This window comes from Ambystoma mexicanum, chromosome 9, assembly GCF_040938575.1.
Source record: "Ambystoma mexicanum isolate Mex_15411 chromosome 9, UKY_AmexF1_1, whole genome shotgun sequence".
NCBI lineage: Eukaryota > Metazoa > Chordata > Amphibia > Caudata > Ambystomatidae > Ambystoma > Ambystoma mexicanum.
Genome location: NC_090931.1, coordinates 1,370,301,013 through 1,370,373,101, shown reverse-complemented (window position 1 = coordinate 1,370,373,101; position 72,089 = coordinate 1,370,301,013).

Here is a 72,089-nt window from a genome sequence, read left to right as displayed (position 1 = left end):
AAATGTGCCCATTAGCCTCTCTGTGAATGCTGAGTTTAGAAGTGTGCCCAATAGCCTCTCTGAGAAAGTTGCATTTAGAAGTGTGCCCATTAGCCTCTCTGTGAAAGTCGAATTTAGAAGTGTGCCCAATAGCCTATCTGTGCAAAACCGAACTTAGAAGCGTACCCAATAGCCTCCCTGTGAATGCTGAATTTAGAATTATGTCCATTAACCTCTGTGAAAGTTGAATTAGAAGTATGCCCAATTGCCCCACTGTGATTTTATTATGTGCCCAATAGCCTCTGTGTGAAAAGTTGAATCTAGAAGTCTGCCCAATAGTCTCTCTGTGAAGAGTTGAATCTAGTAGTGTGCCCAATAGCCTCCCTGTGAAAAGCTGAATCTAGAAGTTTGCCCAATAGCCTCTCTGTGGAAAGCTGAATCTAGAAGTGTGCCCAATAGCCTCTCTGTGAAAAGTTGAATCTAGTAGTGTGCTCAATAGCCTCTCTCTGAAAAACTGAATCTAGAAGTGTGCCCAATAGCCTCTCTGTGAAAAGTTGAATTTAGAAGTGTGCCCAATAGCCTCCCTGTGAAAAGTTGAATTTAGAACCACATTTGGAAGTTGAATTTAGAAGTGCGCCCAATAGCCTCTCTGTGAAAAGTAAGTGTACCCAATTGCCTCTCTGTGAACTCAGAAGTGTACCCATTAGCTTCCACGTGGAAACTGAACTTTGAAGTGCGCCCAACAGCCTCTCTGTGAAAGCTGAATTTAGATGTACACATAATAGCATACCGGTGAAAGTTGAACTTAGAAGTTGATTTTAGAATTGCACCCTTAGCATCTCGGTGAAAGTTAAACTTAGAAGTGCATTTAGAAGCTGAACTTTACAAGTGTGCCCAATAGCCTCTCTGTGACTCTAGAAATGTGCATTTAAGAAGCTAAATTTAGAAGTGTGCCCAATAGCCTCTCTGTGTTCCCAGGAGTGTGCCCAACCGCCTCGCTGAATATAGAATTGCGGCCAGTAGCCGCTCTGTGATTCTAGAAGTGTGCCCAATAGCCTCTCTGTGATAACTTAAACTTAGAAATGTACCCAATAGCCTCTTAGTGAATGTTAGAAGTATGTCCAATTGCCTCGTGCGAATTTAGAAATGTACTCAACAGCCTCTCTGTAATTCTAAAAATGTGCATTTAGAAACTGAATTTAGAAGTTGCCCAACATCATCGCAAACTCTGCCTAAAATAATAATAAACATACCTGTATTACAGCTTACTTAAAGAAAGCCTATCCAACAGCGTAACTGTGCTGTAGCTACAACAAAAATGGGCCGCCCAGTTAGTATATCCTAGGATCCAGCATAACTGTGCTAACTGTGCTGTAGCTACAACTAAATAGGCCGCCCAGTTAACATTTCCTAGGATCTAGCTCTATCTCAAACAGCCTAATATCTGCATGTTCGGACACAAATTGTACACTAAAACCTAGAATAAGTGAATAATATCACCCCACTTCTTGGACCCTTGAGTACAAGACCTCTCACAGCCGGTGAAACAGCGGAACTTATAAAGTCCAATAAACTGTAAAGTTGCACTTGAGACTACACCTAACAGCTCGTACTAGGCATGAGTGCATCCACTCCTCCAGAGTCCGTCAGAAATGACCACCATAATCTGCCCCCACTCCCCGTTATGCCTCCCCTCCCATCTCCCCCTTCCCAAATCATCCCACCCTCCTTTGCACTCCCTACCATTCGCCTCTCCAAACACCAAGCCAGAGGGGCACGATGGCGAGCCAACCACCCTAAGAAGTCTACCCCCCGAACATCACCACCGATCAGCCCACATTACCCATGCCCGCTCCCCTCACTATCATAGTGAGGACACCACGCCCGGCAAGGGTCCCCCCCACCTTGCCCACAAACACCCACCGCCTCCGCTCCCTGAACACACCATTTCCCCTCCCTAAAAACTGCATGCCGAGCCTTAGCAAGAACCGAAGCCGCATCCCTCTCCCCCTCTGAACCCCCTACTCTCTCCCACACTCCAAAAACAATAAAGAAACTAAAGAGGAACCGTACCTGGTCCCCCTCAATCTCTCAGCACTCCTCGCCTCCCCTGTCTCGACCCACAACTTCCGTACCCCAATCACCTCCTTCCCCCGTAGCTTCACCCTGCCTGAAACCCCTCTCCCTCGACTTCTCTTCAACAACAAACAAAAGTCCTAACCACCCACAACCTACCTTCAAATCCCCTGAGCCAACCCCGAGCTTCCCAACTCACACAGCCACTCATTTCTGCCCGAAACCCACCAACTCTGCTGCTCGCCCACTATTCCCATTGATCGTCTCCCACCCTACCCATCTCCCTCGCCAGCTTCCTCTCCCTCAGCCACCACCACCTTCCGCTCCTGCTCCGAGACCAACCTCGCCTCCCGATGTGAACTGCATCCTATTTAATGCCCGTTCCGTAGCAAAAAACAGATTCTGCATCTTTGACCTCCTCACCTCGAACAAACCAGATCTGGTTTTCATCACCAAAACTTGGCTCTCGGACGACTTCGCCCCAATCGCCAGTGAAGCCTTCCCCCCCGAATACTCCCTCATCACACTGAACCATCCTTCTAGAGGAGGAGGAATAGCATTCGTCTTCAAGTCTCTCTTCCACGTCTCAATCATTGACAGCCAACCTTCCATTCCATCCTGCGAATCTCTCCTCGTTAGACTATCCCTCTCCCTGTCACTCTCACACAGCTTCCTAATAATCTACAGACCTCCTGGCTACGACAGACATTTCGCAAACAACCTCTGCGACTCTATTGCCACCCTTCAACTAAACCACCCCAATCTCACCCTTCTTGGAGACTTCAACATATGGCTCGACATCCCCAGCAACCCTATGACACACTCTCTGGTCGACGGTCTGCGCGCAATTAACCTCCAACCCCACTACAAAGGACACACTCTTGATGCCATCTTTAGCTCCAACACCCTGATTCATTTAAAAAACCCCACCCCTATCCTCTGGTCCGATCACTTCATTCTCTCGTTCACCATTCACTCACCCGACCGCCCTCCCATACTCGAATCTGAACCTCCGAATCTACGCAAATTCTGGAAAAAACGAATAATCGTCCCGGACCTAGCCGACGCACTCTTCCAGTCTCCACCACCTACCTGCCTACTGAACAAACAACTAACCCCCGACGCCTTTGACTCATGGTTCAATGCATCTTTGACGCAGCTCACACCCCCTTGCAAACCATCAACCCGCCGCGGCCTCTTCCCCAGATGGTTCACTCCTGAGTTGATGATCACTAAACAACTATATAAATACCTAGAACGCAAATGGCAGAAAGACAAAACCCAGGTGAATAGGGCCACATTGACCTGACACCTTTATCAGTACACGGCCGAAATCCGGAAAGCAAAAAAAGCCCACTACAACTTCTAAATCCAAAACTGCAAAAACCCAAGAAAAGAACTCCACAAAATCATCTCCGAATTCACCCATCCGGCTTGCAACACAACCGTCCCTACTCCCTCACAATCACTGTGCGACTCACTCTCCCTCCACTTCTTCGCCACAGCTCTCGAAAGAACAAATACTCTAGCCACCAACCTAGCTCTCTTACATCCTCCAACCAATTCCCCCCCCATGCCGGCCACGCCATCAGATGCAACCATTACGCAACCAACGTTTGAATCCTTTAGTCCAATATCACCAGAGCAATTTCACAAACTTCTATCTGCCCGCAAACCATCTGGCTCGCCACTGGACCCTTGACCAGCCACAACCCTCAAAGAAATGTTCACTTCCAGCTGCGCAGGTGAACACGCAAGAACCATCATAAATACCTCCCTTTCCTCTGGTATCATTCCCGACGCATTCAAAACGGCTTATGTCAAACCTCTAATTAAAAAATCTTCGCTCGACCCTCTCGAGCCCAAAAACTACCGCCCCATCTTTTTTTTTTTTTTTTAAAGTTTATTGTTGTTTTTCGATACAAAATTATCTTTACAACAATTATAATATTACTTTATAACATTACTATCTTTTTAAAACAACATTATACCATAGAAACCAATTACTCGATACAAAATGAGCTCACACAGCGGTTCTTTACGCAAAACCATATTCACAGTTTAAATACTATGATAGACATAACTTATACATACCCACGCATTATCTCCTCCTCCAATAGAGTATGAGATATGTAGATAAATTAAAATCAATAATTTCTCATCAGTATATATATACTTGTTACATTTTCAAACTTATGCTGAATGCACTGCCACCTCGTCAGCTGATATATCTGAAAGCTCATCGGCCGATCTATCTAAGCGGAATTACATACACTTTAAGTTCTTTTCAATGACATATAACAATTGTACTGTGATCAAAGGCATTCTGTCGCCCCCACATACATTGTATCCAAAGCATTTCAAATTGATAAGCTGTTATTTCATTGCAATATTTCAAAAGGTTAGTTTGCCGTACTTTTGTAAAGAAAACATAGTATATAACAAGATGTTTACGAGTTTCTTTTTGGCGATTTTTGCAAAATCTGCAGCCTTCATCTTCTAAAGATACACAGTTAGACCATTTCTCAGTACGCTCTAATGTTGGAAAGAGATTGAATTTAAACCTCATATAGAGAGAACGAATCTTGTGACCAGGGCACTGTCTCAAATATGGCAATAGGGGTGACTGTTTGTGTTGAAATTTTGCGTACTCTTTAAATAAGGTTTTATTAGATCTTCCGTTTCCATGGCTAATAATACAAGCTTTTCGTCACACACTTTTCCTGCCTCAGCTACAGACGTTGGAACACCCTTTTTTAACATGTTTCCAAGAACTTCATAGAGGGAATTCATCAATGGGTCTAACATTTTTGCATGGGAGGCAAGCTTACGCCATAGGTATTTGGTAGCCAGGGATGTCAGTCCTAGTTCATGTATAATGAGCGAATTTGGGAGTGACATAGGCAAGTGTAAAACTTTCTTCCGTATTTTCCCTTGGATTTTATTTAGCATGGGACCAATTTCCAAGTAACACAAGTCTAACCCATATATAATAATTGCCTCTACTTTGAGCTTGTAAAAGTCGATCAAGGGAATCATAGAAAAGTTGCAGATTCTTGAGTAAATCAGTTTCATTTGTGCAATCAGAGGCATAGCTTTGATTGAAATTTCTACTTGCCATTTATTAATCGAATCAGAGTTATTCAGATTATACCCCAGATAAATCATACCCAACGCCCGAGGGATCGGCAGTCCCTTTATTTTCCATTGATATCTTACGATCTTTCGATCTACCGCCCCATCTCAAACATCAGATTGCTTGCCAAACTCATTGACCGAACTGCCTACTCCCAACTAAATGCCTTTGTCGAAGCCAACAATCTCCTAGAGCCCGCTCAATCTGGTTTCAGAGCCCGTCACGGAACTGAAACCATCCTAACCTCAATTTGAGATGACCTTAAAATGACTGCATACTCTGCGGGATCCTTCTTAACCTATCTGTCGCCTTCGACAAAATCAATCACTCAATCCTCCTAGACCACCTCCACTCCCTAGGAATTCGTGGAACCGCTCTTAAATGGATAGCTTCATTCCTCAAGGATCGGTACCAAATAACGATACTCTCCAATTATACCTCCCAAGCCCAACCAGTTGACACAGGAGTCCCACAAGGAGTGTGCCTTTCCGCCCTCCTGTTCAATCTCTACTTGATCACCCTCCCACCAATAATTCGTTCATACAACATCCTGTGCTACAACTACGCCGATGACACCCAAATAATTTTGAAACTCCTGAACACAAAACCCAACTGCAAACCTGACCTGGCCTCCTGCCTCCTTGATATAGAACTCTGGATGACCCAAAGCCACCTCCTGTTAAACCCCTCCAAAACTAAAATCATGGTATGTGGCAACCTGGAACTTCTCCCACAACCACTACCCTGGCCTTCTGCCATGGGCAAGTCTCCGACCCCCTCCAACTCAGTGAAAAATCTTGGATTCTCCCTTGACTCTGACCTAACACTCTCGTGCCAAGTCAACAACGTCTCAAAATCCTGCCACTACCACCTTAAAACCCTTAGACGCATCTTTCCATATCTCTCCTTTCCCAACAGACTCTCCGCGGTCCAACAATCGTTATATCAAGCCTGGACTACGCAAACCCCCTATACCTCGGAGTCCACGCGTACCAACTGAATAAACTCCAAAGGGCATAAAACGCGGCAGCCAAATTGCTTCTTGCACTTGGGCCAAGAGACCAAATCTCCCCAGCCCTTAAGACGCTGCACTGGCTTCCAGTAGCCCGCAGGGTGACCTTCAAAACCTTGTGCATCTCCCATCGAGCGCTGTATAAAACCAGACCTCAATATTTTCAAGACAAGCTAAAACCCTACAACCCCCCGCTCCCCGCACCTTAAGATCAACCTCAGCGGGCCTCCTAGTCATTCCGAAGACAAACTCAATTAGGTTGGGCGGATCATCATTCTCAGCCTTGGCCCCCATGCTATGGAACTCACTCCCACCCCACATCCGCCAGACCGAGGATTTAATGGCTTTCCGCAAACTGCTGAAAACCTGGCTCTTCCCCTAAAACCAACCTATACCAAACTAACCCAAACAGACCAAGAGCAACTCAATGACACCAATCCATCAAACCACCTGATGCGAGAAACTGAGAGCTAATGACCCCCAATGTAATCTAGAAGGGCAAACAGAACTAAATGAGTAAAGTAGATCAAAGCAGTGAAATGGTTAATAAGAGTAAATCATACGGGAACAGGAAAGAGATATAAACTCCCAAAATGGATAGAATGCATGCGGAGTGAACAAAGTGAATGGCGTAGATGAATTACTTAGAACAGATAACTATATAGTTTGAATGAATCTGGGAATCAAATTAATATGTAGACCGGATGAGTGTATGGAATGGATGAACATGTTGAGTGGATGAGTGTGTAGAGCGGCTGGATGTGTAGAATTGACATGATGAGCGCGTAATACAGGGAAGCGAGTAGAACGCAGAAGTGCGTAAAACAGATGAATGTCCAGAACGGATGAGCATATACGGGATAAGTGTGTAGAAATGACGGGTCTGTGACCCTGATGAGTATGTAGAGCACATCAATATGGACAACGCATGAATATGGAAGTGTGAAGAGTGTGTAGACCTAGTGAATGTACAAAGCGGAGGAGTGTACAAAGCGGAGGAGTGTACAGAGCAGAGGAGTGGACAGAGCAGAGGAGTGTACAGAATTCAGGAGTGGTTAGACCAGAGGAGTGGATAGACTGGAGGAGTGGATAGACCAGAGAAGTGGATAAACCAGAGGAGTGGATAGACGAGAGGAGTGGACAGTGTGGAAGAGAGGATTGAAGTGGAAAGGGTGGATGGATGGATAGAGCGGATGAGCGAATACAATGGATGAGAGGATAGAACGGACAAGTGGATAGAACGGATGAGAGAATGAATGGATATGGCGGATGAGTGGATAGGGCAGATGAGTGAATAGAGAGGATGAGCGGATAACGCAGAGGAGTGTTAGAACGTATGAGTGGATAAGTGTACAGACTGGATGAGTGGATAAAGCGGATGAGTAGATGGAGCGTATGCGTGGATAAGTGTACAGAGTGAATGACTGTACAGAACGGATGAAAGTATAGAATGGATGAGGGTAGAGATGAACATATAAGATAGAATATCGCTGCTGAATGCATGACAGGCACAAGCCCTTAAAGCAGATGACTATGAGGAGCAGATGAGTGCGGGAAGCAAATGAGCACAGGGATCAGATAAGTGTGTAGAAGGGATAAATGCGTAGAGGGATGAGTGCGTAGTGGGGATGAGTGCATAAAGGGGGTTGAATCGCGTAGAGGGATGAGTGTGTAGAGAGGAAGAATGCTTAGAGAATGAGTGCGTAGAGAATGAGTGCGTAGAAGGGATGAGTGCATAGAAGGGATGAGTGCGTAGAAGGGATGAGTGCGTAGAAGGGATGAGTGCGTAAAGGGGATGAGTGCGTAGAGGGGGTGAGTGCATAAAGGGGGTATGAACATAGAGGGAGTGTGTGCGCAGAGGGAGTGGGGGTGCAGAGGAGGGGTGAGTGCGTCGTGGGGGTGTCGTGGGGGTGTATGCATCGTGGGGATGAGTACACGTGGGGGTGAGTGCGTCGTAGGGGTGAGTGCGTCATAGGGGTGAGTGCGTCGTGGGGGTGAGTACGTCGAGGGGGTGAGTGCGTGGAGGGGGTGAGTGCGTGGAGGGGGTGAGTGCGTCGAGGGGGTGAGTGCATCGAGGGGGTGAATGCGCAGAGTGGGTGAGTGCGTCGAGGGGGTGAATGTGCAGAGTGGGTGAGTGGATAGAGCGGATAGAGCAGATGAGAGGATAGAACGGACAAGTGGATAGAATGGATGAGAGAATGAGTGGATAGGGCAGATGAATGGATAGGGCGGATGAGTGAATAGAGTGGCTGAGAGGATAGAACGGACAAGTGGATAGAACGGATGGGAGAATAAGTGGATTGAGCGGATGAGTGGATGGGGCAGATGAGTGAATAGAGTGGATGAGTGGATAAAGCGGATGAGGGTTAGATCATATGAGTGGATAAGTGTACAGAGTGGATAAGTGTACAGAGTGAATGAGTGTACATAATGGACGAAGGTATAGAACAGATGAGTGTAGAGATGAATAAATAGGACAGAATACTGATATTGAATGCGTGAAAGACAAGAGTGCTTAAAACAGACGAGTGCGGGGATCAGATAAGTGCGCAGAAGGGATGATTGCGTAGAGGGATGAGTGCGTAAAGGGAGTTGAATTGCGTAGAGGAGTTGAGCGCGTAGAGAGGAAGAATGTGTAGAGAAGATGAGTACATAGAAGGGATGAATGCAAAGAAGGGATGAGTGCGTAGAGAGGATGAGTGCATAGAGGGGGTGTGTGCGTAGAGGGGGTGAGTGTGTAGAGGGGGTGAGCGCATCGAGGGTTTGTGTGCGTAGTGGGGGTGAGTGGGTAGAGGGGTGAGTGGGTAGAGGGGGTGAGTGGGTACATGCTTGAGGCAGACAAGAGTGCATGTGTGGGGCAAACAAGACTGGATAGGGGGGCATGGAACGGACTGAAGCGCATAGAAATGCACAACATATAAAGTATGGTTTGGAACGCAGAGAACGCTTAAAGAGCATTTAGCTCACAATGACTGGAGTACGCATGGCGAACTGGAGCACACGGCGCGAACTCAAACGAACGCAGTAAGCCGGAATGCATGAATGCATGACTTAAATATATGGAACAGACTGGGATCAATGGAGTGAATAGGAGTGCATGGAACGGTCTGGAGCACGCGACGTATATATTATGATTTGGAATGCAGAGATTATCTGAAAGCGTATATAACCCATCTTATCTCACCACCATGCTTACTCTCTCCTTACATCACCACTCAACTAGAACACAGTGATACTATGACACCATTCGGTATAACTGTTCTCATACCAACACTCGCCGCTCACTCCACATCATTCTAAGTAATCACTGCTGGTAACACACCCCCCCAACCAGGCGTTCTCCTCAGGCCTAACGCAGCCACATCCCCTCTAGATATATCCTGCCAGAACGAACACATACTACTGACCTCTCAACCAGCACACCTACCTCTAGAATGCAGCTATTAAACGGACACCGCACGAGCTGCACACATACCCGGTGCCCACACCCACCCTTTTGTCTCTTTCTACTCTCTCTACTGATATGAACTTTGGTTCCCAAGGGTGTTCAACCTACCAGCGCCTTCAGACCATACCGATGGTATATAAGGTGCTATATAAATGCAAAATAACAATAACAATAACAATGACAATAACAACATACCTCAAATCATGTCTAAGAGTGGGAGTAAAAGAGTCTCACTCTTAGCAGGAGAAAAAAGCAAACCCCACAAATCCAGCAAAGCAGCTGGGGGACTCACTAGGTTTGGGAAATTAGCCTTATCAGAGAATTCTCCCTAACACTCGCCCCCCCCAGACTAAGGGACAGGAGGATTGCATCCACTCTTGGATGAATCTCATACCTCTAGTCGGTTATAAACATCCTAGAGAGACCATCAGCAGTTTGGTGGTGACACCTTGACCTGTGTTCAATGGATAACTCAAAGGTTTTCCTTTGTAAGATATATGACCTACAAACCCTTTTAGGAACATCTTTCTTGTTAAATGTATAGGGGATCTGGTTGACCAGTCCCTCAGAAGTTGGTACAACTTCTGAACCTGTGTTAGGCTTTTTCAAGGGATCCTTATAAAGGATTCCCTTAGATCTAGAGGGGTCTCCGAGGTTCCTCACCACCTCTCTGTTGGGAGCAGGTTGGATCTCAGGCCTCTTGGTTGGAGGGGTTGGGGTTAGGCAATGTACCTGCTTCCAATTCCTCTTAGATCTTATCTCACCTACCTTAGGAGTTTCACTCCTAATACTAGGATTTGAGTTGGAGTCTTCAGTAGAAGGTCCAACAGTTTGAAGGTTTTTGGCCTTAGACTTTTCTTTTCTGGTTTTCCACCAGCACTGATAATTACCAGTTGTCTTAGGCCTAGGTAGGGGTCCAGTTGGTCTACCCACCTCTTCCTCAGAAGCAGGGGAAGTCACAGACTCTAAAACTGGGGGAACAATGATGGCGTTTGGTTCGGGCTCCTATTTACCTAACATTTTAGCCTGAAATGTGCCTGGGTTAGAGGTCAACTTACTAACACCAGGGCTTGTAATGGGGTTCTCAGTAGAGTTCCCACAGGCTTAGAGTGGTCCCTTGAAGTGGCCTCTCTAGCCAATTTGGTTTGGTTCTGGGTCCCCATACTGGGAGGCCTGGGGGTACTGGATACTACTCCTAGAGTTCTTAGATTATTCCCCAACAGGACTCTCCCAGACACCTCAGTCTGAACACTGACAGGGATCATCACTGTCATGTTGTTACACTGTATGAGGGCTGGTAGAATATGAACCATTTGGACAGGGCCTCCAGGCATCATAGTGGGACCTTTGGGTGCCTTAGCAACATCCTCAGGCCTGAAAAAGCTTTCATCCACTACTGTTCTGCTGGCCCCAGAGTCTCGCCTGGCAGGAGTATCCTGGCCATTGACAAGAACACTGTCCATGTAATAAACTTTAGAGTTTTCTGGTATGGAGTCATACACACTCCTATTCTGATTACTAACCAGACCCATGGACCCTAATGATACACTTGCTTGAAGACCCAAAGGTTCTTCAGCAAAGACTTCAAAGTGAGCACTAGCCATTTGGACTTCCTCCTCATGAGTGAAGGCTAAGGAGACTGTGCTGATCCCTGTAGGTTTACCCTTACATTTTGGATCTCCTTTGATATGGTCAGTTGCCCCTCAGAGATAGCATGTTCCAAATGCTCTCTGGAATGGGGGCTTCTGCTGACCTCTTTCTGGTTGGACACCAGAGGACTCACTTGCCCTATTTGGCTTCCCTTGGGGCTTACCCTGGTAATTTTGTTGTTTGGGGGCCTCTTTGGGTTTGGAGGTATTAGAAGTCTCGTGGTTCCCTTTTGATGGCTGATTCCCCTCATCCTTTTTCTGAGTTGCCCCAGAGTCCTTGTGAGTAGCCCTTTTGGCAACCCACGAGTCAGCAGCCTTAGCTAGCTTTCTAGGACCTATTTCCTTTGAATCAGCCAAGTGCTGTCTGAGCTCAGGAGAGCAGGCATCATAAATTAACTCCAACATAACAAGATTTCTCATTCCCTCATAAGTGTTCACTCTGTAACCCTTAATCCATCCCTCTAAGATTTTCAAACTTTCACTCACCCAGTTAGCCCAAGGGGTACCATCATGCTTTTTGAGGGTCCTAAACCTCTTAAGGTACTGGGAAGGGGTCTTCCCAAATCTAGCTATTAAAGCTAGCTTCACACATTCATAATCCATCCTATCCATCTCCCCCAACTCCATTACCACATCAGATGCAACTGGGGAGAGCCTAGAGAACAACCAAGGAAGCAACTGATTCCCTGTGATGTTCTGGAGCCCATGATTATACTCAAACATAGCCAACCAATCCAACACATCCAACTTAGGTTCATACATACCCACAATCTCTTTAGGCATCCAGGGTCTTTTGGGACTGGAACTCCTAGAGGATCCGTGGAGAGAAGCAGTTTCAACAGATAATTTCTCCATCTCCAGCTCATGCTTGAGCTCCATTTCTCTGAGCCTTAGTTCTTGGTGTTTTTGTTCAGATTGGGCACTAATTCTTTTGAACTCTAATTCAAGCCTCAGTTTTTCTAGTTCAATGAATTCAGGACTTAATGTGGGACCTGACACCGGTACAGTAGACATAGCTTGAGGTGTGAGGGCAGGCAGAGGGGCAGTGGGGACAGTTACATTAGCCTCCCTTTCCTCTTCTGAATCTACAACAAGATTATCAATACTTTGATCCATATTACCTTCATCATTGTATTGTCTATCGTGGAATACAAGAGGATTTGCTCATCTGTTGGCGCCGGAGGGTTCGGTTAATTTTATTGTGAAACATAGCCTGATATGCCACCAGGAGACATGGGCAATGGACATTCTATTACTTGCACGAGCAAGTTCACGGCTAAATTCCGCTTTACCGCTCGTGAGGACTTTGTGCATTTGGACTGATTTGGACTTCGCCTAGTCAGTGCTTCACCTCGCGCTCAAGCGGACCGCATTACTGGTTACACCAGCCACGGTGATTGACATCTCCTGCTAGCCCTGCCCAGGAAAAGGCGTGTCTTCAACTCCCCATTTCCTACTAAAGACGTTCCCACGCGCACAGCGCGCGCGCACGAGCAAGTTCACGGCTAAGTTCCGCTTTACCGCTCGTGAGGACTTTGTGCATTTGGACTGATTTGGACTTCGCCTAGTCAGTGCTTCACCTCGCGCTCAAGCGGACCGCATTACTGGTTACACCAGCCACAGTGATTGACATCTCCTGCTAGCCCTGCCCAGGAAAAGGCGTGTCTTCAACTCCCCATTTCCTACTAAAGACGTTCCCACGCGCACAGCGCGCGCGCACGAGCAAGTTCACGGCTAAGTTCTGCTTTACCGCTCGTGAGGACTTTGTGCATTTGGACTGATTTGGACTTCGCCTAGTCAGGTGATTTGCTTTTGGTTGTTTACACTTGGACTTCAACCCTAGAAGGAGTTCTCCATCTTCAGCAACTTCCTGACATATGCTTGTCTATTTTGGTCACAGACTTTTAGCAGTTCATTGATACATCAATGACATTGATACATCAATGACATCACAGACATCACCAGCACCCGTGAGGAGGAGTGGGCTGGAGCCCCCCCTCCCAACATCAGGCATCACCAGCACCCGTGAGGAGGAGTGGGCTGGAGCCCCCCCTCCCAACACCAGGAGATTCTGCTGCCTGCACAGCTGATCGTCGGAAGAATCAGCTGTTCTTCGATCATTTCCAAAGCGCGGCCCATTCCAAAATGGCCGGCGCGAATCGGGCCCATAACGAGGCTCGACCAGGTTGCTAAGCAACCAGCCCGCTTTTGCCCCAGCAAGCACCGCCGGCAGGCGGAAGCCGTCGGAGGAAGGCCAGGAGAAAGGCCCTGTTTGCCTCCTGTTCGCCACTTGTGCCACTAGCCCGGCAGTCTGGAGCTTCTTGCTAACTCAGAGAAGTAGCTCACATTCTGCAATCGCCCAACAAAACCCGTGAGTACATATGTGCTGCTAATTTCTATTCACACAGCAAACAATCATCATGGTGCACCTCCATATTCAGCACTATAACCTGACTGATCTTCAAATCTAGCATCTGCTAAACTCTGAACTACCACCCTGACCCATTGCTCTCAGTTGGCTCCTAATTATGCTACCCTGCCCTGTCATTCCCTATGGTCGCTAACAGACCATTGCTATTGTGTTGTGCCCTATGGTCGTTAATGGACCATTGCTATTGTGTTGTGCCCTATGGTCGTTAATGGACCATTGCTATTGTGTTGTGCCCTATGGTCGTTATTGGACCATTGCTATTGTGTTGTGCCCTATGGTCGTTAATGGACCATTGCTATTGTGTTGTGCCCTATGGTCGTTAATGGACCATTGCTATTGTGTTGTGCCCTATGGTCGTTATTGGACCATTGCTATTGTGTTGTGCCCTATGGTCGTTATTGGACCATTGCTATTGTGTTGTGCCCTATGGTCGTTAATGGACCATTGCTATTGTGTTGCGCCCTATGGTCGTTAATGGACCATTGCTATTGTGTTGCGCCCTATGGTCGTTATTGGACCATTGCTATTGTGTTGTACCCTACGGTCGCTAACGGACTATGCATTCTTATGCCACACTGTGATTCTTGAATATCATGCCCTATTTTACTTGGTAAACCTGACTAACAACTAGCCACCTGCTATCTACACTGTCCTACTCTAGCTAGACATCCTAGCAAAGTAAGGGAAGCTATTAACGGTACCAGCTAACCATACTAACTACCATGCGTAGTAACCTGACCTCCCTGACCCTCATAACTATAATCATGGCCTTTGCTACCTACAGCACTAGCCCCCCCTCAGACAGAAACTTAAGACTTAGGGCAAGACTACCTTGCATATACGAACCTAAAAGAAACAGCACCAACTATACTGCCAGACCCTTAACCACACAGACGCACTTGGACAAGCAAACTCAAACTACAACACCTTTAGCTCCGACCCCAAAACCCACGCGGTATCACAAAAAAAAAAAACACCTGAGTCATAACAAGCTCACTGATAAACCGGTAAGCTATCCCACCACTAAGAACACCTTACCTCTTACAGGATCCTTGATTAATGCAAGATCCATGGTAGCCCATGCAACTGAGATCGCTGACATACTAAACACTAGTAGCATTGACCTCCTTGCCGTAACAGAAACATGGCTCCACGAGGCAGCAGGACCCTCCCTGATGCTAGCCATACCTGAGAATTACCAGATCCATAGAGTAGACAGACCTAACGCTAAAGGCGGTGGCTTAGCCATCATTACCAAAACTACTCTGCCCATCAGACTCACCACCTCTCCCCCATGTACTTCCTGTGAAGTACTATCAGCTAAAGTGCAACTTTCCAATAACCGTACGCTATCCATTCACCTGATCTATAGGCCCCCAGGCCCCATGGGAACCTTTGAAGACGATCTCACTACCCTCATAGCAAACAATAACCAAAATCATTCGCAAATGCTGGTGCTGGGCGACTTCAACATCGGCTTTAATGAGCCAGACAACAAAAATGCCCTCGCCATAACAGCTATTCTAAATGACCACGGCCTTACACAAAAAGTCCTCTCCCCCACACATACTAAAGGACGGACCCTTGACTGGGTATCTGAACTTAACTGCAACATAGTCATTACTGACATCACCCCTCAACTATGGACCGACCACCACCTAATAAACTTCACTGCCACACTTGACCTGCTCAGCCCTAAAATTATCAAAATGATACCACCACTTCCCACTAGAAGTAAAAAAGACATTACCACAGAAAAACTTATCCCCCTTCTCCTCCCCACTATCAATGGCCTGAAAGACAACACTGACCCAGACACCTTAGTAGACACCTTTAATAAAGCCATGTCTCATGCTCTAGACACGATTGCACCCCCAAAACTACGCAAAGCTAAACAAGAAGCCCACCTTAATGCTTGGTTCACCCCCCAGCTTAAAGACCTGAGAAATCAGAAACGAAAACTCCAAACTATCTGGCGTAACTCGCCCACCGACGACAACAAGGCTAACTTAACCCAATTTACTAAACTTTACAAGTCTGAAATTATCAACACTAAAAAAAATGTATTCAATAACAGAATTACCAATGCCAAATCTAATACTAAGGAACTCTTTGCCATCCTCCGGGAAATGGAATCTCCCATCCAACCTACTGATACAATTCCCAAAGACAAGATATGGTGCACGAATATCCAGAATGCCCTATCAAATAAAATTGCCACCCTCCAACTTAAAATAACTAATAAAAAGGACACCCTCTCTCCCACTGTTCAACAAGTACCACTAGTGACTGAACCCAATACTATCCCCCCTTTTAGCTTTAAACCTATCTCTATCATCGACACTGAGAAGGTTATACTCTCACTGAAGCCTTCCAATTGCAAGGGCGACAGTTGCCCTGCCCAAATAATAAAGGACGCAGCTAGAGATTTAGCCCCCTTTATCTCGAAGCTCATTAACTCCTCCTTCAAATCCAATACAGTGCCAGCCAACCTAAAAGAATCTTGGGTCCTCCCCCTTCTTAAAAAACAAACCCTTGACCCTTCCATCCCGACTAACTATAGGCCTATCACCACTGTACCCTTTCTACTAAAAATCATCGATAGAGTGGCCTATCTCCAAATTCAAGATTACTTAGAAATCAACCATCTACTTGGCTCACGCCAATCGGGCTTCCGCCCCCTCCATGGCACCGAAACAGCCTTAATAGATCTTAAAACTAAAATGGATGAATTTAAGGATAGTGGTAAAACAGCGCTGCTGCTCCTACTGGACCTGTCAGCAGCTTTTGATCTGGTGGATCATGCAGTCTTATGCAACCACCTCAAGCTCGCTGCCAATTTCACAGGAGAAGCTATAGCATGGGTACAATCCTTTCTAGCCAACCGTACCATGAGAGTGTTTTCCACATCCACTTGTGCCGACCCCATCCAAATTACATGTGGAGTCCCTCAGGGCTCTTGTGTCTCACCCACCATGTACAATATCTTCACCAAGCCACTGTTTGACAAGTTGGACAGACTGGGTGTCACCTATACAAATTACGCAGATGACACCCAGATCCTCATACCCCTTTCGGGCAACTATGGAGCGGACCTGGCTTTGGTGAATAAAATCTACATCCTCATTCAGGCATGGATGGTCACCCATGGCCTCTGCCTGAACGACGATAAAACTGAAATATTGCTCCTCGGCTCAGACCATAACCTTTCTAAACTCACCCCGGACTATGCCTCATTCAACATCGACAATAATACTATTAAGGTTATGCGCGAGGTTAAAACTCTAGGTTTTTACCTCGATTCAGCTCTCTCCCTCAAAAAGCAAGTGAACTCCCTAGCCTCCACAACCACTTACACGTGTAAACTTATCCGTGCTGCCAGACCCTTCCTGTCAAGTGCCAGCTGCCTCACCTTGGCCAATGCTCTTGTCATGTCCAGACTGGACTATTGCAACGCCCTATATTCAGGTGCAAACAAGGCGGTCACAGACAAACTACAAAGATTACAGAATAATGCTCTTAGAGCAGCCCTGAATATCCCACGTAGAGAGCACATTTCCAAACATCGGACCGAGGCACACTGGCTCAAGATCAAGGACAGAATCTTCCTCAAAACCATCTCTCTCACAGCCAAATGCCTCAACAACCAAGCACCCCCATACCTAGCTGAAAGAATCCTATGGAGGTCCTCTAACCGATCGACAAGATCTGCAAACACCTACTTACTTGAAGTCCCTAGATTTAAACTCACCACGGCGGGTGGATCTAGCTTCCCAGTCAGAGCTGCCCAAGCATGGAACACACTCCCACTTGACCTCAGACGCCCCCTACCTTACACTAGATTTAGATCTAATGCCATCAAATGGCTGCACAACAACGATTGCAACACCTGTTAAGACAACATTCCTCTGCGCTTCCTCCTGTTGATCCTACATGTACTGCCTCACCTGTATCACCTGCTGTAAATTACCACTGTTTTTGTAATAGGCTGTGTTCAGGCCTCTGTAACTAAGTTTCGAATCTACTTGTTTTGCTGCGCCCGACTGCCCACGGGCTTGGAGCGCATTAATAAATAAATAAACAAACAAACATAAACAAACATGTTTGTTTGTTTGCTTTGGTCACAGTGCTTCACCTCGCGCTCAAGCGGACCGCATTACTGGTTACACCAGCCACGGTGATTGACATCTCCTGCTAGCCCTGCCCAGGAAAAGGTGTGTCTTCAACTCCCCATTTCCTACTAAAGACGTTCCCACGCGCACAGCGCGCGCGCACGAGCAAGTTCACGGCTAAGTTCCGCTTTACCGCTTCACCGCGTCACCGTGACTGTGACCTGGTTTCTTAGCGGTGGTCTCCCCTCATTTGGCCCCATATCTACGCTCTCAGGTTAGTGCGTGAGTTGCCTCACATCTAATGTCAAGCATGCCAGACTCTGTCTTACATCTCAAGCCTGGCTGCCCACCCCCCGGGATGTTCCAGACAAAAATCCCGGCGTTCATTCTATCTCCTAGAACTGTAGTCGGGCCCATTTCCGCTCCTGCTAATTCCAACACGGGCCCGGCGACAGCTCCTGTTTTAACTCCCTCCCGGGCCACCCCCTCTTTAATACAAGGGCTTGAGGGGTCTAACCCTCCTTCCATCAGTCAGCAACCGGTCTCATGTAGGGTGCCCCCATGTTTGTCGGCTGATCCAACAAGTCCATTCCGTACCCGTTGCATCTCCGACAAAACGATCCTTGCCTCACTGAAAGCACGTAATGTGAGGAGAAAATTCAGCACTCACTCCAATCAAACCTTCTCCCCCATCTCACCAGTATCCCCCTTTATTTTAGATAGTACTAGCATTTCATTATATGCAAGCCAGCATGAATCTTTGCATTCTACGAAAACTCCCTGTGATGTGATATTACCTAACCATTCTTCTCATTGCTCCTATTCTACTCCTATAGAGTCAGCAATTGCCTCTTTCGCTTTCCCCACGCCTCGCGCAGTTGTGCCTGCTTGCAATATGCCAGCAGCAGGCGCGAACATTGGTGTTGAATTAGCCCTACAGGCCATCAATACCTCTATTTTGGGAATGCACAAAATGTTTGACATTTGGAATACCAAAATCGAAACTCAAGGAACACAACTGGAGGAACTCTTACACTGGAGTCGCCGCCATGAACATTTAAGCACTCCTCCTTCTGTCCCTTCAGAAGAGCCTTTGGCGAGTTGTGAGGCCTCAATCATTACCTGCGGTAGCTTTACCAACATTGACAGGTACACAAGCTTGGGAGCTCCGCCCGCGATCACTGCTTTACAAGTGAAAAGTGTGACCGCTCCGCCTCCCCTACCTCATATTCAAAATATAATTTGTGCCATTGACCCCCCACTTAGTTCTACGACTCCCACCTTTGTGCCCTCTACTCAGCCTGCTTTACAGAACATGGCCCTATTACCTGCCTCTGAGGTGCCACTTCAACCTGCTGTCACTGTTCCTCCCGTCCCTTTGCCCTTCTCTGAGGGACCTTCTTTGGAAATGCCGACTGCTGCAGCAGCCCTTGCAGTCGGTAGTGGCAGACCCGGGACCACACAAGTCCCGAAAAACCCGCATGCCTTGGTAAAAAAAACTAAGAAACAGATGCCCCGTAGAGGCAACAAAAACACCTTGAATGCCTTTTTCAAAGCTATTGGTGGGTCTTTGGCAAAAGGGACAAAACAAACCCTTTTACCTCTCTCCCCCACAAAACCCTCAGCTGTCTCACCCCCTACACGGCTGCACTCTGGTGTTTCATCATCTGTCCAAACAAAGGAGACTTTAACTGCCCTGTCTGTTGACACCCCGGCACTGATACCCTCTCATCCACCTTTGGACGAATTGGTTGAGTCACTTGAGACGGTTGAGCAGGGTGCAGATCGAGTTACAATAGACTTACTACCCAAAAAAAGCGTTTCTTTTGCCCCAACGGCTGGACAGCTTTTGGCCTTACCATCAGCACCAATTCAGAGTTCAATGATGGAGTTGAAACAAGCTGTTGACAAATATCTTGAGGATAGGTTCTCCGCTTTACCCAAACCACAACTCACTTCTGTCACTACAGTACCTTCTCAGTTAATTTGCACACCTTCTGATATGTGCAACTACTCCAATCTTGAGCAGTATAACCTTGAGTCTCAAGCGCCTGGGGTTAAAGACTTGTATTCTCAGCAAACGCATCAATCTAGATTGCCCCAATCCCATCACTTGGAATCAAGCAGATCCCGCTCTCCTCTTCCCCAGGTGTCCTCCACACTCTCGCCATGCACTTTTATTTTAAAATGTCGAGAGGGATCTTATCCTGTCTATAACTTGAATAGAAGGAGCGTTTTGAACATCCTTAGTGACATTGAGGAATTAAGGGATGTGACGACCTTGGATATAGCACAAATTGAATTCATCTCTGCTACTTCCAACTCTGTCATCAGATTATGGATCCCGTCGACCATCGTGGCTAACACTTTCTGGCGAGCCAGAATGGCTTTATTTGACATGGGATTTTTATTGGCACATGATCCGCATGTCAATATGCCCCAAACCAGGGTCCCTAACCCTAAACCATGCATCTATAAAAAACAACAACTTGCCAGATGTGACACGAATTTAGCTCAAGAATCCCGACCCTTCATTCAGAATTAACCATCATTGTGCCAGAATGGCAATTGTCTGAATCTTGCGTGTTGGAACACTAGGGGGCATAATCATCTGCATGACTCATTAAAGCCATGCCAGTTGTCTATCATATCTTCACCTTTCAGAAGACCTGGTTTTTAGTCCCCCCGGTGTGGGATGGGTATGAAATTACACTTCTCCCTGCTACCCGAACTAAAGGCCGACCCACCTCAGGCTTGCTGGTTGCTGTTCTCCAAAAGGTTGGACTCCATGTAACTGCATGGGCCTCCTTTGGGGTTCACTTACAGCTAGTCAAAATTGATCTGGATTCTGCCTCGTTTGCTTTGTTGAATGTGTACAGAAATCCTGCTGCATGTTCTGACGATGATTTTTATCGTGGTCTCATTTCTCTGTTGGACATCATAAACATGGCGAACATCACTAATTTCACCATTATACTGGGAGATCTCAACATGAATTGCATTGCTGACAATCCGCATTCAAAAGATAGCTCACGTTGGATTCAGCTGATGAATGAACGCAATTTTGTTATGACTAATGGGGCTTTTAAAGGTGATTTGCCTCCTCGATCGACCTGGTTTCGCAATAACAGTGCAAGCACAATTGATTATATTTTTGTGGACTTACCATTGTTTAAACTCTGTCAGGACCTATCGATCACTGCATATCCTGGCAGCGATCACAAGGTATTATCCTTGACCTTTTCATTGCAAATTTTCAATTCAAAATCGTCCTCTAACAGCTGTGGACTTGGCATTAATGCAGCCAGATCTAGACTGAAATGGACAGATCAGCGACTCCGCACATTTGAAAAACTAATCCAAAAGAATCTGTCTAGTGCAGGGGTTCAATATACTGAGATACTTGCACAGTTTATGCATACCATGTCCATTCCCAGGCAACACCAGATTAAACACCCCCATACCTTTGATCAGTTAGTTAAAGAGCGAAAGACTGAGTTTAGGCGTCTAAAGCGCGAGATACAAAACTATCCTTCTCCCACTCGCTGGAAAGCGCTTACAAATTTAAAAACACAACATAAAAATTGGCTAAAGGGCCATAAAGCGCTGATGTTTCAACATGATAGTGAAACAATGTTACAATCACTTGCCAACAAAAACTCGGCCCAAATGTGGCATTTGTTACAAAATCATGCATGCAATAGAGATGCTGATGCACAATTAAATGCAGTAAATGAATTACAATGGATTCAATATTTCACAGTTCTCTATGCTGATGCCAATTTTGATCCCGCCTTCTTCGGCTCTGGTAGAGCGGCCGTCTGGAATCTAGCATTTACAATCAATGACATTGTCTCAATCATTAAAAATGCTAGTTCTTCTCGAGCCGTTGGCCCAGATGGCATCTCCAATGCCATCCTAAAATATAACCCTGATACTTGGGCTTGCATACTTTATCGCATTTTTCAAGCAATATTGTACTCAGGTACCATACCACTTTCTTGGAAATCTTCTATTATTATTCCAATTTTCAAAAAAGGCGATAGATGTTTACCCCAGAACTATCGCCCAATTGCACTTTTAGACTCACCGAGCAAAATTTTTACTAAAATTGTATTAATTGAATTTAATAAGTGGACGCTCCAGAACTCCCTTAGAGATCCGTTTCAGACTGGTTTCATTGCAGGGATGGGTACTCAGGTCAACCTTCTTACACTAAATTCTATTAAGGCATGTTGTCAAGAGTCAAAACAGTCATTATTTCTGGCCTTTATTGACCTCCATTCAGTGTTTGATTCCATCTCTCGCACTCTTCTCTTCACCAAATTAAAACGCGACTGTTGTCCGCAAACACTGTTTGAAATCATCTTGGCTCTCCATTCTAACACATGCATTAGTGTACGACTCACCCTTGATGGAACCTTGTCCTCTTCTATCCCCACGGCTCGTGGGCTTAAACAAGGCTGTCTGCTTGCGTCATCCATTTTTAACTATTTTATTCATGACCTAGCCTTTGCATTTCAAAACCTTAACTCAGATTCTCCAAAGATTAACAATCATCTTGTCCAAAGTCTAATGTACGCTGATGACATGGTTCTGTTATCAAAAACCCAAATTGGTCTACAAAAATTGTTGACAGCTTTCGATGCATATATCATCCAGAATGATTTAAGGATTAACACCAACAAGTCCCAGATAATGTTGTACCATCCAGCCAAAAGGAACAAATCGTTTGTGTGGAACATTAGTCAGACAAATCTACTGATTGTCCCCAAATATACCTATTTGGGCATGTTATTTGAGTTGCGTGGAACCTTCGTTGCACATTTAGATGGGGTTCAAAAAAAGGTGACAACGGCCACATCTCAAGCTAGGCTGATCATGTCCAGATATGGCAAATTCTCCATTGTTCCAGCTCTCGCCTACTGGAATCAAAAAGCAGTTCCATCAATATTGTATGGTCTTGAAACCCTCACTTGTCAGTCTAAGATTGCTTTTTACAAATGGGAAAGCCAGTATTGGAAAAAGATTCTTAATTTACCAGCTTGCGTCCCAATTTCTTGGATCAGATATGAGTTGGGTTTAATCTCATTAGAGGCCTTATACATTTGGCGTCTGTGTGCGCTTTTTAGAAAATGCCTCATAGCTTCTAAAAATCATACTCTACTATTGGAACTTTCACAACACATGTTTAACACAAAACAAAAATTCTTTGTCTCATGGTCTACTACTGCATATTATGCTTTAAGCAATGCAAGTGTTTCCTTGGACACATTAATTAATAACCCTGATAAGGCAAAGACACAGCTGTATGAGTTTGATTGGATTAAGACAGGTGAAACTTGCCGAACCTACTGTGATGGCAATGTTTTCCGGTTTCCTCCAAAAAAGATGCGCACACTTCCTCTCTATCTAGTCAAATCACCAGCGGCCAACATTCGCGTCGCAATCATGCGCTTACGTTTTAACATCTGGCCCACCAAAGCCATACTTCACAGACGCAAAATAATATCGGAGAATGAAAATGTCTGCCGCTTCTGCAAGAACGGCCTTCATCCAGAGACATTGGAGCATCTTATTATTGAATGCCCTGCTCTAACCTCTCGTAGATCCAGGCTTTTGGGACGCCATTGTCGGTATTTAGGGTTTCTTGAATACGAGGAATGTTGGCTAACCATTCTGAATTCTGCATATTTGCCAATCCAAATTGCTGTTATCAAATTCCTGGAAAGTCTTTTGTTGATAAACCCAGAAATTTAAATTCACAAAATGCGGATGACGCAGCTTTTGTCCAGTTACATCGAGGCCTAGCTGCTGGCCTTTGAGTTTGAGTTTGAACATGCCTTGTCGATCAATCTATGATTCAAAGTAACAACTGGATTGTTAGAGACAGCCAGACATCATGTTTCATTATTGTTCTTTGTGTTTAACCTATTCAAGAGTTCTGTTTTAATGTTGAATAGATATCTTGTTCTGTCTTATATTATTTGATTGTTTTAAAAAAAAAAAAGAAAAAAAAAAAATCTTTAATATTTTCTATCACTGTGTTATGATGCTCTTACCTGTTCTTCTTCTTTTGAAAGGTTGATTTGTTTCAACCAAACAATCAATAATAAAAAAAATTACTTGATGGCTACACGAATTATCAATCCTTCGCTAAGAGAGGCAATAAAGGGAGACCATTTGGAGGGCTTTTGATAGGTGTGACTAGCTCTCTGCCCTCGAGACAGATACCTTGTAATGTTTGCGATAATATGTTGGCAGTAGAGGTTGAATATGGAACAAAGGTTGATAAGGAGAAGTTCCTATTGATAAATATATATAATCCCCCGCATGCCGGGATCAGTGAACCTATTCAAGAAGCCCTTCATGAATTATTGGCCTCTTGGTCGGTTCTACCTGGTAATCGAGCAGTTATTGTTGTGGGCTATCTTAATTGTCGTATTCCTGCTGAGACAGGGAAATATCCTCAAAACCCAAACATCTCTTAACTCACACTAAAACTGACATCGAGGGGCCACGTTGGCGTCGGCTGCTTGATGAATGGGACCTGGAAATGCTGAACGGCTATACTAATAGTGACTACCAGGGGAAACATACTTGGTCCAATGGGCTGTATAGTAGTACTCTAGATTACATCTTCATGTGCCCTAAAATGCTCCTCTTAGTGGAAGATATGTTTGTATCATTAAATAAATGGAGCGATCATTCAGCACTCCGATGTGTATTAAACATCCAACAGAGAGCTCTTGATAAGAGCAATATGGGCACAGTCCACGTGAATAAATCAGGCTCTAATATGAGGTGGTCGGCGAAGAACATTAACCAGGCAGCACTGGCACTCGAGATCGATAAATGGCCAAACTTACCCGATTTCCACACCATGTCTATTGAATTAATAGAAAATTGGATAAAAGCATTTTCTCATACACATGCTACGGTTCCGACCACGAGCATGTTTAGACCGGAGGTTGGGCCTTGCTCTTATAATAATAAGATTAGAGATGCCAAGAGGGACTTGAGACGGGAACTGCGTATGAGTAAGAAAAAGTTAGGACCATCTGAAGAATTACAAGTAGCTGCGAGGAAAATTAAAAATAAATATAGATCTATTATTAAAAATATATTATCTGCCGTAAATACCAGGGCTTACGAGAAATTAGTGCAGACGATTTGTTCTAAAAACACTCGTAGCATTTGGTCACTCCTGGGGGAAGCTAGGGAGTCATCGAAGGGCCAAATGGTTAATCCAATCAAAGCTGAGGAATGGGTTAAGTTTTTACTAGCCCGTAATACAATTATACAGAGAGACGAATTGTGCCCTCAGATAACCTTGGCCCCCTATATGGCCTTTGATATTTCATACGCGGCCATAATTACCAAGATAAAGACTCTTAAACCGTCCAGAGCTCCAGGACCTAACGGTCTAGCCAATATAGTTATGAGAAATCAGCCCGAGTTTTGGGCGAGCGTATTGGCTATACTGTTTAAAAAGATAATGATACAGGGGCTTATTCCGAGCTCATGGCAAACAGCAGTACTGATACCAGTCTTTAAAAAGGGTAATCGTCTAGATCCCACTAATTATCGGCTCCTCTCCATGTTGGACACAACGGGTACATTGTTTGCCTCATTACTGCTTGAGGACCTACAATCATGGGTAGAAAGGGCTAACATTCTGTCCATCTTTCAGTGTGGATTTAGGAAGGGTTATTCAACGAGCCACAACTTAATGGTCATGAACCTATTGAGATCTAAGGCACGCAATAAAGGTGCACCACCTTTATACGCATTATATATTGATTTTAAAGCAGCTTTCGATACCATTCCGAGAGAACGTTTATGGTCTAAACTTAACGGTCTTGGTTGTCCAGCAGGCATCCTGTATTACCTTAGATTGCTGCACTATAATACTTCAGTTAGACTGAAATTAGACCAAGAGGGACACCTGACTGATAAAGTGCAGCAGAACAGGGGGGTGAAACAGAGATGTGTGACGGCCCCTTTGGTATATAATTTGTATGTCCATGACATACCAGTGGCCATAACGGCCGTCTCAAATTGCCCACCTAAGATTGGGGAGTTGGTATGCACTGTCCTGGCTTACGCAGACGACTTGGTCATTTTTGATCATACAATCAGTGGCCTGCGTAGATCGGCTACAGCTTTGTGGGATTATGCGAATCGTAACGGCCTTACTATCAATCTTGATAAGACTAAGGTATTGCGATTTACCAACAAAAGAGTGTCACGCGTAAATCTTATGGTGGGTAAGATCATAATCCCTTACGCCCCACAATATCGGTATATGGGTATTGATTTTGAGCCTAGCGGGGACTATGGTATATGTAAACATTCTCGGAAGATGCGAGCAGCGCAGGTCACATCGCTGGTTGCGAACTTCACTAACAAGCAAGGAGGTTTTACGCTATGGGGCACACGCCAACTCTATGTGCAGGTTTTTACACCCATGGTGATCTACGGATTAGAGGCCCTGTTTGACCTAGATCTTAGCTGGTTACAAGTAATAGAAGGGAAATTCTGGCGGCGGGTTTTGGGCCTAGCTCCAGGAATTCCAATGGCCATTATACGCTTAGAGCTGGGATTACCTTCATTGAAAGCTATAGTGATGAAAAAGAGATTGGGGCTTTTTATTAAAATGCGTAGTGGTACAACAAATCCAGTATTGATTGCTGTGGGTAAGGAAATATGTAAAAAACAAAATTCCCTCTCACTTGCTGCTATAATGTTAAGACATCTTGCTGATATAGGATGGATGTATCGCGAAGGGGACTATACCAAGCAAGTTCAGAGGGCCCTTGACAAGCGAATAGATATGTGGGATTGGTTGGAGAATTTTGCCCACCTCAGTGCACTGAAAAGTTATGAATTTGTGAAATTCAGGTTGTACACATATATGAAACCGCAAGACTACCTTAACTTATGCCCTTGTAAAAGATTGCGACGCTTTATACTCCTATTAAGACTGGATCAACTCCCGACACTATGGGTCACGGGCCGGAGAGATCAAATACTGTTGGAACTAAGGATTTGCAGATTGTGTAAAATCAATAATGTTTTGGAGACAGCACATCATGTCCTGACACAATGTAGTAGTATGACAGATATAATACATCAACATATGGGAAAGTATACTCATGATCCTGCAGCAATCTCTAAGGCATTATTTTGGCATCACTGCTTAAATTCTGAAAATATCCATATTTTAACTTCTTTATATAACATCTGGTTGGTTATAGAGGGAAAACTGGGCATTAAGATCTGAATAGGTGGCCTTATCTATACTTAGGATTAGTGATGAGACACACTTATATGAGAACCCTACTGTGCTATGCGATACTCTATAATTGTGAACTGTAATTCCTAATTGTTTCTTCTTAGTTATGGGTTAGTAATTCGTACCCTGTTGAGTTCCGATTTGATGTACATAGGGCTTGATTTAGGTTGTTTTAGGTTTTAGTATGTATGACTGTATCTAGGTCAGATTTATTATTATTATTAGTATTGCTATTTTATTTAACTGTGTAATCTTAATTTCAAAGTGGAGATTAATTGTCATGTATGGTATTTTTTATTCAATGTAATGATATAATAGTTTGATTCTGGAAATTAATTAATTCGATTATTTATTCTTGTTTCTAGATATGTGTAAAGTTTATTAACTAAACTGTAACACATTAAATAAATCAATAAATAAATAAATTGTTGTCTACATTTGCTGGAGAGGTAGGTTCCTCTGAACCACTACCCAGACTTTGGTTTTCTAACAATCTTTCTATTAGTTCCATTTTCTTGCCTTTAACAGGAAGATCCTTATGTCTACAAAGAACTCTTAAACAATCAGCAATTTTTGCAGACAGGGACACCTGGCTGTAACTTTCCATAATTTGACTTGTTAAAAATTAACTTTAACAATGCTAAGCTTTGTGGTTAGTAGCACTAAGGTATCTAGACACTCGAAAATGTATACTCAGTACAAATCCCACCGCTGTACACCAGTGTTAGGCAGAATCCTGTGCAGTTATCTTGGGGAACACTGCAAAATGATTAAGACTACAGGAGCAGCAGTAAACCCAATTGGTAGTAGTCTGCACCACCCAGATTTATCTGGTAGCTGTGGCTGAGCAGTCAGACTTCTCTCAAGAAGAGTAGGGCAGTATGCAGAGTATACACAATAGGGTCAAGACACAGTAGAGCAAACAAACACTGACCAGAGCTGTGTATAAAAAGTATATAATTATTTATTTAAAACACACTTTAGGCAATACACTAGCGCTCTCATCGAAAAGTAATCTAAAACACAGTCAGGTAAGTGCACACACCTCCCTTGATAACTATCAGACAAGTCAGGGTTAAAGCACAACTATTTGTTAAGACAGAAGTGAGCGCTTAACCTAGATGGCACTCCAATAGTTTAGGTTAAAAAGGGAGAGAAAAGGCAGAGCATAAGATAAAACAGTTCCCAACACTTTTAAGAGTTCAGAGCAAGGGGAGAAAGGCAGGTTATACTGTAAAGCCAAAGTTCATAGGCCAGGCCAACTTTAAATGGAGCCAAGCAAAATGTGCCCAGGATCACACGGTTTAAAGTGCACTGAAAGTCTTTGCAGAGTGTTCAAAAGAGGTTGGGGTGAGTCAAAAGATATAGTTAGAAGACCTGGAGCCAACCCAGTTTAGAAGCCAAGGATTTAAGGGTCACCTTTAGCAATCTGTTGAAAGGGGAGGCCAGGCAGGACACAGTACCTTAAAGAGAAAGGAAGCTCCAGCGGGGGCAGTTGTTCCTGGTAGTGGTTGAGGTTTGTGGTTCTGACCAGGGGAAAGAGAAGATCTCGTCGAGGAGGAAACGTGGAGTCGTTGCACTGCACAGGGATGGTGGAAGTGGTATCTACCCTATTTATCCTACCGCTGTCTATGTAAATAGCCTTGGTACTGTTTTAGGCTAAGTTAGTAGCCTCAAACTTAAATCCGTTGGACCTCATTTATTTTATTTAGTTCTGGTTGGGTTTATTCGCCATTTCTTTTTGTAAAGGTCTTTATCGTGTTTTACTCTGTGTGCCAAACCAGGTTTGGTTCCTTTGTTTGCTGTCCTTTGGCGGGCTTCTGCACAGAAGCCCTCCTTAGGCGCCTGAATGTCAGAGGGGGACAGGATGTGAGGGAGGGGTTTGAGACTCCCTGCACAAGGTATCCTTGGAGACCCATGTTGCACTCTGTATGATTGGCTGTGGCGACTGTCCCGAAAGGGCAGCCACCCTGCTGTGTGATTGACAGGCAGGGTGAATGGGGGAAAACTGCATATAGTCTCTGGGGCTTGGAAAGCAGAGTCACCACTGGATCGAGAGAACCGAATAGAAGCAGAAAGAAGAGAACCACTACCACGACTGAACCTCCCGGTGAAGCCCTGCTGCTGGTCCGAATCTCCAAACTTCAACGACAGAGAAGATCTGAAAGCAATCTGCTTCCCTTGAGCTGGTGGGACCAACCAATTCGCCAATCACAAAGCAAGGCCTCCCTCCCCTGGTCGAATTTGCTGTGCACAGCTGCAGTGAACCGGATAGCCAGGAGGACCGGACCATGTTTGGGTTGCTTTGCTCTGCTGCTGGTTTCTTCCCTTGGCAATGCAGGACCCTCCAGTCTTCCTACTTCGTGTCAGTCTGACTGTAGCTTCAGGAACCATGAGCCTGCAGGAGCCGCCAGGAACATCTGCCACAGCTACATCCTTCTTCTTCATTTAAGGTACTGTTCTAACCCGGTTGTTTGTTCTGTCTGACCGCAGTGAAAGTGTTTGAAATCTTTCACCAATCCGAAGGCTTGTCCTTCTGTACTCTTTTAAGTAACTTTTCTTCCAACCAACTTCGTTTCGAACTCTTGGCAAAGACTTAACCACAAACTACTCTGAACTGTGTGATCCTCTGCAAAGGCTCTGGACCATTAACATTGGCCCAGGCCTATTGATTTGAATCGTTATTGTAACAAGCCTTTTCTAGATTGCCCTGCCTACTTTTTGGTGCTGCTTAATTTTGTATAACCTTGTCTTTCCCTCCCTTTTAAATTGCTGGAGTGCCATTTTGCTCACACTTCATTTTGAGCCTAACTTGTCCAGAATTGATAGGGGTTTGTGTAGTATATTAAGAGTGTGATGTTTCTGCTCCTTTACTCAATGAATTGTTTTACAACTGATGTGTGAATACATGTATTATCTTTTACTCAGAAACCTTGAGTCAGTGTTTGTTTGAACCATAGTAATTGCTGTCCTTTGTGAAACTATTGCTACTGCTCACTTTACTCTTGAGAAAAGTCTGGCTGCTCAGCCATCACTACCACTTTACTTTGTAGTACAGGCTTGTACCGAAGGTGAATTTGTACTGTCACTTGTATTCTTAATTGTGTGTGGTGTTTCCAAAGGGTACTGCATATGATTCTGACTAACACTGGTGTACAGCGGTGAGGATCAAGTATAGTGATTACACTTAGAGTGCTGCTATTACCTTGGTCAACTAACCACAAGGCTAAACATCACTAAAAACCTCAATTTTAATGATGTCTGATATGGAAACCTACAGTCAGGAGATCCTCCTTAGTTACACTTTTGATTATCTGAAAAATCTGTGTAGAGAAAGGAATCTCTCTGTTAAAGGCAAACAGTCAGAATTAATTGAAAGGTTGTTAGAGGAACAAAGACTGGAGAGTGGGTCTGAAATACATAACACTCCAGCAAATGTGGAAAATGATGAGGAGGATAATGTGTCAGTTATTATGGATGAGTTCGATGATGCAGATGTGTCTCACAATGTAGGCCTTACTGCTCCTCTACCTGCTCAACAACCTCAACCTTTGTCCACTGGGATCCCATCTGGTCCTACACTCAGTCCTGAATTCATTGCTCTAGACAATATGAGGCTTGAATTGGAATTCAAACGTGTGAATGCTCAAACTGAACAAAAGCATCAAGATTTTAAGCTCAGAGAAATGGAGATGAACCATGCCTTAGAAATGAAAACGTCGTCTATTGAAAATGCTTCTCTCCGAGAGTCTTCTAGGTCTTCCAGCCCTAAGAGACCCTGTTTGCCTAAAGAAATTGTTGGTATGAATGAGGCTAAGCTTGATATTTTGGATTGGTTGGCAATGTTTGAATATAACCATGGTATTCAAGGCATTTCTGGGAATCAGTTGCTTCCTTGGCTCTTCTCTAGGCTACCCACTGTTGCATCTGATGTTGTGATGAAGTTCGGGGAGGTGGATTGGATGGATTATGAGTGTGTGAAGCTAGATTTAATTGCTAAATTTGGGAAGACCCCTTCCCAGTACCTTAAGAGGTTCAGGACCCTCAAAAAGCATGATGTTACCCCTTGGGCTACCTGGGTATGGGAATGTTTGAAAAACATAGATGGTTGAGTTAAGGGTTACAGAGTAAACACTTATGAAGGTATGATAAATGTTGTTATGTTGGAGTCAATTTATGATGCCTGCTCTCCTGAGCTCAGACAGCACTTGGCTGATTCTAAGGAGATATATCCAAATAAATTAGCTAAGGCTGCTGACTTGTGGGTTGCCAACAGGGCTACTCACAAGGATTCTGGGGCAACTCAGAAGAAGGATGATGGAAATCAGCCAAAGAAAGATAACAAGGAAAATTCTAATACCTCCCATCCAGAAGAGGCCCCCAAACATAACCAGGGTAAGCCACATTGGAAACCAAATAGGGCTAGTGAATCCTCTGGTGCTCAACCACAGGGAGGTCAGCAGAAACCCCCATTCCAGAGAGCATTTGGTAAATGCTATGTTTGTGGGTCGACTGATCATGTGAAAGGAGATCCCAGGTGCAAGGGTAAACCTGCAGGGATCCACACTGCCTCCTTAGCCTTCTCCCCAGAGGAAGAAGTACACATGGCTAATGCCCACTTTGAACTATTTGCTGAAGCACCCTTGGATCTCCAGGCAACTGTATCCTTAGAGTACATGGGACTGGGTAAGATACAGAATATGATATGCACAACTCCATTCCAGAAAACTCTAGAGGGTATTATATGGACAGTGTTCTTGTCAATGGCCAGGATACTCCTGCCAGGAGAGACACTGAGGCCAGCAGAACAGTAGTGGATGAAAGCTTTTTCAAAGCCTGAGTATGGTGCTAATGCACCCAAAGGTCCCACTATAGGTTCTGGAGGCCCTGTCCAGTTGGTTCCATTTCTGCCAGCTCTCATTCAGTGTAATAATATGACAGTGAGGATTCCTGTCTGTGTCCAGAATGAGGTGCCTGGGAGAGTCGTGTTGGGGAATGATTTAAAAGCTCTAGGAGTAGTATCCACTACCCCCAGGCCTTGCAGTGAGAGAAAACAGAACCAAACCAAATTTGCTAGAGAGGCAACCTTAAGGGACCACTCTGAGGCTGTGGGAACCTCGACAGAGAACCCCACTGCAAGCCCTGGTGTTAGTAAGTTGACCTCTAACCAATGCTAATCTGAGGCTAGTATACTAGGGAAATGGGAGCCCCAACCAAACTCCACCATTGCCCATCCAATTGTAAAGTATTTGACTCCCCCTGCTTCTAAGGCAGAGGTGGATAGACAGATTGGACCCCTCTCTAGGCCTGTGAGAACTGTTAATTCTTAAAGCTGTTGGAAAATCAGGAAAAATAGGTCTAAGGCTAAACACGTTAAGACTCTTTGAGCTCTTGCTAGAGACTCCAATGGAAATCCTTGTATTTGGAGGGACACTTCTAAAATAGGTAAAGTCAGATCTCAGAGGAAGTGGCAGCACGTACCTTGCCCCTCCAACCAAGATACCTGAGACCCAACCTGCTCTTGTCAGAGAGGTGGTGAATAACCATGGAGGCCCCTCTAGATCTAAGGGATCCCTTTCCAAGGATCCCTTGAAAAACCATTTTGTAGGTTCAGAGGTTGTTACAACTTCTGAGGGACTGTTAGAACAGATCCCCTATACATTAAAAAATAGAGATGTACCACAACAGGTTTGTAGGTCATATAGTCTACACATGAAAATCATTGGAAAAAAAATGTCCTAGCATGGGTTACAAAAGGTTGCTGGTGTACTCAGCAGGCCATTTAACCAACTTGCAACAGGAGGTCCATTCTTGTGGGGATTAGATCCTCCTGTCCCTTAGTCTGGGGGGAGGGGCAAGTGTTAGGGAGAATTATCCAGATTGGCTAATTTCCCTTACCTACTGAGTCCCTCAGCAGCTTTGCTGGATTTCTAGGATTTATTTTTGTCACCTGGTAAGAGTGTGAGCCTTTTTTTCCCACTCTTACATGTGTTTTGCTGTGTGTGTTTTACATTTTTATGTTCATAGACTGTGGAGCTTCACCTACTCCAAGGGCATCATCTTTTTACTGTGTGTTACACAACACCCTTAGTGCAGTGAAACAGGGTTGTCTTTTTCAGACTTCCCACTTTAAACTCCATATTCTGGGACTGACTACCTTCCCTCAGACCATTTAAAGTTGCCATTGACTTTATTCGTTTTTTAAATTCACAGACCCAGTACAAACTATCTTCTATAGAGTACTGGAAAGGGTTAATAGTTAGTTAGTTATCCCTTTTTGTCTGTCTCTCATGGAACATTATTTTGTTCCCCTTTCGTTAAGATTTGGCTGGTGGGAGTGGTATCTACCCAATTTTTCCTACTGCGGTTTATGTAAATAGCCTTGGTACTATTTTAGGCTAAGGTAGTAGCCTCAAACTTAAATCCGCTGGACCCCATTTACTTTTATTTGGTTCCGGCTGGGTTTACTCACCATTGCTTTTTGTAAAAGCCTTTCTCGTGTTTTACTCTGCATGCCAAACTAGGTTTGGTTCCTTTGTACACTGTCCTTTGGCAGGCTTCTGCTTAGGAACCTGAATGTCTGAGGGGGACAGGATGTGAGGGAGGGGTTTGAGACCCATGCTGCACTCTGTATAATTGGCTGTGGTGACTGTCCCGCCAGGACGGCCACCCTGCTGTGTGATCGGCAGCCATGGTGTGTGAATGGGGGAAAAATGCAAAAAAAACAGGTCTCTGTGCCATGGAAGGCAGAGTCGCCACTGGATCGAGCTGAAAGAAGAGGACCACTACCATGACTGAACATCCCGGTGAAGCCCTGCTGCGGGTAGGAATCCCCAAACTTCGACAACAGAGAAGATCTGCAAGGAATCTTCTTCCCGTAAAATGGTGGGACCAACCAGTTTGCCAAACACCAAGCAAGGACTCCCTCCCCTGGTGGAATGTGCTGTGCACAACTGCAGTGAACCGGATAGCCAGGAGGACCAGAACCTGTTTGGGTTTTAAGGAGCACATCTTTTATTTGTTGCTTTGCTCTGCTGCTGGTTTCTTACCTGGGTAGTGCAGGACCCTCCAGTCTTCTTACTTCATGTCAGTCTGACAGTCACTTCAGGAACCCTGAGCCTGCAGGATCAGCCAGGAACATCTGCCTCAGCTACAGCCTTCTTCTTCATTTAAGATACTGTTCTAACCTGGTTGTTCGTTCCGTCCAACCACAGGGAAAGTGTTTGAATTCTTTTGCGAATCCGAGGGCTGTAAGCGGATTCAATTCAACACTACAGCTAAGGCAATGCCTAGTCTGGGATGCTGAGGGAAACCCTTATTGATATATTTTTTATGTCCAGTTTGTTTACTCTGGATGACTACCCTTATATAACACCCCTCTCTTAGAATCCCCCTGACCCCACCTAGCCAAGAAGTAGTTTTGTTTTGCAAATTAAAAGGTTTATTTGAAAATTAAACAATATATATCTATCACACTTTTATAGTAAATTAATATTTAATAGCACACTTGTGAGGATGTTAGTGATCAACAATGGATAATGTTACAGTGGTACACTCTTTTTGATGACTTATAAGTGAGATAGAGAGGATAAAGTAGCTGAGAATGCTTTTATGGCTTCAAGGACAATGCAATGATGAATGAAAATGCATTACAGAAAATAAACTTGATTTGACAATTCACCCCCACCCCCCTTTATGCAAGGTAAAGAGATGGAAGGAAAGCACACAGTTCTCAGAAATGCAATCAAATATAATTCAGTTCCCCCCTAGCAAGCTTAGAGGAAAACAGGCAGGAGTTTTGGAGTTTTAAACACAGGCAATATACTTTGCTGTGGTATGCAAAGAAGTGAAAAATATGCTAAAATTGCTTTTAATTCCCTATAGGAGGTTCAGGGTGAGTGAGAGATACTTAAATTAATTCAGGATCACTTTAGCAATGCTCTATGAACGATTGTCAGGTTGCACACGAATTTCAGCAAGGAAAGCAAGGACAAATATTTTCACACGTGGCTGAAATTAAGCAAAATGTCAAATTGCAGCAAATTTAGTCGCGTGCGTCAAGCGCAATTACGGAAGCACTATAAGGACTAGGAAGCCGGTTCTAGGCTCGTTGGAAAGCTTAGAATGTTAGCTTTAATATGACAGTTAAAACTCGCTCCTAGCACACGGTTCCAGAGATACGGCCGATTTAGTAAAGATACTTTTTCGGATTGGAAATTTTAAAGCTCAGAATGACAGATGACAGTTTTCAGTTTTAAAGATGACAGAATGACACGATTCTAGGAGGCAGTTCTAATAGGCTAAAATAGTTTGGATTAGATTATTTTAAACTAAGAGATTGGTTTTGGCACCGTGCTAGCTGGGTACTCACACTAGATTTTGCACAGGAATGCGACTTCGTCACCGATCGGGTCAGGATTGGCTGGACTTCTGCTAGCAGTTCTTAACAGCGATCTGGTCTCTGGTTCTCTCTGGCTCCGGATACAGCACTGCTTTCTGGATACTGCTACAGGTTCTTGCAAAAGTTCTTGGCAAAGATTTCAAACAGCTCGCCCAGCTGTTGAATAGTTGGGTTGGTTTTGAGGCCTGCTGTAGAGGATTCAGCTTGTGGATTCAGGCCTCTCTGCTACAAATTCTGGAGTTAATTTCTGGTCTCTGGAGATTGATGGATTTGAAGTCTGGATCTCTGGATGTGAAGTCTGAAGTCTCCCGGCAAAGCGTCCCGCAAGAAAGTGGAAAGTGAATGTCTCTACCTGGGTTTCAATGTTCCTTTTATGTGTTTTGAAAATTGGTGTGTGCCTGGGCCTAGCTAAGCCTGCCCCTCTCACTTATCATTGGCCAAGCTTTCCTCTCTCCCTTGATTGGGGGAAAGAAATGGAGTGTCAGAGTGATGCTGTAGGTTTTATGGTCAGAGGAACCTCCCCTTGTCAAATTGCACACAAATCTATTTCTGACCCAAATACATATTTATCTATGTACCATTTTTCGAATATTATAGGTCCAGTTAACATATTTTCTGTAGCACCAAACCATCCGATCCCTGTCTTTGTACGATGTTGTGTCCACTTATGACAGAATTCTCCCCTTTTCATCCAGATAACGACCTCTAAACCTTTCCAGATTTTACACAGATGTGCACCAGGGATATGAGTTTCAGATGATAAAGTGTCAGATTTTTAACATGCATACATTTGGAGTAACAACCCTTTTTTCCGCTACTATCCCCAAGAACATACCACAGGGTCCTAACACCTCTTAAAATGTGCACAGAAAAATCACAAAAATGATGATGTTATTTATATAATTTTGACAAGTCTGCACTGTGACTTATCCATCTTTTTAAAATCATGCTCTGGCCCCAAAGGGGTGTGGTTTTCCAACACACATGGTGGAATTTCTGGTTTATCCACTTCCCCCAAGCTCAGCTGGCTCTCACAGGTACTGCCCCTCCCAGTTTCTCCCAAGAGGAAGCCATTTTACGACCCCCCCAATATAACATTTGCCTGAGTCCAGGACAGGGCTTTGTTCAACTTCCTGCAGTCCCCAGGTGCTCCTCCCCTTTTCCAATCAGAGAGGTGTCATCTCCTTTTGGCAGGGGCAGCAGGTTGCAGCTAGGACTGGGAAGAGTGGCTGATCAGGTTTCTCCTGTCGGGGGTAGTTGTCAGGCCGAATTCAGCTAAATGTCACTTTAGTTCCCAGTTTTCTACATTCAAATCCAACTTACAGTTTTTGCACATGCAGCTAGAATGCTGATTCTAAGTTCAAAACTATGACATTTAAACAATTGCAACCTATGTGATACTCACAAGTAGGTCACTCATTTATTCTAAACATTTCGATTTTAGTGGATTTAAACCCAAATTCACTTAAGCTGCTGACATCCCCAGCTATTTATTATATATACATTAAATAATTACTTCCTTCAAGTCATTTCAAAATATAGTTTTACATTGTATCCACCTCTTAGCAAGTCTTTCCTTGGCCTGGTTTGGGTTCATTTGTTCAGTTTTACACAAAAGTCTGGTGGTTTTGAAACGCCGGCTTTCTGATAGTGGTGAGCACCAGTATTGCATACATTTTTGACATTAAGAAAATGAATTCCCCACAGTTCTGGGTTGCTTTTGGCAATCAGCATTGCCATTCCCAATGGTTTCAGGCTGCTGTGTGTGTAGCCCAATGGTGGTTTTAGGCATCACGATGTTTCCAATGCCAGTAGTGCCCGGTTTTATGGTAGGGCTTGGATGCATGGGTAAAAACATCCCACAAGCCCCCCCTCTTGCGATGGCCATTCTGACCTTTCACTGATGGAACTCGCAAGATCTGGGATATTCGCCTCATCTTCTTCCAATTCCGTAGATGGCACAGTTCAGCATCTTTTCCTCCCTCCAGTCGATCAATCAGTTCTCCTTGCTGGTCCTGATGGGAGGATTGGGCGGTACCCCGGGCCCCTCGGATCTTCACTGCCGGTCCCCAGGTCGCCTTCCGTGGTCAGTCTCCATGGTTTCATCTCTCCTAGGATGATAAAGCAAAAGCGGCAATACCTATTCGTAGGCATTTCTCCACCACTATTAAATGTATGTGTGGCGAACACATACATTTTATACATCCGGTTACATTTTTCAGTCTTGTTTTAAAAAACAAGATATAACATGAAACATTTTTTTTTCAAATCATAATATTTTAGAGACTATATGTGGGATATTTTAGGATGGGAACTGAATTAATCTGGAGCGGCCCCCTCTAGTATTGCAGAGGACTCCTCCAGTTGCTGCAGAGTATGCCTGGGATGGCAACACTTTAGCTGATTTATATGTACCCACTTGTCTTCCCCTTCCACCAGACTACCTTTGGGGATGCGGATCTTATACGCTACTGGGGAGACCTTGTCTATAATTTCAGACGGTCCCTTCCATGTAGGCAACAATTTTCGCTGTTTGGCCTGGTTCCTTTGGAAATTGTATAGATAGACCCGGTCTCCCACAGTATATTCCTTCCTGGTGGTCTTCAGGTCGTAGTGGGTTTTCATGCTATCAGCTGATCTTTCTAGATTCCACTGAGCATAGGCAAAAGCATGCTGAAGGTGTTTCCTTAAATTCTCCACATACTCATGAGTTGTGGAGGCATTTATCAGTGTCTGCTCTTGGGTCCTGTAGAGCAAATGCTGGGGAAGCACCATCTTGCGTCCAGTCATCAACTCAAATGGGGACATTTTAGTTGCAGATGAAGGGGTAGATCTGATGGCCATTAGGACCAGAGGTAATCGGATATCCCAAGTTGGCCCAGAATCTGCCACAAACTTTTTTTAATGTGCTCACAATGGTTCGGTTGTATCTCTCTACTGCTCCAGAAGAAGCTGGCCGGTAAGCAATATGTAGCTTCCTTTTGACCCCCAGTATCTCCCACATCTTTGTCATTACCTCGCAGGTGAAATGGCTACCTCTGTCTGACTCAATCCTTTGAGGTAGACCAAAACGGGAAAAGATGTGGTTAATCATCAGGGCAGCTGCTGTTTCTGCCTTGCAGTTTGGGTCCGGGAGACATTCCACCCACTTGGTAAACAAGTATGTGACGGTCAACATGTACTTGTTTCCTCTAGATGAGTGAATTACAGGGCCTACAAAGTCAATTTGCAAATCTGACCATGGCAGTGTCATCCCCCTCTTTTGGAGAGGTGCACGGTGTGTGAGGGATGATGGCTGAAATTGTGCACACAGCAGACACCCCTTCAAGTATTGGTCGAGGTCCTGCCCCATGTGTGGCCAGTATGCAACCTCTCTTAAGCTTTCCAGTGTTGTGTGAAACCCCCTATGATCGGCGGTGGCCGCATCATGGGTGTGACTTAACATCAGGCTTCGGAATGAGGTAGGGACCACCCACTGATCATGGCCAGCTTGGGATTTCCTTACCAACAAACCGTCTTGGATTCGGAACCTTTTTGGACATTTCATCAACACTCTTAGGTCCTCTTTCCCAATGTAATCGGTATCCGTCAGGGGAAAGTTCTCATGGTCCTCAATGTGTTGGTAAAACTTACCAATTATTGGGTCCCCCTTCTGAGCTGTAATCAAATCAGCATCAGGGGTCTCCTTACTCCATTGTGCAGTTGAAAGATCATTGTGAGCATTTGTCTGGGACCTAGTGATAGCAGTGGCTTGGATTTCCCCCAACAGGGACTCAATCTCTATTAGATCCCCTTGGATGGCCCCGGTTTTGGCCAGCTGATCAGCTAAGTCATTTCCAGTTTTGTCTGGTCCCTCTACTTTGGAATGACCCTTGATCTTTTTCCAGTAGATGGTCATCCCATTTGATGTGACCAGATCATCAATATTTTGGATTAACTTCCCATGTTTCAAGGGTTTGTTATTAGCACATAACATGCCTCTGGTTTTCCAATTAACCAGGTGCTCCACGAACCCGTTCCGTACATAATCCGAATCTGTGATCATGACCAGTTCGTGGAGTTGATGTTGGACAGCAATGAGGATGGCTTGATGCACAGCCATCAATTCTGCCACCTGACTACTTGGGGGACCAATTTTGTATCCAGCGGAGGGTTCTGGGGACTCATTCACCCATGCATTCCCTACGCCGGCCACCAGTTCTTTCTCCCCGTTGTTGTCAACATGGTAAGAGCATCCATCCACATGGACAGTGGGCATTCCCTCACACTTGTCTTCTTCAAAGACTTTGTGTGGGGAATTAAGGTATGCCTCCATGTTCTCCTTGATTTTTAGACTTTCGTCCTCGAGACAGTTTTCTCTGGCACAATCATGCAAGTCAGCCAGAGCTTGCGCGAGGGGAGTTTTCTTGTTTTGGCCATATCTGACCTCCACAGGAAAGCCTTGCATTGACAGAATCCAGGAAGTAATTTGGGAATTACTCACATTTCCGGCCCGGATTCTGTCACTTTGGAGATATTGCAGAGGCTGGTGTGGAGTCTCCACTATGATGTGTTCCCCCTGGATAAACGGGCGGTAATTCTTCAATGCCCACACCGTTGCCAGGAGTGCCTTCTCACAATCGTTGAATTTTTCCTCCACAGAGGATAATGTTTTGTTCGCATAGGAGATTACTTTATTGACCTTGTCATGCTTTTGGTATAATACTGCCATCAAGCACGTATTAGAGAACCCTGTCTCCAGGAAGAACTTGTCTTACTGCCTCGGATTGTTCTGGACCCCATTCCCACTTGACCCCCCCCTTCAAAAGATGAATCAGGGGTCTGGTGATCTCTGCGTAGCCCTCAATGAACTTTCTGCTGTAATTAGTCAGTCCAAGGAGGCTCCTTAGTTCCCGCAGAGTTGTGGGGTCTTTCAGTTTCTGAAGTGCTTCCACTTTCTTTTCCTGGGGACAGAGACCCTGAGGAGTAATCTCATGCCCCAAGAAATTAACACAGGTTCTACACCACTGTGCTTTCTGAAAGGAAAGTTTTGCTCCGGCGGCCCTCAACTGTGTCAGAACATAACAGATCTCCGCTATGTGTTCTTCCACAGATGAACTTTTGATGAGCACATCATCTACATAAGCCAGGTTACCCCTCGCACCCAGGTCGGGCATGGCCTTATGTAGGAAAATGTTGAATTCATTGCCGGAGTTGAGGTATCCAAAGGGAGTCCGGGTCCATGTGTACTGCTGGCCCCCAAAGGTAAAAGCCAGTTTGTATTGGTCCTCCCTACTGACAGGCACAGTCCAGTATCCATTGGTCAGGTCTATTGCAGTGAATACCTGTGACCCCTGGATCTGGGCCAGCCCTTGTTCAATGTAGGGCAGAGGCCATCGGGAAGTATGCACCCGTTTGTTGAGCTCCCTAAGGTCGGCACAGAGTCTCCACTGGCCATTTGGCTTCAATATTCCCAGCACCGGATTATTGAAGGTGCTGTGTACTGGACGGATTATTGCCCGGGACTCAAGGTTCTTAATTATTTCAGTAAGGGACTCCATGGATGCGAGAGGCAAGCGATATTGCTTCACAAACACTGGAGTCATGCCAGGGTCCATGGGAATTGTTGTTGTGTGGATGTTGGTCATATGAGTCTACCGCAAAGAGATCTTGGAAATCCAAGAAAACTTGTTTCAACTTTTGCTTCTGTTCCAGAGTCACACAGGCATCAGCTAGGTTGACTCTCTCTTCCACCATCTGCCTGAAGCCTGGAAAGACTTCTGGTTTAGCTATCTCAGCAGCTTCCTCCAGCTGGGTGGAGAAGTCCCTGGCCAGAAGTGCTGATTTGGACTGGAGGCTTCAGGTGGGAAAGGCAGCCCTCATGGAACTGGAAAATCACCTCATCCCTCCTGAAGTCACAAGTCACATCTTCCTTACCATAAGGGCAAGAAGTGTACACCAGGAAGTTCCCCCCACGCAGAGTGAAAATCCTGTCTGGTGTTGTATTGTCCTCACTCTCACTGTCAAAACGGTCTTTGGGGATTTGTCCTAACAGTTAATTTCCTAAATCAATGGAGAAATTTCGGTCATCAACCGCCATTCCAATAATGGTGCCTGCGGCTAGAGTAATACTCTTTAAGTCGCTGTTATCCACCTCTATTGGAATGGTGTCATGTTCTATGTTGACTAATGGTGTTGGGTTTACCCGTAACCCTTGTTATTGGTGAGAAGCATTTAGATGAATATAAGCATCAGGGTTTTTCAATGTTTGTCCTCTTTTAACTTTCACTTCCAGGGAGAATTGTCGGGTCCTTTCCGCGATGGTGACTTCCTCTTTAAGCTGAATTTCAACTGCATAAGGTAGCAATTGAGCTGACCTAAATGCTTTTTCTTGATCATCAAAGCCCATGGGATTATCCGCTAATCGGGACCAAGCTTTGAAGTCTATTAGGTCCAAACTAATGACGAAGCGATTGAGAATGTCACTGCCTAAGTTAAAGGCGGCAGTGACGTCTCGCACGACCCAACAATTATGGACTATGCTCTTGTTGCCAATGGAGATTTTGAGCATACACCTGCTTGGCAGGAGATGTTTCGAATTGGGTGTTTCCAGATCCATTTCCCATTTGTCTGTCAGTTTGAATGTGGGAATGGCTGGACCTTTTGGGAGTTGGCAGAACATGGCTTCGCTGATGAAGCTCTTACCGTTGTTCACACACACTCGAGCGAGAACAGAGTCCTTCCCATCTTTTAACTGAACAGGGATGAACAACTGCTCTCCAATTTGCTGAATATCTGCCAGGCTCTGAGCTGATTTCACATCTTTCTGGACTATAGGAGGGGAGTGTCTGATTGTGGATTGGTAAAGAATTTCAGAGTATTTCCTTCCAGTGTGGAATACCACCTTAAACTGGAAGGAAGGTTGATTTTCAGAAATAGAGAGGACCCCCCATCACCAGTCTGTTGTCCTACTGCTATTACTGTCACGTCTGGAATTTGGTTGTTCTGGAAGTGAAATTCTACTTGGTCAGATTTTTGTTCAACCATGTGGCAGGTGCCGTTTAAACTAACGTGGTTGACACTCTGTTTTAATTTTATTGGTCGGCTAGTCTGGGTCCAGAGGACCTTGTTTACACAATCTATTAAGGGTGACAACCTTCTCAGGAGGTCATTCCCTAGTAAACAAGGGGTGCCCTCTGGAGTCACTACTGTGACCGGGTGTTTCACCTTGTGTCGCTCAATTTTAATGTCCAAATATGCAGTCCCCTCGACGAGAATTTCCTTCCCTTCAAAGTTCTGCAGTTGTCCAGGAAGAGAGGTGAGAGGAATACGGTAATTCTCCCCCCTTCCTGCATTTAGTTAATCAAAGGCCCTTTTGGACAGAAGGGTAGCTTGGGATCCAGTGTCCACCAGTGCCAAAATTGTACCCTGCCCCTGTACTTTTACCGGGGCATAATATCTTCCCTCCTTCTCCTCAAGGGGGCACAGATAATGCACATTTTTGGACAACTGGTGGGCTAACCTTCTGGTTTTGGACATTGCTAGCGAAGAGATTTGGGCAGAATTCTGTGGAGAGCCTGGGGAATCTGAAAGAAAAAGTTGGCAACTGGAAATGGTTTCGGGTTCTGGGCCGCCCCCCCCCCTTTTTGGAGGCAGTCATCAGGATGGTTTGACCCATGGGATTTTGGTATTGTTGGTTCTGGGATAGAATGATGGGCGGCGACAGCTCAATCCCCACATCTACCAAGTCTGTTGATTTGGTTTTAGGTTCCCCTGGTTCCGGTTCTGGGCCGCCCCTGCCTTTTGGGAGGCAGTCACCAGGATGGGTTTGAACCAGGGGTTTTTGGTTTTGTTGGTTCTGGGATAGGATGATGGGCGGCGACAGCTCAATCCCCACATCCACCCAGTCTGGATTGGAATCTCTTGGGACCCATTTTTCCTTGGGAGGAGTTCCCCCATCTCTGAAGGAGAAGATCCTTTTCCCAGGATCCTCTGAGGATCCCTCTCCCTCAAATTGGAAGACCTGTACCTCCTCCACAAAGTGGGTCTGTTTGGGTCCTTTGTTTCTCCTACCTCCTCTCTGCTCCTTGGGAGGCAGGCTTTCAGGGGCAGGAGATTTTGTTTCCGGTTCCTGGTTTTCCAGGGACTGTTTACAAGTTGGGAAGGAAGCTTCCTCCAAGGCTTTACACCCCTCTTCCCCTTGTGCCTCCTCCCTGGGAACCGGTGGGTTATCGGGGTGCTGCCCCCGTCATTGTTCTGGAGCACCAGGTCCAGAGTTTGGGGAATTCTGCGGTGGGATGCTCATCTGAGGGTTCTGTTGAGCCCTCAGTATGTGACCCAGATCCAGTGCCATACTTTGGACCTGGCGCTCAAATTGGGAAACCCGCTCAGGTTGATACAGGCTTCTGTTTTCTCCCCTGGGCTGATCCCGGGAAGGGTAGCTATCCCTTCTCTGGTAATACCCCTGGTTGTAAAGATCTGGGTACCCCTCCACCCTTGGCCTCCCCTCTCCCGGATTAGGTTGTCTGGGCTCAGGGAATTGGGGAAAGAAGGATGGATGGTTTTGGGGCTGGAAACCTTGTGGATGCCTGGGAAAAAAGTTCTGCCCAGTGTTTGGGGAATTTCTGCCCTCCTGTGGGAAGTTAGGAGGGAAGTTCCCTGGGTCAGGTGCTTGGCTGGATCCCCCCCCTTGGGCTGGAGGAGTCCACACATAACCCAGGATTGGTTGGTTTCCCTTGTAGCGGGGACTTACATAGTCAGGGGAGTGGGGGACCCCATTTGTAGGACTACCTCCTCGACTCCCTGTCTGTGACTGGCCCGAGGGCCTTCTGGGCTGTGAATTATTTGGTGCAGGCAGGTTTTTAGGCCGCCCCATCTCCAAATTTAAAACGAGGGCAACCTTTACCTCTGCCACCTTGGCAGCAGCAGGAGTGCTGTTGGTTTTGGGTTTTTTCTGCGCATTACTTTTATTTTCTATGGGCTTCTGCACCTCATAGATCCGGGTGGCTTGCTCAATGACCCAGTCTAAAGATCTTTTCTCGTGAAAATCTCTCACGAGCTGGGTCATTATGTACTTGGGAAGAGCATGGAAAAATGTGTTGATGAATTCTCTGCTGTCCGTGTGCACCCTTATGGTGGTCTGCGCAAAGGCACGCTTCAATTCTTGCACAAATTCTTGTGGGGCCTGATCCTCCCCACATTGCAAATTGTAGGCTGCCTTGAGAGCCTCTTGGAGATTTCTATGTACAGAAAAATGTTTCAAGATGGCCGCCCTATATGTGGACCATCTTGAATGGTTTTGGTCCTCCTGCCCTGCAAAGAAACTGGAGTATTCAAGGGAGAATGTCCATTTGACGTACTGGATGCAGCTACTGCTGTCCTTCAAATGGAAAGTCTCCATCATTTGCTCATAGAGCTCCAAGTGTTCCCAAACAGAATACTTGACGTTCTTATGATAAGGCGGGATAACACTCCTGATTGCCTTAATCTATTTTAAGGGGTCCTTAAGCAAGGCCCTTTTCACCGTATTGGCCTTTTTGGTTCGGGTAACCCTGGTTCATTCATCCTCTGATTCAGAAGCACTGCTCCCAGAGGTGCCCGTCTGATCTTCCAGGTTTTCCCGGATTCTGCGAGCCTGGGAATAGCTAGCAGAATGCGGGGTCCGGGTCTCCTGTGTCCTATGACGCTCAGAGGAGTCTTCAGATCCCTCCTTGCTACCAGATTTTAATGGGTATCCCCCCCATTGACCTAACTGGGCAGAGGTTTTCAGGATGCCCTTAGTGGGCCTACTCTCCTGGGGTTCCCCACTAAATTGCACTGTACTTAGGTGCCCATACCCGGATGCCCGCCCATCCATTCCTGGGTGGTACTGGCCTATGAGCCCCATCCTTTTGGCTGGATAGTAATCTGCCATCCCTATGGCCCTGTGCATATGTGCGCCAGGGGAAATGGGGGTGGCCGAGTCCAGGGACTGGGAGAGATGAAGGCCTCTGGTGCTAGGGCTCCTGAGGTTATGCTCAGGCGTTTCCCTTTCCCAGCGAACCTCATCTCTATCAGCCCCTGCTCCCTGTTGCAATGCAAGAGCCTGCGCTTTCAGTTCCTCAGTTAAGGCCTTACTAGACTCTATCAGTCTCTCCTGCATGGCTACCTGTTGCTGGAGCCTATAATTGTGCTGGCAGAGGGCCTCATTCTCTCTCTGTGCCTCCTGATTGGTCCTGGAGTATTGGGCCAGTCTTTGCTGCAGGAGGGTTACCTCCTGAGTCCCATCCCTACTGGCCTGCTCCTTTCTTGCCAGAGCCTCTTCCACCCTCCTGGTGTGCTCTAACAGGTTCTGATGCTCTTTTTGGAGGTCACCCAGCCCCTGGAGGGCCAGGTGATTTTCTTCAGTTTTTATTTTTAAATGGCAGACTTCCTGGCATAAGGTGTCCCTTTCCTGACTAAGAGTCTGCATCTGTGCCGCCAGGTCGTCCCTTTGCCTTTGAAGGGCACCAGCTTTCTGGCGCTCCTGATCAAACTCTGCCTGGGTATCCAGGTCTTTCAGGATCAGTTTATTGCTCTCTGCCTTTTCCCTATCTAGGTGGCTTTGCAGGATGACTACCTGCTCAGCACATGCCCTATTGAAATCTAATTGTTGCTCCAGCTTTTTCTGGCTCTGCAGTAGGGAGTCCAAACCTTCTTGGTACTCCTTCTGCAAGGCCAGAAATCTGGTATCCTGGTCAGACTTTTCCTGTTGCAGGATACACATGTCCTCTTTGATTTTAATGAGATACTGTCTGCTCTTATTTTCTGACTCCTGGCTTCTGTGCATCCTCTGCTCAGAAGAGACCAGGTCAGATTGGGCCTTCTCTAACGCGATCTGTTGCCTATTTGCCAGATCATGGCCTTCAGCACATTTGTCCTGCATGGCTCCCATATATAGATACAAATATGCTGCTATCCTAAACATCTTGTCGTGTTCATCTTTAGCTTTAGGAGCCATGTATAGTTCACTCAGGGCCACATGTAAGGGACCCTGATCTCTCCAGATATCTAACCCAGTTGCAGTGACCTGTTGCGTGATTGCCTGCAACCACGCATCCTGGCTCTGCTCAATCCATTCACCTCTCGCAAATAGCTTATGTAAGAAGTGCTCTCTGGCTATTTTGATGTCTACCAGTGTCGTCATTCTGGAATTTGAGTTCCTTCCTGACTTACAGAAGTTTGTATTTTATTTTGCAAAACAGACTGTTTCCTTAGAGCGTTCCTTTGAGGGGTGCTTTCACAGTGTTAAACAGCGTTGTGATCTAACCGGATATGTGTATCTGGTCTGTTGGCACACTGTATTAAGCTGCACAAGTGGTAACTCTAACCCAGAATGTCCCGGCTCCGAGCCCCTACTTTGTAAGCGGATTCAATTCAACACTACAGCTAAGTCAATTCCTAGTTTGGGATGCTGAGGGAAACCCTTATTGATATATTTTTTATGTCCAGTTCGTTTACTCTGGATGACTACCCTTATATAACATCCCTCTCTTAGAATCCCCCTGACCCCACTGAGCCAAGAAGTAGATTTGTTTTGCAAATTAAAAGGTTTATTTGAAAATTAAACAACATATTTCTATCACACTTTTATAGTAAATTAATATTTAATAGCACACTTGTGAGGATGATAGTGATCAACAATGGATAATGTTACAGTGGTTCACTCTTTTTGATGGCTTAGAAGTGAGATAGAGAGGATAAAGTAGCTGAGAATGCTTTTATGGCTTCAAGGACAATGCAATGATGAATGAAAATGCAGTACAGAAAATAAACTTGATATGACTTCAACAATGTAATCACTTTTCTTGGACAATTCACCCCCCACCCCTTTATGCAAGGTAAAGAGATGGAAGGAAAGCACACTGTTCTCAGAAATGCAATCAAATATAATTCAGTTCCCCCCTAGCAAGCTTAGAGGAAAACAGGTAGGGGTTTTAAACACAGGCAATATACTTTGATGTGGTATGCAAAGAAGTGAAAAATATGCTAAAATTGCTTTTAATTCCCTATAGGAGGTTCAGGGTGAGTGAGAGATACTTAAATTAATTCAGGATCACTTTAGCAATGCTCTATGAATGATTGTCAGGTTGCACACGAATTTCAGCAAGGAACGCAAGGACAAATATTTTCACACGTGGCTGAAATTAAGCAAAATGTCAAATCGTGGCAAATTTAGACGCGCGCGTCGAGCGCAATTATGGAGGCACTATAAGGAGTAGGAAGTTGGTTCTAGGCTCGTTGGAAAGCTTAGAATCTTAGGTTTAAGATGACAGTTTAAACGGTTCCGGAGATACGGCCGATTTAGTAAAGGTAGTTTTTCGGATTTGAAATTTTAAAGCTCAGAATGACAGATGACAGTTTTCAGTTTTAAAGATGACAGAATGACACTATTCTAGGAGGCAGTTCTAATAAGCTAAAATAGTTTGGATTAGATTATTTTAAACTAAGAGATTGGTATTGGCACCGTGCTAGCTGGGTACTCACACTAGATTTTGCACAGGAATGCGACTTCGTCACCGATCGGGTCAGGATTGGTTGGACTTCTGCTAGCAGTTCTTCACAGCGATCTGGTCTCTGGTTCTCTCTGGCTCTGGATACAGCACTGCTTTCTGGATACTGCTACAGGTTCTTGCAAAAGTTCTTGGCAAAGATTTCAAACAGCTCGCCCGGCTGTTGAATAGTTTGGTTGGTTTTGAGGCCTGCTGAAGAGGATTCAGCTTGTGGATTCAGGCCTCTCTGCTACAAATTCTGGAGTTAATTTCTGATCTCTGGAGATTGATGGATTTGAAGTCTGGATCTCTGGATGTGAAGTCTGAAGTCTCCCGGCAAAGCATCCCGCAAGAAAGTGGAAAGTGAATGTCTCTACCTGGGTTTCAATGTTCCTTTTATGTGTTTTAAAAATGGGTGTGTGCCTGGGCCTAGCTAAGCCTGCCCCTCTCACTTATCATTGGCCGAGCTTTCCTCTCTCCCTTGATTGGGGGAAAGAAATGGAGTGTCAGAGTGATGCTGTAGGTTTTATGGTCAGAGGAACCCCCCCTTGTCAAATTGCACACAAATCTATTTCTGACCCAAATACATATTTATCTATGAACAATTTTTCTAATATTATAGGTCCAGTTAACATATTTTCTGTAGCACCAAACCATCCGATCCCTGTCTTTGTACGATGTTGTGTCCACTTATGACAGAATTCTCCCCTTTTCATCCAGATAACGACCTCTAAACCTTTCCAGATTTTACACAGATGTGAACCAGGGATATGGGTTTCAGATGATAAAGTGTCAGATTTTTAACAACCCTTTTTTATGCTACTATCCCCAAGAACATGCCACAGGGTCCTAACACCTCTTAAAATGTGCACAGAAAAATCACAAAAATGATGATGTTATTTATATAATTTTGACAAGTCCGCACTGTGAATTATCAATCTTTTTAAAATCATGCTCTGGCCCCAAAGGGGTGTGGTTTTCCAAAGCACATGGTGGAATTTCTGGTTTATCCATTTCACCCAAGCTCAGCTGGCTCTCACAGGCACTGCCCCTCCCAGTTTCTCCCAAGAGGAAGCCATTTTACGACCTCCCCAATATAACATTTGCCTTAGTCCAGGACAGGGCTTTGTTCAACTTCCTGCAGTCCCCAGGTGCTCCTCCCCTTTTCCAATCAGAGAGGTGTCATCTCCTTTTGGCAGGGGCAGCAGGATGCAGCTAGGCCTGGGAAGAGTGGCTGATCAGGTTTCTCCTGTCGGGGGTAGTTGTCAGGCAGAATTCAGCTAAATGTCACTTTAGTTCCCAGTTTTCTACATTCAAATCCAATTTACAATTTTTGCACATGCAGCTAGAATGCTGATTCTAAGTTCAAAACTATGACATTTAAACACTTGCAACCTATGTGACACTCACAAGTAGGTCACTCATTTATTCTAAATATTTCGATTTTAGTGGATTTAAACCCAAATTCACTTAAGCTGCTGAAATCCCCAGCTATTTTTTATATATACATTAAATAATTACTTCCTTCAAGTCATTTCAGAATATAGTTTTACATTGTATCCACCTCTTAGCAAGTCTTTCCTTGGCCTGGTTTGGGTTCATTTGTTCAGTTTTACACAAAAGTCTGGTGGTTATAAAACGCCGGCTTTCTGATAGTGGTGAGCACCAGTATTGCATCCATTTTTGACATTAAGAAAATGAATTCCCCACAGTTCTGGGTTGCTTTTGGCAATCAGCATTGCCATTCCCAATGGGTTCAGGCTACTGTGTGTGTAGCCCAATGGTGGTTTTAGGCAGTGCCCTCCTGTGCTCACAACATAGGCAAAAATGGGTGGCAGCCTATTCTTCATGTTTTCCCTGTGCACTCTCTGGGGAGTTCTGGCCATCATGATGTTTTCAATGCCAGTAGTGCCCAGTTTAATGGTAGGGCTTGGATGCATGGGTAAAAACATCCCACAGGGCTTGTCCTTCTCTACATTATTAAGTAACTTTTCTTCTGACCAACTTTGTTTCAAACTCTTTGCAAAGACTTAACCGCAAACTACTCTGAACTGTGTGATCATCTGCAAAGCCTCTGTATCATCAACGTTGGCCCATGCCTATTAATTTGAATCCTCATTGTAGCAAGCCTTTTCTAGATTGCCCTGCCTACTTACTTGTTGGTGCTGCTTAATTCTGTATAACCTTGTCTTTCCCTCCTTTGTAAATTGCTGGGGTGCCGTTTGCTCACACTTCATTTTGAGCCTAACTTGTCCAGAATTGATTGGGGATTTTGCAGTATATTAAGAGTGTGATTTTTCTGCGGCTTTACTCATTGAATTGTTTTACAACTGATGTGTAAATAAATGTATATTCTTTTACTCAGAAACCTTGAGTCAGTGTTTGTTGGAACCTGTTATGAAGGCACTCGTGGAGGCAGGTAAGACTTTCTGATATGGATTTATTCAGTAAACAGGTAAAAGACCCCCAGCACATTAGAAACATCCAATGTAGGCAAGGGACAACTCCAACTGACAACTATAGAACACTGGGGACTGAGCATACAGCTAGTGCCCTGTGACATCATTAGAACCTGGCAGCAGTGACAACTCCACGCCTCCATGGCTTCTAGGATTGCATGCATGTCTCCCCTTCCATATTAATAACAACATAATGTAATAACTTCACAACAGAACCATAGTAATTGCTGTCCTTTGTGTAACTATTGATACTGCTCACTTTACTCTTGAGATAAGTCTGCTGCTCAGCCATCGCTACCACTTTACTGTGTAGTGCAGGCTTGTACCAAAGGTGAATTTGTACTGTCACTTGTAGTCTTAATTTTGTGTGGTGTTCCCAAAGGTTACTGCATATGATTCTGCCTAACGATCGCTGCTGTCATCCTGCAAGTATGTGCGGGTTTACAGATAGATAAACGTTTCCACTGGGGCAGAGATGCTCAGATTGCCGGCCTGGTGGAATGCCACAATGATATTTTGTAGAATAAAATTGCTAATGAGTGTGCACACAGCAATCTGAAATGGCCTGACACTTTGCCAATAGCCTTACTATCGATGCGGACAACCGCCCAAAGACAGGGCTCTCCCCTTTTGAGATTGTCATGGGGAGACCAGCAAATTTATGGAATGCACCGAGACCTAAACAGTTGAAGTACGTTGAATATCCGCTTGTGTCTGATTATTGTGGCAGTTGACTCAAAACTTGTGTTTGATTCACCTACAAGTACGAGCAGCCCTCCATGTAAAATATGAGGGTCCAGGTCATCGACTTCGACCTGGTGAGAGTGTCCTGTTGAACATTTTTGAGACAGGCACCTGTCTTGTACCTCATTGGAAGGGGCCCTACCAGATCCTTTAGGCGTCTCAAACTGCAGTACGAGTGACCAGCAAAAGACACTGGATCCACGTGACGCATGTGGAGAGGATTCCTTTACCTCTGCCTATGTCAAATGGGAGGAGAGGGAAATTTATGATCTTGATGCTCACAATGAGCCTGCTTTAATCGACACCAAGTGTGCCACAAAAATCCTTCCTGTGCCTGTGGGGCCTGGGGAGATTGCTACTTCTTCTTCATGTTCTTCTTCACCATCAATCACTATTGTTTCTTCATCTTCTTCAGGAAAACGACAATGCTCTGTTCACTGATGATTCTGTACTTGGAGTTTCAAGGTACAATCTGCGACTACGAAACAGGGTTTAGATTTAGGGCCTGACATTACGTTAATGTAATAGAATAGGAAAGTGTAGCTAGGATCCAGCACCCACAAGAAATCCACAAGAAACCAACATTGAGCCAGCCCCTTGTCATTTCTCTGCTGTGTACAATAAGAGGCAGGGACTAGCAAAGTTACTTTTAATCAAGATAGGCCACGTGGTCAAGTGCCACCGACGGATGGATTAAAAGAGCCTAATAGTGAGGCTTCTTAACGGACACTGAGAAACTATGCCTGTGATTGGGGTCACTCATACTAATAAGGATACTGATCATTTTGCTGATGAACGGCCCGTCTATCGAGGGCCATGGTCCCCTATGACCAAATGGATACTGATCACAATAATAGCTTTTATTGTAATTACATTGGCACTCGTATTTTGGTATTTGGAGAGTATGCATCCACTTGATATTCTATTGCCAACTGCAAGTATCTCCACTGTTTTTCCACCTTGTGATTATTTGCATACTCTTCTGCCTCAAGACATAGAGGAGGTTATCAAAACAACACCCTCTTGATGATTATGAACGCCATTCTAAACAAAACAAACTGCTCACATATGCCACAACACGGGGAAAAGGGATTGGGCTGGGATATACATCACTCCCTCTAATTACTGCTTGTTATGCTTCACTCAGGGAATTATTCTTTGGCAGATGGAATGATAGTGTCACTGGCAATTTTGATGGTACTAATCACAATGAGTTTGAAAAACGGATTTTAGCATCTCTAGGATTTTCTTTGTTTGCAAATAGGAAAAAGCTAAACGTTGCTTCTACTAGGCCTTCTGATAGACTCTCCTGACCTTTCCAATCTATGATTACTTTTAAAATGGCTCCCGTAGGTAATAGGGATGCCATGCCTCCTTCCTATACCATTAACCATAGTCCGCACTCTGTTACATTTTGTATACAAAGAGAGGGTTCAAGCCAATGGGCACATTTGAGAGATGTATGAATACTGCTGTACTAACCAGTGAGGATAGACCTATGTACGTAGGATATCCTGTTTATTTTGTTTGCGGTAACAAAGCATATCCATGGCTGCCAAGAGACTGGAAGGGTACTTGTTATTTAGGGATACTGTTACCAGGTGTATATGTTGCCACCACTGCCGAAGTTTCTAGAACTCGTCCCAGGCGGGATGAGGATGCTGACACTCCCTTACATATTCTGGGTGATGGTGCTAAATCCTTTGTACCATTTTGGGGACAGATAATAAACTCCCAAGATATTAGTAAATTGGCAAGGGTTTTAGAGAAAACCATCAATGAAACTACTGACATCCTATATAACATGACACTAGAGCAAAAGGCTATTAGATTAGTGGCTCTTCAAAATAGGATGGTGCTAGACATCATTCTAGCTGAGCGTGGTAGAGTGTGCAAATTGGTGGGATCTGCGTTTTGCGTTTTTGTACCCAATTCCCCCCCACCATATTTAAGGCAATAAATAAATTGTACATCTTGATCACTGAAGTACATGTTCCAGAGAGAAACTGGGATATTGGCACATGGTTCTGGGACTTTTTACGAAAATGGGGATGGTGTTGCATACAGTGTATTCCAGTCATTTGTTCCATGATAGGGAGAAGTTGTGCACAAGCAGTTGGTAAACTAGATCCTAAAACACATGGGCCAGGCAAAATGAGTAATGCCTTTGTAATGCAGAATATCACCATAAAGGAATTAATGGCGATCAATGTTTATGAAGATAGCGATTCAGGATGTTCTGATGATGATAGGTGGTTTTCGGATAATGCTAATGTTTGAGTAATGCTATTGGCTTAGGCCAAAAGGAGAATTTGTGAAAATATATCAGATAGTAAGTATTGGCGTAAGCACATTAGCATTGCACTGTAATATCGCATTGAATAAACCTGAAACAGGCTGACTACGCCGTCATTTTGAGTTATCCTCCATTTTGATCGACTCCTGCTTTCTGTCCCATTTTCAGAATTTGTATTTTTGGCTTCAGCAGAACAAAATGAACTTGATGCTGTTTCATAATGTCAACATAGATAAGAATGTTGAAGCTGCCAAGGTGGATTGTTTATCCTACACTGAGGAACCTTGGTGCTAAACAAAAGCTGAATGATACATTTGTTGCTTGTATTTGGAAAACATGTGAAAACATGTGAAATGTTTAATGGAAAACAGTAAACTATGCAAAGATGTTTAAGCATAAATTAGTTATGTAGTTAGGTCATGAACCCTAGGTTATGTACTCTAGGTTATGTATTACACAAAGAGGGGTTGGACGATTTTGAATTTGAATAAATGTGGACATTTGTGGAATTTTCAGGACTCTCTTATCTCACGGTGTCTGCTTGCACACATTGCAGGGTGTTGAGAGCCAGGCAGCTGTTTGTTAAAAAAAGTACAATTGTCATTTGACCTTGTGACTGGCATATTTCTATTATGTGGTAGTAAGCCTTGATTTTGTTAATCTTTCATGTGTGCAACAATTAACGTGGGGGAGGTGGTTCGTAAAGGTCCTGACTAAGTGTGGATTTGATCAGAACGTGGTCTCCACCTAGCAGGGCATTGGTACCTCTGTAAATGATGAGGGGATTGCCATGGGGAGTCTTAGGGGAGGACTGTGATGTGACTCTAACTAATGGGTAGAAGGAGGGGCAGGTAGAAGAAGACATGGATATCTAGGAGCCTTTTACTGCTCCTTCCTTGGTGGAGGAAAAAAACAGGAGAAGCCACAGGGTGTGGTGTGCTCAGCCCCTTACACAGTCACCAATGCCTTGGGTATGTGACTATTTTACACTTCCACCAGGGAAGATCCTTCGATCTTCTACTTGGGAGGTAGTGAATCTAGGTAAGACAGGAATGTTAAGGGCACTTCATTCTAGGTAAAAAAGTGATGAGCAACCCAGTGAAAAGTACTAGGTATATGCAACCTCAAATGCTGTTAACAGCCATGAATCCCACCACCACCTCCAGAGGAGGAGGGTCTTATTGTGTCACAAAGCTGGGGTGCAGCAAGGCAGCCACATTGGTTATGCCATGCCCAAAGTCCTGCATCCATTTTGTTGATGCTGTCACCACAAGTGGTTGAGGGTGTTTCAACATCAGCAACACGCGTCTTATGGCAGGACGCCTGTGTCTACATAATGTTGCCTTTACTACAGATAGTTGGTTAGATCTAGGGAGCTGAACCACATAGCAATGGTGGGTATCCTGGGGCAACATATGGTGCTCCACCAACCATCTGTGCTGTAGGAGGGAAGGAATAATGCAGTCATGGACAGGAAAAAGTCTCACAGAGGTACTCCATCACCTGTGAGATTAGCAATGATCTCTGTAAGTTTTAGAGAACTTTATGAAAGGTTCTATGGCAGAGTTTGTGAATGTTAGGATGGCCACACCCTGTGAAAGAGCCCAAGAACCTTAGTGTGCCGCTCTGCCCTATTGAACACCCTGAGAACGGTAAGCAGGGAATGTTCCCTGGAGGTGAACATGAGAGCACTAGTTGGTGGCTGCACCATATGAAAATATGAAAGAGCCCAAGAACCTTAAGTGTGGCTTCTCCCTTTCAAAGATACCTGACAAATGGTTGTTGTACTTTGTGAGATAACTTTAGATTATTAAGTGGTGTTTTATCCCTGTGGGAGAGAGTGGGATACTTAGTGGGTTATTTTGCCCTGTGGAAAAAAGATAACCTTGTGGGATGGCTGCTCCCATTGGGAGAAGCTATAACCTGAGAAGGGGTGCTATGCCATGTGGAAGAGCCAGAGGGCTTTAGGGGATGACTGTGAGCTGTGCAAGAAACCCAAGAATATAACACAATGTTTGCACTCTGTGGGATGACTTGGAAATCATGGCATTTGCCCTTTAAAATAACCCAAGAACCAGAGCGGGTAGCTGGCCCTTTGTAAAAACTTGAAAATGTTTTACAAGGGTGGGGTCAGGAAACATGACTGACACCATATCTAATGCAATGGCAACTGATCATGAACTCTGAGGCACAGTCACTAGTACTACAGCTAGTCACACACACCATGAAACAAATATGTTCCACTTTCAGTTTCTATCATCTAAAAACTCATTATCGTCACAATTCAAGCTGGCATGCTGACTACGGGTAGATATTGTTTCATAGCCTTACACAATTAAGTGCGCATTCATTATATTTATGCAAACGTTTCTAAATGTATCACTGCAAGGCCTCTCTTGCAGTTAGAGACAATAGCCCTGGCTGCACTAATAACCTTCACTTCTATAATCCATCATCATCCCTTTACACGTATGGAGTGCCCAGAATCAAGCCACCAAGGGTCCATGAGGCTGATTGTCTACTGTGTGTTCCTGTTAATGACACTTATGTTTTCAAGATGCCAAGTCACTGAAAGGTTACAGTAGTGATTTTATTTGGAACAGGCTGTACACATAGATCACAACCATTAAACAGTTATCAATGAGGCACTTCCTATTGAAAACACTGTCTCTCATGAGCTTAACATGCTTTGTGAAGTTGGTACAATGTGGACTGGCCCATGGTCTTCCACATTACTGTTTGCGTTCTCCAATTGATGTTGCAAGAACTGCAGCAAACATTCTTATACATTTTCAGTGTCTCCTTCTTGTGATCACTACTTTGAGTCTTCCAACCCCAAAGCATTTGTATGAATAATGGTCCCTTTACTTGGTAATGCGGGTACACAAACAACATATGGAGTAATTTAACGCTACCTTTAAATGCACTACCCATGGATCACCATACAAGGTTAAATTGAGGTCTCTCATTATCTGTGCTACAACCGCATCACCTGTCCTTACAGCTCTTTAATGTTACCTTTATATGCAACTACCCATGTATCACCCACAAGTTTCAAAGCGGGCCCCTGAACAGCTGTGCTACATCCCCATCATCTGTCTTCTCCATGTTGGTCTCCAGAGGGCGAACATTTCATGGATGCATTGTGACTGCTATCCTTCTTGGCGACCACCTCGAAATGTCAGAGCACAGAGCAGACATTAGACAACAGCTGCCACTCTGTGTTAAAAATGCCCATCTGTATCTCACTGTGAGTGCCGCAGGAAACCTTAATGGCACTGCTCTCATAGCCTGTCTAGCACATTCAATGTAGATTTCAAATGGGTGACAAGTGAGGATTTTAGGTTGAGCAGTGGCACTAATGGTGCACTTACGGTTGGCACAGTGGGTGTTGGGCATGGTAGGCTTGCAAAACAATGGAATCTGTGCAACTGTAATCATATATTTCACATTATGAAAATTGCTGATAAAGCATGTGACCATGACGTGAAGAACATGCTCAGAGCAGCAGGGGGCATACATCGTATGACAATTCATCAAGCAGTAAGGACATTTCGTCCATTGCTGCACAAAAACTGCAAACTGCACATGAAAGCAAGATATATGACTTGTGATATTTTCCATGCTCAAATACATTCATATCACTAACTTGGCATGAAGGGTGAACACTGCTATTCCCCACTGTGGCACAGGGGGTAAGTATTGGTGCCAGACTCCCAAGCACTGATACAGCTCAAGTTCATTTATGGTTAAATGTACAGACTGATGGAGGTATGTTGCCTTGTGTTAAGAAATGGGGTGGGATGTACCCCAGATCCTTAAAGTTCTTGTTTGTTTCTGTGCATGGTGCTGCTGCACATGGGACAGCAAAGATGTGATATCCAAGCTGGCGTTGGCCTTTCCCCTGAACAATATTTTCTGGCAGAGATTACAAGTGGACAGATTTGGTTTGCTGGTTAATGTCTACAAAGTACTGCCACACCTTTCACTTACATAGTGGACTACCTCACTAACTGGATTCATGTGGGTTTGATGGTGCTGGCAGTGGTCGTGCTGATGGAGGTCTGGATGCTACATAATTATGTGATGTGTATTTTGTTCTGTGAGCGGAAGAGGTTTTATCAAAGAGAATCGGCCTCATTACAAGGTTGCTGGCCCGGTAATAACGATACCGGTATGGGAATGCCGGCATTGTCTACCGGACCGGGTAGCACCTTCCCAGAATGAGCATGGGCATGCGGCAGCCATGCCAGTAACACCGGAATACCACAAGGAAATGCACGTCACGAGCTACACGGACAGGCACTTACCGGCATCCAGATGCCGGTAAGAACGGTTACCATGATGCTGTCAACACCGGCATCGCAGGGCAGCCGTTAATAGCAACCTGCTGTGTTGAAACCTGCCACAAATGCACACAATCAGCACAGGTTGAGGCAATGGAGTCTGGCACAGCAGAAAAGGAGCACACCCACACACCACATCCCTTTGAAACCCAAAGTGCAACCATTAGCAGTTGCAATACTGGGGCTGGAGGACATGCCTGCACTGCTACTACTCCAGCAGGCATTGAACCAGGGAATGCAGTGAAGGAGATGGAGGGTGAAACAGGTCAAGCACATACCACCAGTACAGGCAGTTGTACCCTGCAGGCAGACACCAAACCCTCGCCTAAGGGCCAGTCCATTTGACCTAACCCCTGCATAGATCCACACCCTGTACCACCTGGACAGGGACACCATATGCACAATAGTGGACCACATCAATGACGACCTGTCAATGAAGCCTCATCAACATCCGGACAGGCTTCCCTCCCTTGCTGAAGGTAGTGTCTGTGCTGCACTTCCTTGCCACAGGCACCTACCAGAACACAGTAGAGCAGCTGCATGGCATCTCACAACCATGTTTCTCCTGTGTGCTCAACCAGGTGCTAGATGCCCCCCTGAAACATGGAAGGGACCACATATATTTACCACAGACTGTGGAGGAGGAGAATGCATCCAAAATATCATTCTATGCACTGGCAGGCATGCCAAATGTAATCAGTGGCATTGACTGCGCCCATGTGGAGCTTGTAGTCCGGCATGCCGTGGAGGTAGTGTACTGCAACAGGAAGCTCTAGCATTCCCTGAATGTCCAGATGGTGTGCGATGCAAGAAAAATAATAACACATTGCTGTGCAAGATTCCTGGGGTCTACACATGATTCCATGATGCTGCACAACTCCACGCTTCCCGGCTACATGGCACGAGGTGCCCCCCAACATACCTGGATGCTGTGTAAGTCTAATGACAGGGCAATTAGGGGTGTTGCCTGGGGGGGGACCACAAGCATAGGCAACCTGTCTGCTGGCTGGGGTATGAGGGGTGTTGCCTGGGGGGACCACAGCGACCTGTGTGGCAATAAAATGTGACCCCAACTACCTCAACAGAATGTTGGACACAGCCAATGGATGCAGATGTGGCATGCCTACACATCTGTGCGTAAATGAAATCATCATACACAGCGCCCATCCCAGCACATGCACCTGGAACACCATCAGACATGAACCAAAGGTACCACAACACACCTCCCTGCAGGCACAATGCATGAAATACATGAGCTCAGCAAAGTACATCACGGGGCATGTAGCTGTGCCTGAGCCAAATCCAACTGCCATGCATGGGAATACCTGTCACTGCACCTACCCCACAGGTACACCGCAGACCAGTATGTAATGGTACAAGCAAGGAAACTATTGTAATCATCAATCATTTACCACCTCTAACATATGAGCGAGTAGTGCAGGACCCATCCATACTACCTCAGCTCCGCCATGCCAGTACACACCCAGCCCCTTCACAGTAACGTTTGCCTTCACTGGCGGACCATACCACCAATGCCATTGTGCCTTGGTCATGTGGGGGAAGGCATTGATGGACAAGTACATGGTGACATCAAGTAGTCGAAAGTATGAATAGCAAACCACTATGTATCATGAAGCACATCAGGCAAATGTGTCATTATGCACTCAACATGTATAGTAAATACTCCTAATGCAACACACCCATCAGATTTCAGCACATCATGGTCCTCCTCACCTCATTTGTGTGATGAAAAGGTCCCTAAGACGTAAACGGCACACATACCCACAACCATGGAACATCCCTAACTACACTTACCTGAGTAATACCCTGAGGAAATGTCAAGTGCAGTCATGAAGAATCTGTGGCATGTGACCATGAACACTGTCCAGGCAGTGTACACAATGAATGACAACAATGTTCACACATACACTTTCCATTGCTCCTGTGCAAGTGATGCTGGATATCTGCTGAAGCTGTGGCTCCCGACCCCCAACAGGCAACCAGTCAACAGGCACGAAGAGGACTACAACCGTGCACATGCACGCATTTGTGTCACGATTGAGCAGACTTTTGGCCTGTTGAAGGCCCGTTTTCGCTGCCTCAGCAGGTCGGGTGGGGCACTCACATACAGGCCTGAAAAGGTGAGCAAGATAGTGTTGGCATGTTCCATGCTGCAAAACATGTGCATCCGGCGTAATGTACCCCTGCCCCCTGACACACACCTGATTCCACCAGAAAATTAGGAGGATGATGGTGAAGATGCTGCATATCAGCCACAGCAAAATGTGAATGAAAGACGTGTTGTGCACCAAACTTTGCTTGCACAATACTTTTGAATGACTGGGTAACACAAGGCACTGGGAATGGTGGACACTGGGTACTGAAATAAATAAATTGACACACTCCCCTGCACCCATGGCAAATCCATGTGTGTCAAGCTACTGACGCCCCCTTTTAGGTGGAGGGGGTGTTGGTCTGGGCAGCGCATACTGCGCAGTGACCTCCGCACTGGGCTTGTCTCGGTCTAACTCGCTGGGGTTGTGCTGTTTGACGGTGTGAGTTGTGGGTCAGTTTCTGCATTATGATGTTGAGCCATGGTGGCAACCAATTGGGTGACAGCCTGTGTCATGGCTGCAATACCTTCCCGCACATGCTGGGACACACAGTACACATCACGGCTGACTGTCCTGGAGTTCTCCTGCATCGTCCGGCGTGTGGCTTCCCCTTCAGCAACATACTGCCTGACTATGTCATACATGGCCTGCTGGTGCTCCTCCATGCGGGTCAGCTGCACCTCCAGGTCCCTGATGAATTTTGTAGCTGGTGTTTACACGGGAGGTGGTGTGTGCGTGGTTCCGCGGCTGCATGCAACTATGGGCATGTCATCTGCAGAGCTGTGTCCACCTGAGCCAGGATCAGGTGAGAACTGTGGGGTGGGCAGCATGGTTGGGTGTTCGGCATGTCCTCAGGCATGCTATAGCCTGCAGTGTTTTCTTCCTTACCCTCCTCCAACTCATCCCCACTATGTTGCACTGATTGTGCCACCTCACCAAGACCACTGGTGGCCCTTGACTGTAGCCCCTCCACATCCCTGGCCGCAGGTGATCCCTCCTCTTCCACCTGAGGTGTTTCCGGTGGAGCAGATGTTTTTTTTTTCTGGGACCTTTGTGGCAGGGGTGCCTTTTGGCATGGGTTCCTTGATGGAAGCAGTGTGTCCTTGCTGGGTCTTCTTCCTGGATGTCAGTGGTTCACTTCTGCCCAGCTCTTGATGTTGAACGCCTGGAGGCGTTGTCGTCCACTTGGCTCAGGCGTGCAGGCGTCTTCTTCGGTGTCACAGTGTTGCTGTCTGATCCCGTGCCTGTGTGGGACAGAGAGGGAGGGCATCAGTTATGGGTCAACGTACATCCTACATACATCGATGCTAGTACATTTAGAGTCCTGTGCATTCTCATGTTCATGTTGGAGGGGTGGCCATGGTGCTTACAGCAGTTGGGGGGGTGCAGTGTTTGGGCATCCTTCTGGTGCAGGCATGATGGGCATGGTGTCTCTTGGGTGGCCTACAGGTGCATTGTGGCCTGCGTGTTGTAGCCATGCCTCAGGGGCTGTGTGCCATGTGTTGTGTAAATGTGGGTAAGATGTGCCTGCACAATGTGCATTGTTGCATTGGTGTTTACACTGCGTGCATGGTCATGGTGAGTGGGTCAAGTGTGCAATCGGTAGTGATGATGTGTGCACCATGCAATGGGATAGCACAGTGGTCAGACCTGTATCTGTACGGTGATGTATATGTGTGTGCATGTATGCAGATGGTGCATGTGTTTGCAATCAGTGACTCATGTGGTTTGTGGCAGTGGGGTTTGTTGTGTGTTTTCATGGTAGAGATTGTGCGGTTTTGTCGGGGCTGACTTTAGGTGGGAGTTGATGGGCCATGTATTTGCTCTCATCTACTTGCAGCCATGATGGGCATGGTGTCTCTTGTGTGTCCCACAGGTGCATCATGGCTTGTGTTGTAGCCATGCCTCAGGGGCTGTGTGCCATGTGTTTAAATGTGGGTAAGATGTGCTTGCTATTTGGACTCCACCATTGTACTCAAAAGTACACAATATTAGGAGAATAGTCATACATGAGGTCTAGGACCAGGCGGGAGATTACTATTACTCCCAAATATGTTGTAATATGTTGTTAACAATGTAGTGTGATGAATCCCAGGTGATCATCCCACTGAACGTGGCCTGGGACTCTTCTCATGTGGCCAGGGAAAGGAAGACGCTTCCTGATCCTGACCCTGGAGGTGGTGTTCTGTGGGATGATTACATGGGAGGGGATTCATGTCAGAAGAATTGTGAGAATCCTCTAAACCACTTCCCTAGTGACCTTATGGTCTTAATGGCATATTGCAAAACCATATGTGATGAAATGAAGAATGATAATGTTGATGAACATAATTCCCTAGGTACTGGGATGAGGAATAGGAGCTCAGAGACACAGAACTACAATGCACAGTCTAACGTTTCTAACAATCTACACCTGAGCAGGAATGTTGACTATTTGAATCCTCCTCAGGTGCAGATGCAGGGGAGTAGCAATAGTAGTAGCAGAAGAAGGTATTCATGGCTGTGTATGTAGAAGGGACAGAACAAAGACACCAGGACCACCGCTGTGCCTTTGGCAGTCTATGGTGCTGAGAGAGCCGTGAGCAGGAGCAGCCTGAACTGCCGAGGTTCAGCAACGGGACGCACTGTGGTTGCAGGTTGCCCTGTGGGAGAGATGATCTCTCCTTACATTGTATTTCTCTCCAGTGGCTGCGAGCACCAAGAACCAAAAGGTGCAACGTGAGCTCCTGTTGGAAAAGACGTGAGGAACATAGCTCTGAGTCTCGTGGGGAAAGAAGAAGTGACTACAGCAGCAAGAAATGCAGACTTACAGTGAGAGACCGGTGAGTTGGCCTTGGCCTTGGCATTGACTGGGGTGCTCAGTCGTAGACTTACTTAGTTGTTGCTAGCTGTAAAAAGACTTTTTGAATACTAACTTATTGATAGTAAACAATTTTGGTTTAACACACATGCTGAGAGAAAACAAAACAAGCGTGTTTATGATTATTACTATCCAAGTAAAGGAAGAGTGAACTTTAAAGAAAGCTGTAATAACCATTACACTAAGAAGGAGGGGCAGTGTTAAGCCCACAGAGTGACCACTATTGACAAAGCAAAGAGGATGCAATATTAGAACAAAACTGTAACCAGTTTTGCCAAGAGGCTGGAATAAGTGTATCAAACAACAACTAGCATTGTCTAAACCAAGGAAAGGTCATTAGAAAGAAAAGGGTAATCAGATTTCTTTGAGAGAGAAACTTGAATCAACAATTACCTGATGTGATAGTGGAAACTGAGAATTGGCAGTACATTTACCTTCCTTGGGGAGAGTGTCAAGGGGGAGAGAAACATAACCGCAAATCAATCATTGAAACAAACAGCATCAATGGTATTGTATCATTATTGAAGAAGGTGTGAAGTTAGCTGTCTGAAATTCAAAGACATTACTGATGTTTTGAAGTGAACCTCACCACAGAATACTTGAAGTAGTGTTAGGAGATTCATCCTGGCAGGAGAGTATACCAGGAAAGGAGTTGTTAGTGGTAGTCCTGGCAGGTTAGTGGACCAGGAAGAAGACATTGAAGTACTGCATTGTGGTGAAATGTTGTGCTGTAATAAAGTGGCAACCATACTGACAAAAACCTTGCTGTGTTTAAAGAAGAAGTGTACAATAGTTGTCTTTCTCAAGAGAAGACACATTTTATTGAAATATTCACTGGAAGAATGATGAACTTTGTTGGAAGCAGAACTTGGCTATTAGGAAAAACATGAGTGTGTGTTACTGGGTGTGTGTTACCTGTTGAAGTAGAATCTTACTATTGGAATGAACTGTATTGATTGCAACTTTTATTTGGAAATTCTACATTGATCCTGGGGAAGGGGGACCCTGGTTGCAAGAATACTTGGATCTAATTATTATTTTGTTGAATTTGAACAGCCATATGGATACCTGAATTGTTTTTGTTATAAGTAGAGGTGTAAGGGACATATATCCTTCTGTATTAGAATGTTTTCCTTTAATATTAGTTCACAGGTAGGGAAACCCACATTAAGTAGGGACAGTGTGGCTCCTGTGCTCCGGTGCGCCTTATTCTTCTGTTCTTATTGATTGTTGTCAAACCGTCAATTAATCACCTTTCCAGCTTCAAGTGTGTCTTCCTTAACAAGGGTATTGTCATCAGTGGTGCCTTCATATGTATCACAGTCATGTATTATGTCATTTGGCTCTACTGGTTCTGCAATAAATGTTGCTGGATTAACAGTGTGGTACCTGACAATAGTAATAGGCGAGTTTGATAAAATGACTTCACATCCTGATGCTCATTGGCTGGTGAGAGTGGATTTCTATTTTTCTAGGATTGCGAAAACTGCATGCTTTACATAAACGGTGATAGGGCATCCCATGGTAATAGTATATTATTTCTAGATGGCAACCTCAGTGGCTGCAACAGCCTGTTCGCATGGTTAGTGTCCCTGTAGGAATGGGTGCAGGAGACCACTGAAATAAGGCACAGACTTATGTCCCAGTGAAGTCTTAGTGTGGCCAGAAATGGGGCATACTGATTGCTTTTATGTGCTCCTCAAATGACTAATTTCTCTGGTCTGTGTTGACATTGGGCCCTTTTGCTTTCAGTGCTTCTTTTAGCCTTGTAGTAAGGGTTTAGTGAATGTTGAATAATAAAATATCCATGCCCGACAGTAGTTACGTAGACCTGAAAATGGCTGCATGTGCTTGTAAGTGGTGGGACATGGTGTGTGCTGTACTGCTGTGGCACTTTCTGGTGTCATTTATCTGCCTTGCCGATGATATTATCTGGTATAGATACACAACTTCTTGCTGACAGTACTGCAGCTGCAGCTTGTCCTTGTCTACTTTGTAACCCTACTCTAGAGACCAGGAGGTCATCCACATACTGAATCACTGTGCTCTGTGTTGTGTTTGTATGTTTCCTTTGTCCATTTGAAATACCCTGTAAAAAATGCTAGGGGACTCAAGTACCCTTGGGGCAAACAAGAGTATAGGAAACTCTAGATCTATGAAATTAAAATAAGTAGTTTCTGTGGGGATGTTACACAAGATAGTGGTATGATAAGGGACGGCCGGGAATTCACCTTCTACAATATTGTTCAATGGGTGTAAGTCTTCCCCCATTCTAATCATTTTCACAGGATACATATCTGTGTTGCATGCACATTCTGATGGCTGTATTATGCCCTGCTGCCATAAGGCCTCTAAGATGGAGTACATGCTTTCCTTTGCGTCCCCTGACATAGAGAATTGGGGTATTGTTTTACTTTGGGCAAAATTGTTCCTTGTTTTAGTTTAATGTACACCTCCTCTAGCATCCCTACATCATGTGGGCACTGGTCCACAAAAGGCTGGGCACCCTGTCTAGATTCTTCTGTAAATGTAACAATATTGTGTTGGCTAAGAGCACAGTGTGCATAACTTCTCAGTTTTCCACAACTATCAGGAAAGGTATGGAGAGTTTAAATATCATCTCCCCTTCGTCTTCAGTGTCTCATTTCCTGTGTTGGGTAAATGCATAAAACTGTGCGCCATTGAAGATCCTCCTCATGCAAACCAGACAAGATGACAATGTCTGCCTGGTCGAAATAGGAACTCTACAGGTACACACAAAATGTTGTCCTTAATCCCTGTCACCCAACCTGTCATAATTGTTACCCATTAGAGGAACTAATCTAGATGGAGTGTTACACCTCGGAGGGTGTTGTGGCCAGACAGTGCTTGTATTACTGTGATAGTCGTGGCGTGTTATGTGCCCCTAGTGGAATACACTATACCCTCACCTGAGAACAAAATGGTCATGTTCAACCTGCTCATGATATCCCTACCCAGTAGATTAACTGGGGTGTCCATGAATAAAAAGCGGCTGATAATGTGTGTTTTCCTATGGTGATAGGTAAGTCTTCAGTGAAAGGAACCGATTTGACAGCCCCAGAAAACCCCTGCATTATTTTGACCAAATTGGTACATGCCCCTGCCTTTGTTCATCAAAACGGAGAATGTTTGTTCCCCTGCATTTACTCCTACTCAGGGGTCCATCCTGTTTTGGGTGGGTAGTACTAATATTATGTTATGTTATCTTATCTTATATTACTGCTATTTGTAGAGCGCACGGTCACCTAAAGGCATCATGGCACTAGAGAGGAAGAACTGCTGAGCCAGGAGGGGCACCAGAGCAAAGGAAAATAGATCTTAGAATGAGTAGGTTTTCAAGGCCTTGCGGAAAGCCAAATGGTTCGAGTACAGTTTTAGGAGGAAAACTGTTCCAGAGCTGGGCAGCTGTAAGAGAAAAGGACCACCCTCACACCAGAGAACGACAGAAGGGGGGTATGCATAGCAGACCAGCTGAGCCAGACCGCAATAGACAGTTAGGAACATAATGTTTGAATTCTGTGCGTAGGTACACAGCACCCTGATAGTGCAGAGCCTGGTGCACAATACAGTGTGACTTGAACTGGATACATTGTGCCACCGGAAGCCAGTGGATGGTTTGCAGCATGAGAGATATATGAGATCCATAAGGAGTCCCTGTTGCCACCGTAAAAGATAGATTCTGGAGGTGCTGTAATCTGGCAACTAACCCCTTAGGTTGTGCCAGTTACAGAGAATTGCAGTAATCCAGCCTACTAAGGATCACAGCTGCTACCACTGGTGGACGCATTGAAGCGGGAATCAAATGGAGCATCTGCTTAAGATCTTAAGATGGAAGTGCCCCTGCTGACAAACCAAAGACACTTGGGCTGTCAAGGAAAGACTGCTGACATAGTCACCCCGAGATTTGTTACCTTCAGTAAAGGAACTGGAAGAGAGCCAACGATAGAGGGCAAAAAGAGGGGATCCAGAGGGAGGGATCAGGAGGGAGCCCACCATCAACACCTCAGTCTTGTCCCATTCAGTTTCAACTAGTTGTCGCCCATCCACTCTCCAATGGCAGACAGGCATGTATGCAGGCATGCGGACACCGTAGCTGGGTCCGGATCTAAAAGAATCAACAGCTGGGTATCGTCCGCGTATGAATAGCATCTGATGCCTAGGGAGTGGATAAGGCGAACAAGGAGAAAGATGTAGATATTGAAAAGAATGGGAGACATGGCAGAACCCTGGGGGACACCACAACTCAAAAGTGAGGAATTAGAAAGAAAAGGAGGTAGGGAAAGAGTTTGAGATCTGTCATCCAAAAAGTAGTCCAATCAGCCCAGTACCCGTCCTGATATGCCGATCTGGGGCATGCGACTAAGCAGGATACCATGATCCATGGTGTCGAACACAGCTGAAGAACCAGGGCGCTAACACCGCCTTTGTCAACCAGCCTGGCCAGATCAGCCTGCACGGACACAAGGACACTATCAGTCCCCATCCCGGGGCGGAAACCTGACTGGAGCATCAAGCACCCTGGAGGACTCCACAAACGAACACAGAAGAGGAGAAACTAGTGATTCAAGAAGCTTCATAAGACAGGGGAGCAAAGAAATAGGGTGAACATTAGATGGAAGAGAAGGGTCCAAAGAATGCTTCCTGAGGAGGGGAATGACTAGCGCGGCCTTAAGTTCAGACGGGATGACTCCCGACTGACAAGAATGGTTAACAGCTGTAGTAATCTCACCCAAAAGGTTAGCAGCCAGCTGTTTCATCACTTCAAGGGGCAATGGATCAGAGGGAGAGCAGGATTTAACCCTTTGTAATGCCCTATACTGATAATAATGGGCATGCCATTGCTTTTTGTGGGCTGTCCTATTGAGGGTAAATGTTCAAACAAAGGGGAGGGACAGGATTGCCCCCTAACATGCTTGCTCCTGTGAAGTAGGTGACTGTGCCTTGGCTGGGATTTTTTACAGGACCTGGGGCATATGGGGCAACTTGAGGCTGTGGATAAAATGCTGGGCGGTAGGCTGGGAAGTTTTAGTCTAATGGCATGTTCGACCTGCTCCTCCATGTGGGGGTAGTATTGAGGCTGCCCTTCCATGGTGTTATTACACATGTTCAACACTTAGCTGTGCTAGTTTCTTCTGTACTAGATTGACTTCAGCCCTCTGCCATCGTTCTGCCCACTCCTTATCTTTCTCCTCTCTCTGTCAACACTTGTGTGTGTTGTGTGCACTGTATCTTATCTTGGGCTATGATTTAGTTCCATCCCAACCACCTTATTTAAATATGACTGTACATCCGAAGTGAGCCTCTTGCATAACACATGATAAAAACAACCATGTTTTTGCCCCGAGCCACCTCTGTCCCTAACCGCCACATTTTCTGAATCTGCTTTATGAAAAGGGTAGAATCCTCATCTGTTCTCATTGTACGGACCATGACAGATTTCATAATGGGTTTGTGAGGGTACACATTCCTCAAAACCTGCACTCAACAGTTATTATATGGGGCACCATCATGGATGGTACTGGTCAATGTTACCCCCTTTTACCCAGCTTTATCCCATATCTCATATGCTTGCTCCCCTAGTATGGATGCAAACAAGCACTGTAAGTCCTCCACAGTCAGGGTGATAAATCCACTTGCCAGCTCCTGCAGAAAGGGAGGGTAAGGTGTGCATTAAGATGACCTGATTCAAGTTGGGCCAAGGCACATAATTAGGTTTCCCTGGTCCCTTCTGTAACAAAGGGAACTGGGTTACCCACAGTTTAAGCTTGAAGGCCCTCACTTGCTTCTTACCTTTGGCTGGGATCATTTGACCAGGCTGCAATTGAAGTCTGCGGCTTCAGGGTGTTACCTCTTGTGAGGCCTATGACCGCCACCCATTACTGTCCTCTTTCTCGCTTCCCTCTACACTTAAATGTGTGTCCATCCAACCCCTGCCTTCACCCACGAATTGTGATTCCTCATGTGTGCCCCATACATGCTCTCACCAGGGGTGGCCTGAGCTACCAAGATCTTGGTATTGTCAACAACTTGGCATTTTTCTTAAAGAGGATCCGTCCCTTCTCTCCATTCATCGATGCGTACGGGTGCACTCTGCCCCTCCCCTTTACATGGATATCTGTTCTGACTCTGCAAGGCCCCTGTCAGCTCGCACTCTGCTTGCGAGCCTTGGCCTCAATTGCTAAAATCGCCAGATCTTTAGTGGCAACGCAGGCTTGCCTGATGTCCCTTTACCATCTTCCATTGGGGACGAAGAAAACTGAGGGTTGGTGTACCCCATGGATGGCAGAAAAGGATAGGACCCATATGTGGGTCATAGATCTGTTGCTCCCCTAATTGAACCCTGTCCACCATTATCAAACCCATGCTCTTCCTCCACAAATATGTTCCATGAATTAAGTATGTGTTGTCTATTTTTCAACTGTTTCCCTTTATAGGTTGAGAGTAAATACATGTGCATATGGTATGGTAATGTTTATTTGTATAGCGCCTATACACAAAGCAAGTGTTTCAAAGCACTCAAGGAGGGGGTTACAAGGGGAAAAACAACAGTTGTTCAAGGCCCTTTAAATTCTCAAATGATACAAGTCTGCACATGCAGAGTAAGTGCATATAATTAATTGACAATCAAGATAACAGCAACATGGTCTGACAACGAGTCTGCAGTTTTTCAAGTGCATAAAGGGCCACCATGCAGGGAGTGAAAGACGTGTGGAAAACAGACATATGATCTTCAGTCATGGTACAGGCATGGTACAGTTCAGATTGTGCAAGTGCACAGACAGTTACAGGGGAGGTGGAGGTGGAAGGGTGGACAAGTGCAAGGGGTTCCAAGTACACACAGTCGGTGAAGGCTGAGGTAAGTGCAGAGAGATGACCTCTCTTGGGTCATTGCACAAGTGCAGTGGTGGTGAGGCAAGTGCAAGGCCCGGATTCAAGTGTGAGAGGACTGGCAAGGGTGCCAGGGACCTGTGAAACTATGATGTACACCAGGCGGCCAGTCAGCAAGCTGTATGGAAAAGGAGGGAGAGAGGGATAGTGCAGAGAGAAATGTTAGCAGGGTAGAGGGAGAGGGAGAAAGAAGGAAAAGGAGAAGAGGAATGTCTTAAGGAGGGTCCTGGAACTTAAGGAGATCAGGCTCAATATGGAGGGTTTCAGGGAGGCTATTCCAGAGGGAGGGCCCTGTTGAAGATAAAGATCTCCATCCAAATCTCTGCTTGGAGAATCTGCTCACTCGCAGATGGTTGGAGGTAGAGGAGCGGAGGGCTCTGAATGCATTTAGGAAGGCACTGTTGCAGATATGTAGGGCCCAGGCCCCAGAAAGCATTGTGGACAATGCAGAGGGTCTTGAACTTGATCCTTGCAGCCACGGGGAGCCAGAGGAGGGATTTCAGTGCCAGAAAAATAAAGTCCCTGGGATTGAGGCTATGGATAAGTCTTGCAATTCTGTTCTGGATAAGTTGCAGAGGCACAGAGCAGAGTCAGGGAGGTTAAGAAAGAGGCTGTTGCAGTTGTCCAACCTTAAAAGAACCATGGCTCTGGAGATAGTAGGCCACTGGGGGAAGGTGATAAAAGGAAGAGTACCTCTGAGCAGGTGCAGCTGGTAGTTGGACTTCTTATAGATGTCCGAATTGTGAGAGGAAAAGGAGAGAGTGGAGTGGAAGATGACCCCAACGTTTTTTTGCCTCACAGATGGATGCGGGCACAGGGCCAAGGGAGGCCGGCCAGAGTGAGAGTGTAAAAGCATGAGCAGGAGTCCCAATGTGAACAATCTCAGTCTCACTGGCATTCAGGTAGAGGTCATTTGCGGCACACCATGACTGAATTGCGGACAGTCAGATATGAGTGAGGAAGAGGAGGTGGCTGAGGGTAGCTTGAAGGATAGTTTTGTGAAGTCTGCATAACACTGGAAGTTAGAGATGAAAGTGTTAATAACACGTGCCAATGCAGCCATGTAGACATTGAAGAACCAGAGGGACAGGTTAGAGCCCTGGGGAACGCCACAGGTTGAGAGAGTGATGGTAGAGAGAAAGGACCCAAGTTCCACCTGGGATGGGAGGTCAGAAACAAAGAGGGCTAACCATACCAGAGCCTTACCTGTGATTCCCAGGGAGTCACAGAGATGTGCGATCAGGTTGTTGTGGGTTACCGTGTCAAAGGCAGAGGAGAGGTTGAGAAGAATGAGGACAGAGGGAGTGTTAGTGTCGAGATTTGAGAGCAGATCTTCACAGGTGTTCAGAAGAGCAGTTTCCATGCCTCTGGCTACTCTAAAGACTGTTGTCATGAAGGCAAACATCAGATTCAGTATGTAGGGTGAGCTGAGAGATAGCAAACTTCTCCTGCAGTTTGCATGGGAATGGGGTGATAGAGATAGGGCGATAATTTGCCGGAATGGATGGGTCGGCAGAAGGTTTGTTAAGCAGAGGGTGCACAAGGGAGTGCTTAAGAGAAGTTGGAAAAACTCCAGTGGCAAATGAGAGGTTGCAGAGATCAGCCAAGGCGGGAGCAAGAGACATTGGGCCTCATTACGACCATGGCGCTCTGGTCCCTACGCCGTCGTAAACGACGGCGGACCAGAGCGCCAGATTAGGAGATCCCTCAGCGCCATGGAGAATTATCCGCCTGCTTTTTGCAGGCGGAAAAATCCATGGCGGTAAGGGACCTCGTCGTTAATTACGCCACCGTAATCTACGGTGGCGTAATTAACGCCTTCCCCACTCCCATTATGTCCTATGGGACAGAATGGGAATGGGGAAGGGCAGAATGGGGATTGGCGGATTTACCGCTCCCCTCCACTCGGAATGGGGCGGTAAATCCGCCACCCCCCATGGCGGATTTTCCCTAAATCCGCCATGGTCCATGGTGCTCCTAGCACCATGGAATTCCGCCATGGTCGTAATGAGGCCCATTGTCCTATTGTAATTGGTTAGTACATTGCCCTATTCTGATTGGTTAGATCAATAACAGGTTACAATTTACATGTGCATCCCCCCGCAGAAGAAATAATCATGCGCAGTCAGCACGAAGAGCAAAATCTGCCATTCCCGCAATAAACTAAGCACAAGGCCATTCTCCTCCGTGAGACCAGATATCTTGGCATTCCATGCTACTCCCTGCACCTTTAGATCTCCCATGTTAAAGAGTGTTTTTGTTACTATCACATACTTGTCTGGCTATGCCAAGGCAGAAAGCCATGATTGCATAGTTGCTCAACTCCCTTGG